The sequence below is a fragment of the Nymphaea colorata genome, chromosome 7 (assembly GCF_008831285.2).
Source record: "Nymphaea colorata isolate Beijing-Zhang1983 chromosome 7, ASM883128v2, whole genome shotgun sequence".
Classification (NCBI taxonomy): domain Eukaryota; kingdom Viridiplantae; phylum Streptophyta; class Magnoliopsida; order Nymphaeales; family Nymphaeaceae; genus Nymphaea; species Nymphaea colorata.
In genome coordinates this window covers 22,705,022-22,770,197 of record NC_045144.1, presented here as the reverse complement: position 1 = coordinate 22,770,197, position 65,176 = coordinate 22,705,022, and the positions used below count along the sequence as shown (strand labels likewise).

At 37.2% G+C, this 65,176-nt stretch overlaps 1 protein-coding gene across 1 annotated transcript; it reads left to right on the top strand.

The window, feature by feature from the left end:
- Window positions 1-20,731: 20,731 nt before the first annotated feature.
- LOC116257221 (L-type lectin-domain containing receptor kinase SIT2-like) lies at window positions 20,732-47,965 on the top strand. The gene is made up of 4 exons (XM_031633833.1): window positions 20,732-20,966; window positions 21,195-21,538; window positions 21,699-21,944; window positions 47,750-47,965. Exons 1-4 carry the CDS (start codon window positions 20,732-20,734, stop codon window positions 47,963-47,965), a joined length of 1,041 nt encoding a protein of 346 aa, XP_031489693.1.
- The last annotated feature ends 17,211 nt before the right edge of the window (window positions 47,966-65,176 follow it).

Sequence of the window (65,176 nt, the reverse complement as noted above, 5' to 3'; positions counted from 1 at the left end):
GCTTTTTGGGGTGGAACAAATGATTTTCACCCAATTCTTGTGTTTTTTGGACAGTGGGTTTATCACCCCTATGATTTTTTTTTTGTTCCTGATTATTTCTCCATACAGTCCCTAGTTCATTCTTAATAAAAGGTAGGAGGCCTACCCTCCAGCAGTTGCATTTTTCAGACTTGTTGAGATTTCATACATATCTTGTATTGCTCGAGCTCCACTTTTTCTACTCAACTTTTGTAATTCACAATTGATGAATGAGAATTACATATAACTACTGGTGGTTGTAAGCAACATTTACTGAACAACGTAAATCAATGTGTTTATTGTTTTTGATTTCCTTCTTCATCTTCATCGTCTCAAATTTTCCTGGTATCAGAGCTATAAAGACTAGTTTCACTGAGCTTCCAATGAGAAAGAGGAAAACAATGATGAGGCTCATAAGTAATATCCAACGATAGGTCCGATCACAAGATTGTTGCTCATGAACAAGGTAATCCTAGTCTTAAGATTACTAATATTTTGCTTTATAGTTTCAATTATCTATCATGGTCAAAGGCTATTCCATGTCTTTGGAGTTGAAAAGTATAAACATCAAAGTATGTGTAAACCACCTACTAATGATACCAAATTCAAAGAATAGAGATTGACAGATGATACTATTGCATCTTGCCTCATTAAATTCTATAAAGCCCAAACACAGAAAGTGTGTTGGTGTTTGTTGATACAAAAGAAGATGTTAGTAAATAATACACCGTCATGTGGATATATCAACTGATCCAACAATCGGGCTGTTTGAAGGAAGGATCGATGGATTGATAAAATAATGGGAATGTTTGAAACATATGAGATAAGATTGATTTATGTTCCTCTATCATTGATCTTGCTAAGGCTGAAAAACAAAGGAGCAAGAGATAGCCTTCCAAATAGCCGGTCTAGGGAGTGATTACGAACAATGGGTAGCTAAATCTTATGATGGAAGAACTGCCTGGCCCATTAAGAACCATTTTGTCTCCTCTTCTGCATGAGGAATCTAAAAGAAAGGCGAGCACTCATTAGAAACCAACCATGAGTCCCCTAAAACCAACAAAGTGGCCCTTGCTGCTAACAATCAAATGCAGTTTACTGGTGGAAATAAATTTCAAGATTGAGGTGTGAGGATAATAGAATGCTTTAGAATGTTACTATCCCCAACAACCCATTCCCCATGCTTTAGAATGTTGTTGGACCAATATGTTATGCATGGAAGATATGAAAGCTGAAAACAGAAATAAAATAAGGGAAATGGAATGATACAACTTGATCAGTATGAGAACAAAGTATGCACCACCATGTGTTATTGAAAACGTAGTTTCTACATCATCATCATTCCATAATTGTAATTACTCAAACCACGACTGCTTATTGAGTAGCTCCAAATAAGATGTACTAAACTTCCATCTGACTAACAAAACTACTCACCACTAAACCACAAAAGGCATACAAAAGTAAATGAAAACAAAGTAAGTAACTATTAACTAAACTAGTATAGTATATATAGGATACATAAGTGCTCTACTTAGACATCATCATGCTTATGCCACATCTACCACAAAGTTGATTTCCTCAAGATCAGTAGCTTGTGGTACTCCCTCGACGTAGGCCTTTAGACGTTATCAATTAACCTTAAACTGCTTCTTGAAGTGGGAGTCCTTAATCTTCACGGCTCCTAATGAAAAAAAAAGTCATGCCATAGATTATCTTCCTATAAGAGATTTGTTCAAGCAATTAACACAAGCACACCAAACTTGTGTGGTTAGTCGATACAGTTTACATTCACATTGAGGAAATCTCTTACACTCCTGCTTTTCATTCACATTCTTTCACCATTACAACGATGACCATTAAGTGGAATAGCTCCTCATCAGAGGATAATGGTAGAAGGCACCCTTACTACTCAAGGAAGAAACATTTTATGTTTACTGGGAAACTCGCAAGACCTTGCCCAAAACTATATTCCTCGTATAAAGAAATGAGGATTACATAAAAAAAGGTAGGGAACTTCAAAGGTATATACTAGCATCCTCTCCTTCAAGTTGGAGTTCAGGTGCTAATCTGGGCTAACTTGTCAACTATCTTCTTCTACAGATCACGGTGTAGAGTCTTGGTAAAAGTGTCTACAAATTGATCTCAATTGCTGACATGTGTGGTGAATATTTATTTGCTTTGAATCTTCTCATAGACCAAATGGCAGTCCACTTTATGTGTTTAATCCTTTCATGAAATGCCAAATTCACACTTATATGCATTGCTGCCATCTCATCACATTTGAGCTCCATGGGTTGACTAACTGGGATATTCATGTCTATCAATAATGGTTTGATCCAGACAAGTTCACATGTGCAGTATGTCATAGCTTTGTGCTCTACCTCAGCACTTGAACAAACTACTATTGACTATTTTTCACATTTCCAAGTGATGATATTTATCCTACAAATGTGCAAAAACCTATAATAGATCTTCTACCATTAGGATCTCCGGCCCAGTCTGTATCAGTAAAACCAACTGCATCCAATTGATCATTTTATGCATGGGTATGCTTTTGCTTGGACTCCCTTTTTTGGTACCGCAAGATTCTATATGATGCCTCCATGCACATTGATCTAGGTTGGTGCACAAACTAACTAATCACACTAACAACATAAGAGATTTTTGGTCAAGTAATCGTGAAGTAGACAAGTTTACTTACCATCTGTTTTTCCTGTCAACATCTTTAATGAAATCACCTTGATCCATTTCAATTTGCAGTTAGCATCAAGAGATGTATGAACTGCTCTAGCTGCCAACATACTTGTGTCTTTCAGAAGGTCCAAAATGTACTTTCTTGGACAGAGAAATATTTCTTTGTCCAAACATGTCACCTCGATCCCTAGAAGATATTGTAGTTTTCCTATCAAATTTAGAGTGCAAGGTCCGCTTTATACTTTGAATCTTTAGAATATCATCTCCAATCATGATAATGTTTTGTCTACATAGATAAAAAAAAATATCATACCCTGATTAGAGTGCCACACGAATATAGTGTAATTAGTAGTATAACATTTAAATCCCATTTTAATAAGAACTTAGTTTAACTTCAAAAACCATGACATAGGAGAATGTTTTAATCTATATATAGACATTTGTAACCTACATACTTTCCCAGTGTCACAAGTATATCCAGGCACGGGTCCATGTAAACTTCATCTTTTAACTCTCCATGAAGAAATACATTTTTTGCATCTAATTGTTAAACACTCGATTGGCTGTTCATAACAACAGACAATGAAATGTAGATTGAGCTTATCCTAGCTACTGGGGCAAATGTTTCAACAAAAATGGCTTCCTTCTTCTCAACATCCCATTTGCTATGAGTCTAACTTTAAAACTCTCTAAAGAACCATCACTGTGGCAGTTGATAATATATATCCAATGGCTTCCTACAATGGTTTCCTCAAGGTAAAGGAACCATAGTCCAAGTTTTGTTTTTTTTTTTTCAAAGCTTTCAATTCCTCATGCATTGCTTCTTTCCATTTAGGGTCCTTCATTATTTCTTCATTATAGCTTGGTTCACCATTGGCATAAACATTGGACAAGAATGCTCTTTAGAGCCTTTGCTCAACCTAGCAAGATCAAACTGTTCTTAAATGAAGTGAATGGTCATTTCAAAATGTGGATAATAGAAATAGTAATCTTGTAATCTTGGTGCAGGCTGAGTTATCTGAGTAGACCGTCTTGAGAGGTTGATCACTCTTGATACAATGATCTGATTCTTCACTTTCACCACTTCTAGGAAATTCAAATTTTCTAGCTGCATTAGATCCTAGATCGACAAACAAGACTGGTTGGGAACTTAAGTCACAAGAAAAACTAGGCACTAGAAAAGTGTTTAGCTTTTCAGAACTTTCATTTTTTGCAATTTTGATTCTGAACCTCATGTTTCATGAAATACAGTTATTTTTAAAAAACTTGACATCCTTTGAAATATAAAGGATTCTTTCATCGGATCAAAACATTTTAAACCCTTTTTCGATGTGGAACATTTGACTAAAGTACATTTGACTGCATACTGCTCAAGTGAATTTCAAATTTTTTCTTGTATGTAAATAAAGCACTTGCACCCAAAAACCTTGACATGGCTTACTGATAATATTCTTTTTTGCAAAATTTTCATTGGAATTTGGTTTTCAAAACTTGAAGAAGGTAACCGATTAGCATGGTAGGAAGCAACAAAAACAGCATCTGCCCCAAAAATAAGAGGAACATTCATGTGAACATAATAAAATGGGTAATATTGACCAAATGCTTAGTTTTACACTTGGCCATGCCATTTTTTGGGGAGTGGCTACATAGGATTTTTGAGGCATAATACCATGAATATCAAAAAAATGTTTTTAACACCTCATTAATGCACTCACCTCACTATCCGATCTAACATGCTTAATTTTCAAGCCATATTGAGTGACAATCATATTATAAAAGCTTTTAAAGAACTAAAGCTATGTCATGTTTGTGCATTAATAGATACAACCACGTCATGTGAGACATCGTCAATAAAAGTAACAAAATATCAAAAACCAAACACGGAGTCAACTGGAGCAGGTGCTCAGACATTAGAATGAACAAGATCAAGCAAACCCTTATGTCTATAATTTGAACTCCTAAAAGGAAGTCTAGGAGACTTTGCAAGTTCACACGCATCACATGATAAATCATCACTAGAGAAGTCTGGAATTAAAAGTTATTAAACCCTATGTGGTGCATGTCCCAGCCGAGAATATTGTGAAACACTACAGTCTAAACTTGACTTATATAAAAAAAAAATGCTCTAGCAAGCTGCTTGATGATATATAAAGCATCTCGCTCAATGCCTACCAATCATTTCTCCATACTCATGTCGTGAAAAAACATCTTTAGGAAAAAAAAATTAAACAATCATAAGCTTTTGTAAACTTACTAATAGACGGAATATTAACAGCAATTTTGGGAATAACAAGTACATCTAAAACTTTTTTATGATTAAAAAAAAGCTTGTTCCCTTGACTATCATACTAGAACCATCGGTAGTATAAACAGATTGAACATGCTTAAAACAATCTAAACAAGATCTTGACTTCTCATGTGATTTGATCCACTGGAGTCGACTACCCAATCTAAATCAAGAGCATGTGACAAATAAGAGGTTGAACGCTTACGTATGTCGTTTGAAGATGATTCAGGCATTGGTTGAACTGATGCTAGGTCGGTAGTGCTGAGGCTGGTCTTAGTCATTTGCTCAAACAAGTACGTTAAATGCTCTTTGGCCACTTGGTAGATTCTTCTTTTGATGGTTCTTTTGTGGCATCTTTAACCCATGATGGCCTTCCTTCAAGATCCAAACAACAGTCTCTAGTATGACGTGATTTTTGTAATGCATGCACTTAAACTTCAAATGCCCTTTAACACAATCTTGGCTGCCATTAGTTCCAGAGTTGTTTGTGTGACGGGCTGATTTTTTTGTCAGCTTGCATTGCTCCTTTGATCAGGTGGATTATCTTTAACCGTGCTAACATTGGGCATTGGATTCATAGCTTTTCTTTGTTGCTCCTCTTGTTGGATCAATGAACACATAGAATTGAAGGATGGCAGCGGTGAAGTCAATAGAATTTAACTCCTAAACTGCTCATAATTGGGTCCAAGACCAGCAACGAGTTTAAAAACTTTATCTTCCTCAAAGCGTGTCTTAGAAGTGTCAACGGATGGAGGGCAATATTGCAGCAATTCATCAAACATTCCACAAAATTTTTGACATATAGATTGAATGAATTTCCTTCAGGACTAAAGTTGTGAATCTCTTGTTGTAGCTCATAGGCTCAGTCTAGGTTATACTTTTCACTATACATTTCTTTCATATTGTCCCGTATTTCTTGGGCAGTCATAGTATACATAGGACCACTTAGTTTCACCCAAGATTCATCCTAGTCATGGATACATCACCCAGGTTTGGGTCCTTAAGCAGTGACAATTGCCTATGAAGACTCGCTTCTTTTAATCTCTGGAATCATTGAATTTAAGATAATTCATTGATTTCCCACTTTTCAAAACTAGGATCAACTATTTAGGAAGAACTTTACATATTTTGACCAACTGAGATAATCTATCCTCGAAAAGGGTTTGATAGTAATCCACCAAATGTTATTCTGATTGGAACTCCCATTCCTTGATTCTTAGGTAACATCGGATGCAATGGACTCAAGATTTTCAAGCCATGAACAAAAAGGAGAGGAAAGAAACTTGCACTTACTTGAGGTAACCACGCTCTGCTACCATGTCAGGGATTATCTTCATCAAAGAGATCTGACCAATCAATCACACAAGAACACCAAATTTATGTGGTTCAGCTATACAACCTACATCCACAATCAGGAAGTTTCACACTGTTGTTTTTCATTCACCTTCTTCCACCATTACTATGAAGACCATTAAAGGGAATGACTCCAAGTGAGGGGCTAATGGATAGGATATACCCTCTCTATGCAAAGAAGAAACATTTTTTCATTTACAAGGAAACTCACAAGAACTTGCCCAAAACTATACCTCCGCTAAGGAAATGAAGACTACATAAAAAAGGTAGGAAACTTCAATGGTGTACACTAGCAAATCCATTTCAACGTGAATGCAATTTCCCAAGGAATAAATGCAGATGAAAAATCCAGAGCCAAACATTCTGCCAGCCTCGAATGACTTCCTATTAATGTGTTGTATCATGAAAAGCCTTCATTCAAGCCTTATAAATATTGGTATTCTTGTATCACTTTGAACCTCTTCAAGTATGACAATTGTGTCTTTCCTCCCAATCTTGGGCAAAATCATAGTTCAACTTCTTTACAACCCAAAAGGCTTTATGCTCCAAATCAACCAGCAATTGACATTCCTTTCCAAAGACAAGGCAGTAGGGAGACATACCAATTGGGGCCTTCATTCAGTCTTATAAGCCCATAATACATCATCCAACTACTCATACCAGTCTTTCCTATCTGGATGGACTGTTTTCTCCAGGATGAACTTAATCTCCCTGTTGGACATCCCTATCCACTAGTCTGCAAATGATACGGAGTGGTGAACTTATGATGAGTAGAGTACTTCTTCAGATGGGAAGTCACCACACATTAATATTGCAGTTCTTACCACCATCATTGATCATTTCTCGTGGTACACCAAACTAACTAGAAATAATATGATTAATAAAATTTAAGACCACTTTATGATCATTTGTTTTTACCACCATGGCATCAACCCACTTGGAAAGATAGTGAACCACAACAAGAATATGTGCTTTTCCAGACAACGTTTGGAATGGTCCCATAAAATTTATGTAGACATACTTGGCATTGAGTCCCTGTGAAATGCTCCTTATCTACCGGGACATCAAACAATAGCTATAAAACTCATAAGAATGCATGTGAAGAGATGGCCAATAAAAACCAGATTACTGCGCTCCCTTTCCCATGTACATAGTGCCCTCTACAAGCCTGGAATGACCAAATGAAAGGTTGGATTTGAACTCCTCCTTTGCCACACACCTCTGAATCACTTTATTTGCACCATATCTGTAAAGTTGTGGGTTATGCCAACAACAGAACATAACCTGAGACATAAAGTTCTCTGTCTCATGTTTATCCTCTGTTCAGCCATTTAACTAGCCACCATATAATTAACAATGTGTGAAAAAATAAGGCAACTGTGACTGTTTGACCTTTATGACCTGCTCATCAGGAAACTACTCTTGAATCGGCAACTGATCACCTGCCAACTCCACAATGAGCCTTGGAAGTTGGTCTGCAACTAAGCTCTCACTACCCCTTTTATCTCAGATTTCAGAATCCAATGAATGAGCTTGGACTTCATGTCTTTCCTCCCTAAAAGAATACCTCAATGTTGCATGGACAGAGTACATGATAACTTTAAAACCTATATATCGTATTAGGTGCATCTTCCTCTTTTTCTTTGTAAATTGTAGTCTGAGATTGTTCATGACGGGTTCTGTGAAAGACATGAACAATCTCAGACTAAGGGGTACTGAGTGGACTAAATGAGATTGTTCATGCCGTGTTCTGGGAAAGCTGTAAGTCTGTAACTTGCAATGCCGTGATTGTTCATAACGTGTTCTGTGAAAACTGTAAGTCTGTAACTTGCAATGCCGTGTTCTGAGATTTCCTGCTCCCTGTTCATGCCATCTCAAATTTCACCTGTGCTTTTTGTTAGGCTTCATTTCCCTGTGCTTCAGACATGTTTCCTTGTCTGTCTCTTCCTGCCTTTGTCGAGTTTTCATGCGAAAGAGAGGGATGGCTTTGTTGCGTGAGTTTATTTTTTGCTAGAATGACACCAATGGTTGACTTGAAATGAATAAAAGGACTTGCTTTGCAATAGAATGAAAAAGAAATATTCAAGTAAAAGATTTATTTGTTGTATCATATGAGTGGAAATCAAAATATTGGCATGGATTATTGAATTTCTTGAAAATTTCCATATCAGATTTAAATACCTTATTTTCGAATGTTTTAAATAATTTATTTCAAAAATTAATTCCCCGATTTTTCAATTTTGTTATCTATCAACCAAACATTACTAATCTATGTTATCTAGGTTACATGCACTTGGAAGGAACACACCTATAATTACTGTGAAGAAATGAAAGTGACTAAAAATATATCCTTGATATGTAGCTCTAAATAACAACTTTTGTTCTACAAGCAACATGTTGCCACAAAAGGAAAATAGAGAACTTTTCATGGATTTTCTCTCTTTACTGTGAAGAAATGAAAATGATTAAGAAATGTACCCTTGATACGTAGCTCTAACTAACAACTTTTATTCTTCAACCAACATGTTACCACAAAAATAAAATAGAGAAATTTTCATGGATTTATTCTCATTATAAAGATGCTGCATTGGAGGAAAAATAAGCTTTCCAAAAGTTGTTGATAAATTATATGATTTCAGAAAATTAAACATTATGATAAGAAGGAAGAGTGATTTTAAAACCATTTTTTGTCTCAACTAGAATAAATTCAATGTTGTAATTATTTAATGTAATGAAAATTTTAGTGGACATAGAAAATTAAAAAGTCAAAAAAATATATTTGAAAAAGATTTTGATTAAAATAGTAGCAACTAAATATAAAATTAATAAGCCTTGTGCACGCATATCATGTACTTGTTCTTTTCTATGAACATTTGTGATCTTTAATTTGTTACTTATTTTTTGAAAAAGCATAAATTTAAATGAAAGAAAAAAAAATAGTAAACACTAAAGTAGACGATGTTTTACCCAGGTCCAGAAGTAGCCATGAATACTATTGGCAAGCTAAAGGGGAGAGGTCCTTTGGCCTATTCATAGTATCTTTAATTTAAACAATATTTCTTAATTTTGAGGTTTATTCATAGTGTCAAGTTCAGTTCTTTCTATTGATTTTGTGTCTTGTAATTAGTGTAGGTATTTTTGCCATTTAATTTTTTCCAAGGTGGATCATACTAAAAAGACCAAAAAGACCCCCCATTCTCCTTGCTTCTGTGGTCTTGGCTGCATCAGATCTGTGTGGGCCTGGGTGTGGTACACCCTCCAACTTGATTGTCAGGATATCACTTCTCACAGTCCTGGAATGTAAAACCCCTGGAAATCAAACAAGCAACATGTCTTCTATGCATCTACCCGTGCAACTAATTATACTATGCCCCTTGACGCATATAGGATGAGTAACTTACTGCTCAATTTAACAAAGAAAAATTTCCAACTAAGGATATGCTAGGCTACCTACTTTTATTCCCAAAAAAAAAGTTTCAGTTGACCAAATTATTTTTCACGCATCAGGCACTAAAAGAAACACAGCCGATGAGAAAAGGCAGCCATGCCATTTAACCAGTATCAAGCTTCACGCCTAGATAACTATATCTGCACAACACTCTCCTTCCTTAGAATTCACTACAAAAAACAAGCCTATACCAGTGAAAGTAATGCCAGTACTGGCACTACGGCTGGTCATGTTGCGGTTCCCTATAGCGGTGAATGTGCATCACCGGTAGAGTTTTCGATAGTGGTGATGTATTTCATCGTTGCATCTAACTCTACCGGTGCAAAAGTCGCCGGTTTAAGATCTTAGGGGTTTTACATTCCAGGACTGTGAGAAGTACACAACAATTTCCTAAACAACAATTTTGAACCTTCATCACCAATAACTAACTTTCTTTTCTCCAAATTGATGATTTTGTAGCAAATTTACTAATTCAGTCTGTAAAAAAAAAGGAAGTGAAGGCTGCACTAAAATTTTGCATTAAGAAGATATGTAGGGACAACCTAAAATTTAGTAGATTACATATTTAGTTGCTGAAATTTAAAACATAACCCAACGTAGAGTTAGCTGATTACAATCTTAAATGCTCAAGATGACGGCTCTGTGGCCAGTAGAATGGTGTTCAATGGATAGGGTGGTAGATGATGCCTCTGATTACAATTTCTCTTGAAATATGTTCAACCCTTTAAAGACATTAGTAATGCTCAAGATGAAGGCTCTATCTATAGCCAATAGAATGGTGGTAGAAGTTCAGTAAATACGGTACTTGTGATCCTTCTTGGGTTTGAGAAACAGAGCAAGAAACCTGCAACAAATAAGAGAAAGCAAACCCTTAAGCACCAATAGGTAGGAATTTGATCAATGTATGACAACAAAATTACTTTCAGAAACTGAAGTTACTAACACATGATATCTATCTTAAGTTTTCTATGGAAAAAGAGAGTGATGCCAATCTTCCTATAGAGACTCCTCTAGATGCCTCTGTGATTCACTGCCAAGTGCCATAAAAATATAAAGAAATTAAGCTTCAGCATATGAGGTAGCTTTCTGCAAATCCAGAAACAAGAAAAAGTTTATCAATTATAGTAATCGATTCTTTTATCAATAGTTGAACTAGGTTGAGTTCTATGGTCACTCAGTTCAAGCCTTCAAGGTATGAAAGCTACAAGATACAAAAAGCTCAACAATGATGTTAAAGCTAGGAAATGATACATTCTGTTAGGGCTACTACAAACAAAGTGGTGTCAAGTATTTTCTATGTTTCCTTCAGAAATACAGCTTTCATGGAAATCTTGCCGAACATCAACATATTCTTCTCAAGTGAACCAGATTCAGACATCACCTTTGGGTCACTTGTAAGTTCTCCTTATCAAATGTTCCTAGTCTCTCAAACCTTTTAGTTTCTGCACTAGCAAAGGCCAAGGAGTAAGTAAATGTACCAAAACTCATGTTCTTCCACTTTCCAATGACTCAGCATCAAGGAGTATTGTGGACAATTTATCAATCATAAAGCAGCATATGAAATCAATTAGCATGATATGAAAGTTTCACTCCGTTTCATTTGCATATGAACGGGTTTCTTTATAGCTGGTTACAATTGTCCTTTTGGGTTGTCTTAACCATTTCCCATGTGCTACAGTGTTTCACTGGCTAATTGTTGTCCTATCTTGAGGTCTTTGAAGAGTATGTTGTTTAAATTTAGATAGGTAATTTTGATGTTATCCTTGTTGGTTCTCACTTTGTAGAACGGTGGTTTTCTTTTTTTCAATCACGTTACTAAGACTACCCACTAGTGCAGATCAATATCTACTTCCTTGTCCATCTCTTGTTTCAGATGCTTATGTTGCAGGATTGGTAGTCCTTGCATCTGGTTTTGCAAATAACAATGCTTTAAGCTACAATCACTCCTATGACCCTATGGTTGAATACTTGTTGGTTAGCACCCCTTTTATCTTTAAGGTGTCGATTGAGTGTGAGGAGTTACGCGAAGCAGCAAAATTTCAAATTGGGTTTTGAGAAAAAATTTAAGATAAATGGATCCTCTGATTGGGGTGAGGTCCAACCGTTCCAACTACTTTTAGCAAAGGTAATTGGACCAAAGACTAAATATATCTTGGATCATGTACATGTCATTTGACGCAATCCTATATGCTCGTTCATAGAGGATTGAAATTGAAATTGGAGGTTCATTTTGAACTTGGTTTTGAACAATGAATTTCTAAATTTGTTTTAGGTAAATTGGAATGAAATGTGGACAAATTGTTTGAAAAATTAACTTAGTTTCGTAAACTAATTGAAAATTCAACTTGTTTGTTTGGAAACTTGGGTAAATTCTTTGAATAAAATTGAAAATTTTAACAATGTACAAATTGGTGACCATTGTTTTAATAAAAAAGATGTGTCATTGGATGGCAAAGATATTGAAACTTGACTTTTATTTCAAATCCTTCAGCACCAATCTTTTATGCTGCAAAAGGAAACCACCTTATCTGCAAGTTGATATATAGTAGGGGCAACACGCAAGATACTAAAAGCAGGCCATGTACCTTAAGGTGATAAGGAGTTTGGTGGGAGCTTCGACTTTCTACGGAGCAGTCATAAACTGCTTACCCAAAACTATCACTGATTTTTATATGTTCTCTCTGCCCTGGTCTCTTATTATCTCATCTGGTGTGGTAGATAAGCCTTCCAAAAAAAGAGACAAACAAAAATAACCTATAAAAATGGGAGAAGCATATGGAAGATGTGGGGGATGGTGATATATGGAATATAGGTACTTGTACCAAACGAATCACCAGGAGCAGAGCTAGAAGAAAATTATGAGTAAGGGTACTAGTTAAAATTTTAAGTTTTTAAATGACACCAATATATAAACTATTACTAAGTATAAATATGAAAATGCTATTTTTTGTTGGTTTGTGTAGGCAATTGCCTACACAGCCAGCCTCGGCCCCTATAACTTATTCTAAACTTGTGCATACACAAAAAATATCAATTATTAGTAAAATGCTAAACGTTTACAACTCTCTCACGTTGAATTATTCAGCTTGTCCAATTTCTAGGAAACATCTACACAGGAGGTCAATCCCCAAACTTTATTAATCAAAAAATTTGAGAATTATGTACTTGTACCGACAAAATAAGGACCCCAAATGCAATCCCACCCCATTACCCTGTGTTCAAGCCAGTTTCCAGTTGTGGACCTTTCTTCTTCCTTCAATAATTACAGAAGTTCCACGCATCTTCAAGAGTCTTTGTATGTGATTCCTTCCCTTCATGTTTCATGTATAATCGGTTATTGTTATCTTCATTAAAATATTGTGGATAGATAATCTTGAACATGTATAAATATGTCTGGGGGTGAATTTAAACTATCAAACAATGTTAAGAATGTCAATGGATCGGCATTAAGTTGGATATACTTTTAACCATATTTCCTTTTTTGGATATTCACATAGTCAGATTTCTATTCAGATTCCAATATGTATAAATAAAGTCATATCTGAACCCAATCCAAAATCTGGTTTCACAATCTAAATCTGATCTGAATCTGAAATTTTGAAGTGAATCCAGCTGATTTTCAAAATGCAAGCACATTGGATATGAAATACTTTTTTAAAACTAAATCCGATCTGAGTCCATATACGAATCCAGAGTGGGTATTTATATATATCTGAATTTGAACCTGAATCCGATTGGATATCACTTCTTAAATATGAATTTGATCTGGTTACTTAATCTGGTATTAAAATTTTGTTTATATCTGATTTTTCAGAATGGTTCAGTCAGGTATCTGATCCAAATTGGATATATTAACATCCCTAAACAACATTTTAGATCAATCTCACTCAAGATCCAAGCTACAAATGATCGAGCCTGAATAAATGGATCTGGGCACGTTAGATATAAGTCTCATTCGAATCTTGCTCTTCTTTTACTGCCCACAATATTTCCTGGATGCACAGTGATGGATACGTGAAATGTGATAATTGAAATGATATAATAAAACTGTACTATTCTAAAGGACATTAAAATTTTAAAGGGTTTATTATTTTAAGTTCTCACTATACGTACGATCATTATGTTAAATAGTATTCCAGAACCCAGAAAAATCTCTTGAACCAAGTATAATAGTTGTTCAACATATGAAAAATTTAAATATCTAACGAAATCTTATTATTATAAAAAAATAAAACAAAAGCCTTTTCTTTGCTAATATTTTGTAACAGGTAGAACTAATTATGTTTTAAATGAAAAAGTAGCTGATATATTTGGTTCACAGATAATGAGAAAAGAAGAGCTGCAATTAAATGCGACCACATGAAACAAGAATTAATGGCACATTGCTTTCACATTTCCCGTCCGTGTAAGAATGAGCAAACTCGACCCTTGCTGTGATGACCATAATTAATGTAATGAGCAAAATCAACCCTTTGTGTTCGATTTGCATTGACAGATCTTTATTTTTTTCAAGGAGCTCTGAGAATTTCTCTATTCTATTTTTGAATTAATAAAGATAACGTATTCAGGAAGACTAACAAAGGTTGTTATCTCTTTTCAATTTTTCATATTGCTTTCCACTTCATATAACTAAGACAGTATAAATAATAATGCTAGGCAAATTGTTATGTAGAATAAATATGCTGGGATAATCATTTCTAAATAAACTTGTCAAGTTTTTTGTGGAAACGTTCAAGAAGGTCAATAAAAGGCAGAGCATATTATATGTTCAGGGGGAAACCGAAACCCTTAGCAAGCAAGTCGTCCTTAACAAAAGGTGTGTCTCTTGGCAACAAGATTTAAAACTATGTTATTGTTTTTTAGATACCCTTTTTAGATATCTTCACATAACATTATTGGGAAAACAACTCTAAGCCTGTAGGGGTTTATATAAACTGTGATGTTATGAAATGCCCTCAGTTAATAAAAAAACTTTTTGTAGAGACAAGGAAGAAAGAAAAAAAGTTTGGGATTCGATAAACCTTAGATCGAATGATTGTGAGAGTGTGTAAGTGCAGATCATTATAACCAATATACCCTTTTAAACAGTTCTTCGTTTTTTGTCTCGCTCATGTAGTTATCTCATATTAATTATTTTATACCTCTGTCATTAGCTTACACCCGTACTGTTATCTCATACCCAAACCTATTATCTTATATCTATTATCTCATGGCTCTATCATTATCTCATACTATTTGTCTTATACTCCTGTTACTATTTCATATCACTCCTTATCTTATAATGAGCATGAAGTAATGATAAGGAAGTAATGATAAGAGTATAATATAATAAAAAAATAATGCATAACGCTATGAACTTACTATGTATTGATGATAGAGTGCACCCCTGACGTAAACTTTTCTGTACATGAGGTCACAGCATACAGTGTAGATGAGGTCGCAGCATAGAGAACTCATTCTCCTCCAATTCCAATGACCAGTTACGAATAAATTCCAGCCTTTCTTCCCCATCCATACTTAAGAAAGCGCCGATTGACACCTAACCGTGGAAACAAATATGTTTTGTTTTTTATGATTTTCAGCCCTCTTCTATGTCATGGCCCTTCCCTATTCAAGGTTCTTTCTCATATTCCTCCCTCACATTCTTGCTCATATCTGCAGATCAAGTGCAACTTCTCTAAACAGCACCTTTCTCTTCAATGGCTTCAAATCCTCAGACCTGAACCTATCCAACTCTGCAACGTGTTAGACATAAGGTTGCCCATCCTATTCATCCATTATTCTTGCCAATCTTGCAACGTAAATCAAATTGCTTGGATCAAGTCAAATATGGAAAAATGTGATTGACACTGGAAATAAGAAAGCAACAAATGCTCCAACGTCCAAAGATATCAAAATCTGTTCCAAAGGAAAAGAAATTCAATTTTGTAATCAAGATCTAAAAATATTGGATCTTGACAGACCAGCTTGAAATTGCTATTTAGATTTCTTTCCTCTTCTAAAATTTATGTCATTGTGAAGAGAGAATTTAGTTTCCATAATTGTAAAGGAGAGAAACTATCGTGTATGTAGGTCGATTTTGACCGTACCATGTAACTGTTTCATGCTCTCTCTCTCTCTCTCTCTCTCTCTCTCTCTCTCTTGTATCTATACTTTTACATAGTATCAGAGCCAAGTTTGCTTTAGCAATCTACCATGATGACCATCAGTCCTCAGTGGAATGCTATTGCATCTATCAAGCTAGACGAAAACAACTACCTCCTCTGGAAATCATAACTCCGAAGTGCCATGTCTAGCCAAGATTTATTAAGGTATGTTGATGGCTCTTCCACTCCTCCACTTGAAATAAATCCGGAGTACATTAAATGGAATAAATCTGACCAGCTTGCGTTAAGTGGGATATTGTCAATCATTACTGAATCTATACTCACTCAAATTGTATCCTATGATGCGGCTCGTGAAGCCTTGGTGACCTTGGCTAAGGCTCATGCATCTCATTCAAATATTTGTATTCTTCAATTAAAGAGGGATTTGCAAAATGCCAAAAAGAATGACAAAAGTATGTTAAAATATTTCAACCACATGAGGTTTTTGGTTGATTCTCATAGAGTTGTGAATAAGATAGTATCTGGTTCAGATCTGGTCTTGCATACTCTCAATGGCTTGTCAAACGAGTATGAGAGTTTTGTTACAACAGTCACCATGTCCAAAATCCCACCCACCTTTTCCAAGTTACATGATCTCTCGCTCAATCAAGAGCGTCGACTTCAATTACTTGCTTCTAAAAGCCCTGCACAAGTTGAATCTTCAGCAACTACCTTTTTTACTCAACAAGGAGGCTACAGTGGTCCTGGAAACTATGGTGGTTGTGGGGCAAATAGTGGCCGTAGTGGTCGTGGTGGCCATAGCCACAGAAGGAATTCTTGACCCTGCTGGACAAGGCTCTCAACTCAATTTCTCATTCCTTTCAGTTAAAGAATGTAGTGCATGTGCCAATGATCAGCCAAAATGTTATATCAATCTCTCATTTTACAAAAGACAACAATTGCTCGGTGGAATTTGATGCTCATGGATTTGTTGTTAGAGATTTGCAGATAGGGTAGCACTTCACAAGGGGAAAACTAAGGATGGTCTATACATATGGACTGATGAAGCCAATGAAGGATCTAACGTACTCTTATTACCCAGCATTCTAGAAGTCTTCCAATCAATCTTAGGCACCAACGACTGGGTCATTCTCACTTGAAGACATTGAATTTACTTAAGAAAAATAATTACGTGCCGATGGGTGATAGTAAACTTGATTTCTATTCTAGTTGTGTTTTGGCTAAGATGCACAAGTTGCCATTTGACTTTAGTTTAAGTACTAGCATTCATCCTCTTTATTTACTTTATGCCAACCTTTGGGGGCCTGCCCCAACATGCTCTAGAGAAGGCTACAAATATTATCTATTGATTGTGGATGGTTTTTCACACTTTAGTTGGATTTTTTCCCTTGTTAGAAAATTAGACACGCTGCCATGATTTCAAAATTTTAAGATGCTTCTGGAAAAACAATTGGGACATGGGATAAAAATTTTCCATAACAATTCTAGTGACCTGTTTCTAAGCAATAATTTCTCAAATTTTCTCAGCTCAAATGGGATAAAGAGATGGCTTTCTTGCCCCCACCTGCCTCAACAAAATAGCATTGTGGAGAGAAAACGTTGCCATGTTGTTGTGACAGACTTAAGTATGATGGTTCATGCATCTCTTCCTCAACATTTTTGGGTTGATTCTTTTAGAACAACAGTTCACGTCATCAACCGATTGCCTAGTCCATAGCTCAGAAATAAATCTCCATTTGAAACTGTTTCCAAAGTTACTCTTCAATATGATTATTATCGTGTTTTTGGATATACATGCTATTCCTTTCTTGTACCATATAGAGAGTCCAAACTCTCTCCAAAATCTAAAGCATGTGTTTTTCTTGGCTATGGGACATGTCATAAGGGATACATATGTTTGGATCCTATTATTAACATGGTCTTTATTAGCAGACATGTTGTTTTTCAACGAGACAAATTTCTTATTTCATGGATACGGTTCTCCAACCACTGAAAAGGATGTTGAAAAATAGATTTCCAATCATCTAGACACGCCTTCGGTTGAGACTAAAAAAGAACACAACTCCAAGAAAGCTGGATTTGGTCCCAATGGATCCAAATATATATTCTTACCCGGTCCAAATTCATGGGAAGAAGATCAGACTCAAAACAATCATTTGATCAATTGAATTGATGAAATATCATACTTATAATCATGGGATTCAAGATGCTATTGATCAATCTTCTCCAAATCTCACCATTGACGTCTCAAGTAGGACTCACCCCTTGACCACAAGGTCCCAAGATGGAACTCGGTGACCCATGCTTTACATGACTGCTACATCTCTAGAAGAAAGAGAATTAGAAAGCCTTGAGGAGGCTTTAAAAGACCCACGATGGATCAAAGCCATGCAAAGTAAACTGGACGCTTTTTTCAAAAACCAAACTTGGAACCTTGTCACACCACCTAAGGGAGTTAATCTAGACGGATGTAAGTGGGTTTTTAAAACCAAGAGATGTTTAGATGGGACAATTGCTTGCTGCAAGGGTAGACTTATGGCCAAAGGTTATAGCTAGCGAGAAGGAATTGATTATTCGGACTTGTATAGTCCAATGATAAAACCTACCACTATACGGGTCGTCCTCTCTATTGTTGTGTGCAAAGGTTGGACTATCCATCAATTGGATGTTAACAATGCATTTCTTCATGAGATTCTAAAGGAGAAAGTTTTTATGACTGAACCACTAGCATTTGAGAATACAACTAAGCCTCACTAAGTGTGTCACCTTAAAAAGGCACTTTATGGCTTAAAGCAAGTGCCCCGAGCTTGGTTTGAAATACTCAAATGATATCTTCTTGAAAATGGGTTCAGGGAGTCATTAGTTGATCCTTCTCTTTTTGTTAGAAAAACCCAAGATAAAATCATCTTTCTTCTTATATATGTAGATGAAATAATTTTTATAGGAAATAATCATCTAAAAATTCAAAGGATTATACATAGTTTTGGACAAGCCTTCTCTATAAAAGATATTGGAAAATTGCATTTTTTCTTAGGCATTGAAGTGTCACATCAAAACGACAGAATTTTTCTCTCGTAGGGAAAATGTATCAGATATATTTTAAGGCAAGCAAACATGGAGAATGCAAAATCTTGTGTCTCGCCTGCTGTTCCAAATGTTCGTCTATCTAAACTTGATGCTAAAAAATTGAAAAATGAAACTTAGTACCGAAAAATCATGGGAGCACTTCAGTATGTCACTTTAACACACCCAGATATTACTTTTGTAGTGAACAAAGTTTGCCAGTACTTGCACCAACCTACTTCAACTCACTGGACTCATGTCAAAAGAATTTTATGATATCTTAAAGGTACCATGCAGCATGGCTTTGAAATATCAAAATCTAATTCTTTCATTTTATCTGCTTATTCTGATGCGGGCTGGGTGCCCGGACGACCGAAGATCCACTAGTGGCTATGTTACAGAAAATTGGACATAATATCATATCTTGGAGACCTACCGAACAATAGACAGTGGCAAAATCTAGCACAGAGGCATAATACAAGGCCATTGTAGGAGCTCTTTCAAAAGTGATATGGCTAAATAACTTGATGAACAATCAGGGAATTCAGACTGAGAAAAAACCAATTTTGTGGTGCAACAACATTGGAGCAACATATTTGGTGGCAAGTCCAGTTTTCCATGCATGAACGAAACACATAGAAATTGACTACCATTTTGTCAGAAAAAAGGTGGCAGACAATACAATTGAGATTAAATATATTCAATCAAAAAAGCAATTAGCTGATATTTGTACTAAGGGGTTACTAGGACCATGGTTTCATTATCTCAAGAAAATGCTAAACGTCCTTAAAGTGGAGCTGTTTTGTGGACGTAGGTCGATTTTGGCCGAACCACGTAGCTGTTTTGTGTGTGCTCTTTCTCTTTCTCTCTCTCTCTCTCTCTCTCTCTCTCTCTCTCTCTCTCTCTCTTTCTCTCTCTCTCTCTCTCTCTTGTCTCTATACTTTTACACAACGGTCACCTTGCCATGAATCCAGGCATCAAATGCCACGCATTCTACCCTGCCATTCTACAATTCAAAAAGGCCTCTGGTGCTAAGAAAACCCAATCGTTCGGTACCCGTTTCGTGTTCAAAATTGTATCCCAGTTCCAAGAGTCAGGTGGCCATGGATTCACCCGGGCCACCAACTTCTCACAGGCCACAAGGGGCCACTACCTCGGCCTTTTCAACCAGGGGAACAGTAGAAACCCAGCCAATCATGTATTTGTTGTCGAATTCAACACCGTTCAACAGGTAAATTTGAATGATACAAATGGAAACCATATGTGCAACAACGTGAATGGTGCGAACTCCAGTTTCTTGAAGCATGCCACTTTCTATGCAGAGTTTGGCAAGAAAGTTCTTGACAGCCAAACCACCATTCAGGCATGGATAGAGTATGATGGGTAGGGAAAGCAGCTGAGTGTCACCATAGCTCCATTGTCCCTAACCATTCCCTCATATCATATTCCATTGATCTATCACCTATTCTGCTTGAACACATGTATGTTGGATTCTCTACTGGCATTCAAAAGCTAGAAAGCAAGCACTATATCTTGGCATGGAGCTTCGTGATGGACGGAAAAGCACCAGAATTGGACCTCTCACGCCTTCTTTCTATTCCTCAAGATTGTACTCCACTACGGAAGTCTTTTAAGTTGTTCCTTTTCATTTCTGCAGAATTAGTGGCCCTGTTTGAGAGACACTCAGCTGCTTTCCATGGCCCTGTTTGAGAGACCAAGAGGAAGAGGAAGCTCATGTTTGAGAAGATAGAAGGATGGGAGATGGACTACCCACATAGGCTCCCCTACAGGAAAATCTACAGGGCAGCTAAAGGTTTCAAGGAAGAGTTGGGGAAAGGAGGCTTTGGCAGTGTCTACAAAGGTCTGCTGCCCAGAAGCGGAATCGAGGTTGCAGTGAAGAGAGTCTCACATGGTTCAAAGCAAGGGATGAGGGAATTTGTGGCAGAAGTGTCAAGCTTGGGGAGGACAAGGCATAGAAACCTGATCCAATTGCACGGTTAGTGTAGACGAGGCGAAGATCTACTCCTGGTTTATGAGTTCATGCTGAATGGGAGTCTAGACTGTCATCTTTTTGAGACAGAAGGGAGCAGGTTGAGTTGGGTACAGAGGTTCAAGATTCGAAAGGTAATTGCTTTTGGCTTGCTGTATCTTCATGAAGAGTGAGAGCAAGTCATCATGCACAGAGATGTTAAAGCAAGTAACGTTTTGTTGGATGGTGATCTAGATGGCAAGTTGGGTGATTTTGGGCATGCGAAACTGTATGACCATGGTACCAATCCCAAGTCTACCCATGTCGTTGGTAGTCTAGGTTACATGGCGTCGGAGCTCCCTCGCGCCAGCAAATCAAAGATGAGCTCCGATGTATACTCTTATGGTTCCTTGCTCCTGGAGGTGGCCTGTGGAAGGAGGCTGATTGAGCCCGGAAGACCTTCTGAGGAGATGATTCTGGTGGAGTTGGTCCACTCTCAGTGGAAAGGTGGACGAATACTGGATGCCATGGATAAAAGGCTCGGAACAAGCTATGTGGTGGAGGAAGTAGAGCAGTGGCGTAGCAACATGGTGGCAGGTGTGGGCAACTATGTTAATGTTTTGATATATTTGATTGTTATATATGTAAGTTCCCCAAAGAAATTATAGGTATTGAATGAGTGCCCCCACCAGAAAAAAATATTTTGGCCCCACTAGTGAAGCAGACCTTGTGCTAAAGCTTGGCCCACTCTGTTCACAGACTGCACCTGAATCAAGGCCAAACATGCGGCAATTGACTCAGTCTCTTATTGGGTATGTGCCGCTACAAGATCCAGAACACCGAAATCTAGGTATTCATGATCAAGGCATGAACCAACTACTTCTGCAGTATCCATCTCCAGATCACGCATTGTCAACTTCGGCAAGCTCAGTCTCATACGAAAAGGCATTGTTAACCTCAGGAAACTCAGGCCCATACAGGAAGGTGTCATCTGCTCTGGCAAGGGTAACACTGGCTTGTGACATATGAAGACAATTCTCAACACGTCAATTCCGAGGCATCGGTCATAAAGTCATATAAGATCAGTGAATTGCCAAAGTAGCATAATAGCATATTTTGCTCAACTTTCATGGCTGTTACGTTGACAAGACCTCTGACGTTATTTTCTGGAGTTGGATCCTGCGGGCCACCTACCTCAAGCAAAATGTTTGCATTATTTAGTACCAGCACTATCATATCAATACCACATAGCTGAGTTGATTTGTTTTCCTGCACTTTTCTTCAGGGTGGTGTTTGAGTTCAACATTTTGAACCAGTCCACCGTCTTAATTTGTGAATTAAATTTAGAGGTTGATTTTCTCATTTTTGTATTGTTCTATATTTACTTTGGTCATGCGTTCTACTTGTATGTTTCAAATAATACCTATGAAATTATATTCTTATGAATATAAATTGGTTCCTCATTGACCATTACCTTGGTAAAAGTATAGAGGTATGAGAGAGATAGAGAGAGAGAGCACACTAGCAGTTACGTGGTTCGGTCAAGATCGACCTACCTCCACGACAATGTTCCTTTCCTTTACCATTCGGGAAGGAATGAAATCTCTCGTTACCACAAATAAAGCTAAATAGGAATTTTCAAGCTGGTCTGTCAAGATCTGATATTTTTGGATCTTGATTAAAAAATTGAATTTCTTTCCTTTTGAAACAGTTTTTGGCATCTTCGAACGTTGGAGCATTTGTTGCTTTCCTCTTTTGAGCGTCAATCACATTTCTTCCATATTTGACTTGATCCAAGCAATTTGATTTACATTGCAAGATTGGCAAGGATGATGGATGAATAGGATCGGCAACATTATCTCTAACATGCCTCTTTCATCCAATCTACATTTCAAGGATGTTTAGCATTTACTTGAGATAATGAAATCTTGGTATTGGTAAAAGCTTAGTAAAAATATCAACTAATTGGTTTTCTGACTGAACACATTTAATCTCAATTGTATTGTCTACCAGCTTCTCTCTGACAAAATGATAGTCAATTTCTATGTGTTTTGTTCGTGCATGGAAAACTGGATTTGCTGCCAAATATGTTGCTTCAATGTTGTTGCACCACAGAATTGGTTTCTCAGTTTGAAATCCCAGACCTTTCAACAAGTTATTTAGCCATATCACTTCTAAAAGGTCTCCTGCAATGGCCTTATACTCTGCCTCTGTGCTAAATTTTGCTACTGTTTGTTGTTTGGTCGATCTCCAAGATATGATATTGTGTCCAATTTTTGTAACATAGCCACTATTGGGTCTTTGGTCGTCCGAGCACCCAGCCCAATCTGCGTTAGAGTAAGCAGATAAAACAAAAGAATGAGATTTTGATATCTCAAAACCATGTTGTATAGTACCTTTAAGGTATCGTAAAATTCTTTCGACGTGAGTCTAGTGAGTTGAAGTGGGCTGGTGCATGAGCTGACAAGCTTTTATTCACTGCAAAGGTAATATCCGGACATGTTAAAGTGACATACTGAAGAGCTCCTATGATTTGCCGGTACTGAGTTTCATTTTCCAATCTTTCGCCATCGAGTTTGGATAGAGGAACATTTGGAACAACAGGTGTGACACAAGATTTTGCATTCTCTATGTTTGCTCACCTTAAAATATCTCAATATATTTTCCCTATGAGAGAAAAATTGTCCTTTTGATGTGACACTTCAATGCCTAAGAAGAAATATACTTTTTCATGATCTTTCATGGAAAAGGCTTGTCCAAAACTATGTATAATCCTTCGAATTTTGTAAGGATTATTTCCTATAATAATTATATCATCTACATATATAAGCAGAAAGATGATTTTATCTTGGGTTTTTCTAACAAAAAGTGAAGTGTCAACTGATGACTCCCTAAACCCAATTTCAAAAAGATATGCTTTGAGTCTTTCAAACCGAGCACGGGGTGCTTGCTTTAAGTCATAAAGTGCCTTTTTGAGGTGACGCACTTGGTGAGGCTTACCAGTATTCTTAAATGCTGGTGGTTGAGTCATGAGAACATCCTTTTTTAGAATCCCATGAAGAAATGCATTGTTAACATCCAATTGATGGATAATCCAACCTTTGGACACAACAATAGAGAGGACGACCCATATAGTGGTAGGTTTTATCATTGGACTGTATATAATCAATTCATTCCCTATGGTTATAACCTTTGGCCACACGTCTAGCCTTGTAGTGAGCAATGGTCCAATCTGAACATCTTTTGATTTTAAAGACCCACTTACATCCAACTACATTAACTCCCTTAGGTAGTGCAACAAGGACCCAAGTTTGATTTTTGTAAATGGCATCCATTTCACTTTGCATTGCTTTGATCCATCGTGGGTCTTTTAAAGCCTCCTCAAGACTTGCTGGTTCTCGTTCTTTCAAAGATGTAGCAGCCATGTAAACCTTGGGTCGCCTAGTTCCATCATGGGACCTTCTGATCGTGGGTGAGTCCTACTTGAGACATCAATGGTGAGATTTGGAGGAGATTGATCAATAGCATTTTCTTGAATCCCATAAGTATGACTTTTATCAATTGAATTTGTCAACTGGTTGTTTTGAGTCTGATCTTCTTCCCATAAATTTGGACTGGGTAAGACTATATATTTGGATCCATTTGGACCAGATCAGCTTACTTCGAGTTGTTGTCTTTTTGAGTTTGAGCTGAAGGCATGTCTAGATGATTGGAAATCCATTTTCCAAACATCCATTTCAGTGGTTGGAAAACCACATCTATGAAATAAAAAATTGGTCCCATTGAAAACAACATGTCTGCTAATAAAGGCCATGTTAGTAATAGGAACCAAACATATGTATCCCTTATGACACGTCCCATAGCCAAGAAAGGCACAAGCTTTGGATTTTGGAGAGAGTTTGGACTCTCTATATGGCACAAGAAAGGGATAGCATGTACATCCAAAAACTTGAAAATAATCATATTGAGGGGTAGCCTTGAAAACAATTTCAAATGGAGATTTATTTTCGTGTTCTGAACTAGGCAATCGATTGATAATGTGAACTGCTGTTCTAAAAGAGTCAACCAAAAAATGTTGAGGAAGAGATGCATGAACCATCATGCTTAAGTCGGTCTCAACAACATGAAGATGTTTTCTCTCCACAACCCCATTTTGTTAAGGCGTGTGGCGCAAGAAAGAGATCTTTTTATTCCATTTGAGCTGAAAAAATTTGCGAAATCATTGCTTAGAAATTCGCCACCAGAATTGCTATGAAAATTTTTTATTTCATGTCCCAATTGTTTTTCCACAAGCATCTTAAAATTTGAAAGCATGGCAGCATGTCAGATTTTCTAACAAGGGGAAAATCCAACTAAAACATGAAAAGTCATCCACAATCAATAGATAACATTTGTAGCCTTCTCCAGAGCATGTTGGGGTAGGTCCCCAAAGATCAGCATGAAGTAAATGAAGTGGATGAATGCTAGTACTTAAATTAAAAGCAAATGGCTGTCAGTGCATTTTAGTCAAGACACAACTAGAACAGAAATCAAGTTTACTATCATTCAAAGGCACATAATTATTTTTCTTAGTAAATTCAATGATTCCAAGTGAGAATGACCTAGTTGTTGGTGCCAAAGATTGACGCTTCTATAATGTTGCACAAAAAGCACACGCTTGGATCCTTTGCTGGCTTCATTAGTCCATACGTATAGACCATCCTTAGTTTTTCTCTTGAAAAGAGCTGCCCCTGTCCACAATTCTAGCCATTAATCTTTAAGTGAGCATGTAACATATACGGTAGGTTAAATTGTTGCATGACTTATGATGACAGTAAGATTGATCAACGATATCTCAATCAAAACTGCTAAAGTTTCGATTTGCATTAAGACTTTACTTTAATAAAACTAAGAAACACATTGCTTCATTCTTCTATTATATTTAGGATCAACATAGCAATCAGAAATGGAGGGTAAAAGTCTAGCTTTCGGCTTGATTATCCCTGACAAAGGCATTAGGAACAGTCAAACCCTGTACCGATGGGTTGAGTTCCATCTCCTTCAAATGAAGTTGAGTAAGAAACTAGATGATCGACGCGTGGAGTGATCCAAATTTATGTGGAAACATATAAGTGAAAAAAAAAATTATATGGCATTTTTGTTCTCTTTCACTGGCCAGTAGATGCATGTTGTTAGGGAAGGGGCATGTATAACATGCCCATGCATACTGTATGCACCTAGAAAATATTGTACTATATAGCAAAAAAGAGTAAGAGTTAGGTATCTCAATGGTTGGCTTTAGTTGGATATCTAATATGCCAGGTCCATCTAATCAAGCGTAGCTTGACTTTTCAATATAAGCAGTTGTATAAGCTAAACACTGTCGAATTTGGAAATGAGTTCGACACTCGGCATTGTCCTGGTGAAGAAGCTTTTTTAACATGCCTACATATTAGTTGAAATGTGTAATCGTTACTTAGTAAGCATAGGATTCATGAATGATTACTATCTATATAGCAATTGCTTTTCATGAAAAGAGAAATGCATACAATATCCATTATTCATGTTTAAAACAATTTTTATGACCATGTTAATAGCTAGTTTGCGTATAAGGATCTCGAGCTCTTACCTTCTTCCAACGAAACAAATTAATTAATATTCAAACAAGGTGAAAGTTTAACTCTTTTTTGTCTAGTTTTGACGAGGTGGGTGCAAGCCAACCTCATGCAATCCAAACCTAAAATTGATTGATTAGATGTTGCTATCCAAAATCTACAGATGACATTCTTAATTTATAAGTTTCTAATTTGATAAGAGCAAAAATAATTAAGAATGTAATTTGTTTATATATGTTATTTCCTATGATTTTAGTTAATGAACATATATATTCATATACATTGTTTTGATAATATATAATTGGTTATTTTACTTATTTGCTACCTTCATTTGTGTAGAAAACCAAAACATTCTTAAAAGTATATGATATTAGATTGATCTATATTCCACATTGCTTCTTAACGAAGTAGTGCATCATTTTGGAATGAGGGAGTCAATGCAGCCAATGGATTGAATACCCATGATCCTAGTTCGGAACATTGTATCTACTGTTCTTTATTTTTTTTTCCCTCTTATCACATATCCATAGCATCTGGACTGCAAAGTTCTCGTTTATTTACTAGGGTGTTAGATGGTATATGTAAATTGCCATTAGGAGCTTGATCTACCTTCTTGTTTTGTTTTATTTACTATTTTGACACTGTTTTTCTACTCTTATTCACTAAGCTAGGTTATCCTAAGTGTCTGCTATGGTTGTCAGTTGTCAAAAATCGCCTGGCTTATATGGTTTTACACACTACTTCGTCATGGGTGCACATGGTTGTGCATCAGGCCGGGCTGGATTCTCATAAGGGCCCGATGGGCCTGGCTGAGTCATGGCCGGGCACATTATCCTGCTCATTCATAATTGGGTTGGTTTGGCCCTATGCTTATCAAATTGTGACTTCCTATGAAATGTTGCCTGGTACATGTCTTGATAAGGGCTTCTTAAATTGTTGCAGTTTAGAAGGGCACGTAGGAAGGGTTGAGGGAAGTGCCTTTTTATAGTTCATTCTTTCACCCTTCTCCTCAAAAAGGAGTAGGGACTGTAAGTCTTCTATGTTTTTCTATATTACTCCTTTCTAGGCACTTTATGGCTTGTGCGGGTGTGCCTTGTACAAAATGTAGTTTGGTTTTAGTCCTGTATTGAAAATATCTTAAGAAAAGCCGTACTCTTACCCTTTATGCAGCCATCTCAAAACCGTAGTAACTAATTTCAAATTTTGCCCCTCAATATCCTTACTGTATACAGGTTCATACTTTCTGCTATTAAGGAGTTATCCGACTTTAGCAAGCAACATTCACAGCCTAGCCAAGGGTGGAAGCCTCTTCATTGAGCATGCCTAGTCCCATCACATCCCAAGAGATACACTCTCCTAAGGGTTGTGGTGCACTTTGTGTAATTTTCAATCTGGCCCTTGGCCAAGGTCTTGAACTACAACATTGCTACTTGTGCGCATTAAAGTGATATTCTTCTCTAGGCAAGTTTTGAGGCTTGGCCATTTGTTTGGGCCTTTTCTTCAGGTGCACCCATTCACCGTATGTGTCCCCCTAGTACCCCTCTATCATAATTCTGCATGCATTCAGTCAAAATTTCCCTTTCTTCCTTGGCAAATTTCCTAACCTACAGGAACACCATGAGGCCTTCCACCTTACTAAACTTAATCTTGCTCCAGGTGGACAACAGTCATCACTTGGCAATTTGTCTGTGCTTCTTCATGAACGATGCTTATTCCTACAAGCCACTTTCATATTCCTCTCTTGAAAAGTAGAGTGTGCTTGGCCTATTTCCTAGTTTTGCCCTTATCTTTCCATCAAAACCACAAGTTCTTCACTACCTTCAAACTTTTATATGTACCATTTTAATCAAGTCTATAAGTACTTTCTGCTCAGAATGAGCCCATAATCATCAATGTCATGTTACTGATCCATTTCCAGAGGTGCACCAATCTCTTCATGATAACCCCATTAATTTTTTTTCTTCTGAAATCTAGTAAGTACCTATGCAAATTTCAAGTTTTGCCTTGATAAATCTCCAAAGCAGTGAAGTTTTCGTTAAACCATTATAAAAGCCCAAAGTATAAAACTTAGAAAATATAAAGATTTCGCAAAAATATTTTTCCTAAACGAGTAAATCTCGTGGCCATGTTTCCTCAAAATGGTTTGTCATTCCACCTTTCTAGGAGTCATTCTTACAAAATTTCATTCAAGCGAATAAAAGAAAAACTCAAAAATTCTCATTGGCCTACCCCTAAACTCTTCTTCTGATTGCTTAGGTTCGTGCCTCTTTATGATTGGGCCAACTCTGCACCTCTTCACCTCGTTGGTCGGAGCGCACCTCTCCACTATAAAATTACGACCCCTCAAGGTTGGACATCCTAACTCATCATATTCTCATCCATCTGATTCTACATTGTTTACATGTGAAATTTTTATCATAAAATTCACACGCAATCTGTAATAAATGAGATATCATTATCCATACTTGCCTCCATTTTTTACGTGAGATTCCAAGAGATGGGACCCATTGTGCTGGTATGAGGTTTGACCAATCCTGGCACCTTTACCAAAGGTAATCAAACCAAAGACTAGTCTAAAATGTTTTATTTTTCAACTCTAAATGTCGTCCAAAACATAAAAAAGCAAACATACTATGAATTTGAAATCATGCACATTTTAAAAATCTAAGTAGATCTCAGAAATAGGCTGATGAATAATAAGAAACTAATATGAAGTTTATTCATATCCAGATCATCATGGATCAATGCAAATCGATGATCCTAGATCTACAATGATGCATTCAAAACTAGGCCATGTAGACCTGAAGTGGAACATGGACCTAGCAGGGATATCTAAATCTAAATCCGAGACTTGAGATCAGAATCTAAGGGATTCTTGTTCTAAATTTGAAATAAAGATGTCACAAAGATTATATCGTGTTGTGGAAATTCAGGATCCAAAATCCATTATTTTAAATCATGGCTCAATTTCCATAATCTAAGATTTGAGATTCAAAATCTGACATACAAAATCCATAGTCTAATGCTCGAGATCCAAAAGCTAGTATCTAAAATCTCAAATCCAAGATCTAAGACCTAGGATCCTACCTCTACAATCCAAAATCCATAATATAAGGTTCAAGATCCAAATCTATGATCCCATGTTTACAGTCTAAGATCTGAAATCCAATACTTGATATTTAACGTACAAGATCCCTAACCTGAGATCCATGATCGTTTATCTGAAATCCAACAACACATTTCTTGAGATCTAAATCCAAACTTATTGCTTAGGATCGAATCAAGATTGATTAAAATTCAAGATCTAAAGGATAAAGAGCTAATATATATACATACATATATATATATATATATAATGCTTCTTTTTTAATTTGATAAAGAGACCTTGGTCAGCATTAATGTCAATATCAGATACAAAATGATGGTGGACATCAAGTGGTTAAAGCGAGAGATATACAAAGAGAGAAAAATGGACTGACTTGAAATGTCTTAAATGGTGAAGTTGACGACAGACTTATACCAAGATCAAGACAATGCTACGGATTTTGTAGGCTAATCATCTTGCACTAAGTTTTCTACCTTGACCAATTACGAAATCACTGTTAAATAAATCCTCCTGCACTATGTCTTCTGATTTCCTTCAATAGAGTATGTGCTATTGACTATATGGAATGCCGTTTGTAGGATTCAATTTTTCACCTAAGAAGAAAAAAATTTGAGATGTGAAATTTGAGTAGGATATTCAACAAGAAAACGAAAAAGAGGCATGCATGTTGTTCTAGGCATAATCATTAGTCTGTGTCGGTCCAGGCATGCATAGATGCCAGCCACACCTTAACTTGTTCTAGGCATGGTGCTTATTTCCTTTTTTGTTTTCTTTTTCCTAGAGAAGAGGAAGAAAAAGAGGCAAAAAATTCTCCATCCAAGGGATGGTACATCAGTTTTGCCTCATCCTGAATTCTTCACAATGATTGTTTTGAGTGGCTGCAACCATGCAATCTAATGTTTAATCCCTGGAACTGGCGCGGCCTTGGTGGTTGTTTAATGTGTTTCATGAGTAAGAAAGCAAGACCTTGGTTACAGAAGAGTTCTTTGAAAATAAGCATGAAAAGCATGATTCTAATGTTTCTTTTCACTTTACAAGGATGTCACATTGTGATGTGAGACACATGGTTTGTGTTCATTACAAGAGGCTTGCCTTATTTGTGGTGAGACGTTAACAGCAAGTCTAGCATCTTCATCTGCTATGGAAACTGCACCTTGCTTGCAAATTAGGTATTGCATAATAAATTATATCAAAGAATGTTGTTTGCCATTGTCTCCCTAGTCTTCGTGCCTCATCCTGCGAGAGGGGGGAAGTCTCACGAAGTAGCAAAATATGAGTTTTTTTTTAAAAAAAAAGTAGATTTCAGGAGAAAAAGACAAGCCCATCAGGATGGTGATCGACAATTCCTGCCAGCATTGATAGGAGTAAGCGATCCAAAGTCTAGATTTCCTCAAGCTTGATAAGTCATGCTTCCCACATGCATGTGCAGGGATTGGATAATTGAATTCGAAAATTGGGAGTTTGGAATTTTGAATTTGAAAATTAGGAGTTTGGAATTTGATTAAATTGGGGATTCAGATAATTGAAGTTTAGTTAGTTGTTTTTGAAACTAGGATAGAGTATTCAACCTTGGAAGTTGGCTAGACAATAAAATTTTGAAGATAGTCTGATTTTTCAAACTTGTTTGAAAAAATCCTTGAGGGCCTTGGAACCAGAATTTGGTTTTGAACCCAAAATCTAGAAATTGGGTAACCAAAAGTTGGACTAGATAATCAGATCTTGGAGGTCAAAATTTTGGGCTTGGAATAATTGGAACTCGACCGATTTAGAATTTTTGGAAAAATCTTTGGATTTGGGATTTTGAGACTTGATCCTAGTTTTGGGATATATTGGTGTTTTGTGAATTTTGACAAACTTGATTTTATTTGGTTGGTTTTGATCCCGGAATGAGCTTTGAAAATTGGAAATTAGAAGTCCAAGTTCAGATGTAGGGAATTTTCTTGATTTTGAAAAATTGAAATTTTGATTTGGGAATTTTGATAAAGGTCATGAAAATTTGCTTGATTTTGAGTAGATTTTGGACTGAAAATTGACTTCAGTTTTTTTTTGAGGAAAACCTAATCATGAAATACATTTGAAAATTCTAGTTTTGTATCCATTTTGGAAATTTTGTGTTTTTGCATCAAAATAAGTGAGATGCCCAAGTTTTTTTCATAATATGACTTAGTTATGGAATTTTGCTCACTAAAACCTTGGCGTAGGAGAGCGAATGCATTTGGGAAGTGAGTGCATGCATGCCTCCATAAGTAGACTATATGTTCATTCATACTTTATTGTTATTCCTCTCCATGGACAATTTAATTAGATCCCACATAGACATTGGTTCACCTTGGTATAGGAAATTTATGAGTAAGGTCCATGAGCTTAGTTAGGTTTTGAAATTTTTTGAGAATTCATGGAATTCCAAGATTCGTTTTGACCAGTTGATTTCAACTCATTTTGCTTTGAACGTAGGCAAAAATTAGGTTCATTTGGTTTAAAACCCAATTTTTAGGGATTGAGTTTTAGGAAATGCACTGTTGGGTAGGAAATCACATTTTTGGATTCTTCTAGGTTTTTTAGGACGAAGGATTTTGAAAGATTGGTTTTGATTGGAATGCTTGGCTTCTGTAGATTTGATAGCTTTTGATTGTGAAAATATCTTGAAAGTAACTATTTCCAAGTGGGCTCGTAAAAATTGGATTTCTTTTGTGGCGGTCAACATGACCAAAATACTTGTACTTGGATCAAGAGATTTCTTTTAGAGCCTAACTAGATAAAGCATTTTTGTTAATTGCTGGTTTTTCTTCATAAAAATTGGATTTCTTTTGTGGCTGTCAACATGACCAAAATACTTGTACTTGGATCAAGAGATTTCTTTTAGAGCCTAACTAGATAAAGCATTTTTGTTAATTGCTGGTTTTTCAACCCATAGAAACTTCTGAAAATTTCAGAAATTTGTATATTGAAATAAGCCCAATTTGATTGCCTTTCCCATTTACAAGATGGACTGCACTCATAGCTTGAGTAGGTCCGACTCTTGGTGGAATTGATTTGATGAGACCATGGAGTCTGATTCATTGCCCATTCATGGAATAGAAAAACATTCATACTTCACTCATCTTCTCTTTTTACATATATCGCTAAAAACTATCCATCACATAGATGAATGATCCAAATTCCCTTCCAAGCTATGGTGGTCTCGTCATCATAATTACACACGAATGAGACTCTTTTAAAATCAGATTTTTGCTTATGGGATAGATTAATTTTGAAAATGCCATTTTCTGATTTTAATGTATTTGATTGCGAAGCGTAGCATCTTAGGAACTCGAATTAGGGGAAAGTACACCAAGGATACTGTTTCCAGGAAAGTAATGTGGCTGTCAATTTGAGCAGAATCTCACCTGTCATGACTCAATGCTGTCCAATATTGAGGAGCATGATTCAAGCAAGACCACCGTAAGGCATGGAGTATGAATGGCCAAATCAATGTGTGGCCATTCCTAGTGGAATTTGAAGTTGGTTAGCCAAATCACCATGATCATGGGTAGCTGAAATTAGTTCACTATGAACCACGGATTTGGGTAAAGCGGACTGTTGTAAACCAGGGCCATTAGGCTGGTTACAGATTGATTCAAGGCATCATGCCACCAAAATTTTTTCTTTGTAAACTATAGATCAGCCTTGCTTGTTACTGAAAAATGGCAGTGATATGCCCATTAAATTAGGCATTAGTAGATCAGGGGTGTTTGAACCCCTGATTTTGGCTCAATAGGAGGTGGTGACAGCCTCACCATGGTTGCTGCTAATCAGGCCATGGAGAAGGCTGTCTGGCCATGCTTGCACCCTGCCTCTTAATAGCTGCTCGACAGGACTGACTACTCCTTTTTTTTTTGTTTAGCAATAGCCATGCACTTTAACGCATTAACCCAGTGAAATAAATGCAGCATGAGGAGGATGACCTTAGTGAATGGAAAGGTTGAGGCAAGTGCAAGCTGGACCCTAGAGACACCTGGTTTGGTGGTGACAATATGCCTCAAGTGGGAGATAGGAGCACTTGGCTGCAGCCTTCTATTCCGGCACTAAGTCACTAAATCAACAGCCGAGAATGCTGTTGCTGGAGGCGTTTGAAGCAGGGGAGGAGGATGTCTGGAACAGGGAAGAGCAGGGGACGTCAGGATGGGCTCGACATGAAGGTCGGAGAACGCCTAGGCTGATGGTGCTCGGTTCCAGGTGTTAGACCTGAAAGTCGATCCGGGTCGCCTTGGCTGGAGCTTCATGGAACGACATCTGGAGTGAGCAAACTCCGGCTGGAATCCAAGCTAAAAATGCTAGGATTTGAAGTTGAGCAGGATGCTTCAGATAGACTCGGTTTGAAGGCTGCGAGGTTTGAGGTGTCAAGGTGGGATATTTGAGTTAGATGCCTGGTTTGATGGAGCATAGGGTGAGGGTTTGTCTGGAAAACACCTCACTTAGAGCTAGAGTACTCTTTTCTTTGGAGCTGCTATAAAGTGTTATCACCGACTCTCTTAGAAGAATCGAGAAGACACAAGCAGCTGTGAGCTTCGCCTTTAAAGGTGGTGTGATTAAAAGAAAAGAAACTAAAATAAAATAAAATAAAAAATTAATCAGAAATCAGTGAATTCTTCCACCACCGACTATTCCTCCCTATAAATGGGAGTGGCTAGCCATTTTGTAAAGCATCAAAAACTCAAGTGAGTGGTGAGTGTCTTGAGCAAGAGTTTAAGAGTTTAGTTTGTTTGTTCACTTCATGAGCTCGAGTGTGGGAGTTTCAAGTGTATGCTCAAATGAAAAGGAATTGGGCACTTGGGTGATAGCTCACTACGTGACTTTGTTGAGGTGAGTTCTTGTACCTCACTTTTGCAAGTTTTATCTTGACAAATAATGCAAGTATATTATTTAAGTATACTTGGTCCAGTTACATCATCATTTGTTGGGATCACTTTGTGAACTTTGTTGATTTAGTGATTAAGCTTTTATTAAGTAAGTCTTGTCAAGTTTGTTATTAAGAATTATTTTGGACGTCGAGACTCTGTTGTTTTTTCTCCGCATAAATTCAGGTTTGGATCTAAGTTATATCTAGGGCCCACATTTGTTTCCTACAATTGGTATCAGAGTGACGTACAGTCTAAGGGCTGGTTTAATAGTGAGATTAATTATGTTAATTATATTATGAAATTATGGCGGCATTAGTAGTTGCATTAAATAATTTTGAGAAGCTAAACAATAGCAATTATGGCTATTGAAAAACTTGCATGGAATCGTATTTTTTAGGACATGAATTATTGGATATAGTATTGGGATCAGACACAAATATTTTTGTTGACGAGGAAGTAAAGAAGAAATGGATGATCAAAGCAGGGAAAGCTCTATTTACAATTAAGGTATCAATTGAGAAAGATTTATTAGAGCATATACATGATGCTAAGTCTCCTAAAGAAACATGGGATGCTTTTGCGACATTATTTTCTCGAGCTAATGACGCCCACCTGCAACTATTAGAAAATGAATTAGCTACATTAACTCAGGAAAACATATTGATAGCAGATTATTTTATGAAGGTTAAAAACATCTGTAGGGAGATTTCTCAAATTGACCCTAAGTCTAAGATTAGTGAGGACCATATGCGGATAATTCTTGTTCGTGAACTTCATTCAGAATTTAGCAGTTTTATAATTGGTGTTCAAGGCTGGCCAGTTCAACCAACTTCGTTGGAGTTAGAGAATCTTTTGATCAATTAAGAAACATGAGCATAGCAAATGGCTGAGCTTTCACTGAAAGTAAATAATGAGGAAGTCTTGTTTAGTAAGGGTCAAAGATCACGATGGCTAGCTAAGCCAGTCATTAGGTCCCCAAGTAGGAACATAGATGAAAAGAAAGAGAAAAATATATAAAAGAAAACAAGAGAAACTACACAGCAGTAGAGACCAAAGAAAAAGTGCTTTAGAGAAAATTGGGTCATTTTGCTCGTGACTTCAGAGTCAAAATAGATAAATGAAATGTAGTTACAACATGTGAGCAACATGGGGGAGCTAATGAGACTGTATAGAAAAGTTCATTTCTATACTCAATGGAAGTTAAAGAGGATATTAAACGCGAAAAATGTAATTCCGCTCACATAAAACCTGTAAAAGAAAAAGAAGAAAAGATCAATTATCAAACAGATTGGATAATTGATTCTGGATGTTCAAATCATATGACTGGTGACAAGAGCAACTTCCTAAGTATGAAAGAATATGATGAAAATCGAGTTGTTGTTACTGTTAACAACACAAAGCTCTCAGTGGCACATATTGGAGAAGCAGAAGTTGTAGCTAACCTTGGTAAAGACTGGATTTTAGAGAATGTTTATCATGTTTTAGGAATGATAAAGAACTTGTTGTTTGTGCCACAACTTACAGCTTTAGGTCACTCTGTCATGTTTGGCCCAAATGATGTAAAAGTTTATACAAATGAAGATGTTCTTCGAACTCCCATATTTGAAGAAAGAAAAGTTGAGTCAATATATGTCCTATCAGTAGAAACAACATATGTTGACAAAACAAGAAAGCATAATACTTCAAATATCTGGCATGAGAGACTCACTCATGTTGGATATAACAAACTCCAAGATATGTCTAATAAAGGGAGTTGATTGGCCTGCCAAAGCTTGAGGTATGTACAGACAAATTATGCCCAGGATGTCAATATGGAAAAGCGCACTAGAGGCCATTCAAAGAGTCAAAGTATAGAGAGAAAGCACCATTCGAGCTTGTGCATTCAAATGTATTTGAAAAAGTACCAGACCCATCAGTTGGAAGGAAGTGATATTTTATCACATTTATTGATGATTTTTTAAGATAATTAGGTCTATTTCATGAAATAAAAGTCTAAAGCACTTGAAAAGTTTCTGGAGTTTCACTAGATGGTGAGAAAAGAACTTGGGTATAGAATTTGGTATCTACACATTGATAATGGTGGCGAATATACATTCAACATGTTTATGGCATACATGAAGCAAAATTCAAAGGCAATTTATATGTGCCTATACACCACAACAAAATGGAGTGACAGAATGGAAGAATCGTCATATAGTAGAAACATGCCGAAGCAAGATGCATGCAAAGAACATGGCACCAAAATTTTGGGCCGAGTGTATCAGCACAGCTGTACACGTAATTAATTGATTACCATTGCCAAAATTTAATTTTAAGTCTCCATATGAAATGGTCCATAAACCCGTTTGTGAGTTATTTTAGAGTATTTGGTTGTGTATGTTATGTTTTTTTATTTGAGTAGGACAAGACTAAGTTCGACAAAAAGGCACATAGGTGTGTCTTTGTTGGATATGATCCATATCGGAAGGGATGGAGAATTGCTAATCCTAGCATAGGACAAGTTCATGTTTCTCATGATGTCATCTTCGTTGATTCCTGGTGGTCAGAAGAGAAGAATGTGCTTCTAGACTCTCTACTTTTTTAGAGAAATGTTCGAAACAAAATACAATTTGAGATGAATCAAGGAGAGCCTGAATAGAAACAAGGTGATTAGATAAACAAGTTCAACTGCCTGAACATAGCCCAAAATGGGAATAACGAGTAGACCCATGGAGAACAGGAGTCAGTCCTCTTCAACAACGAAGTATAGAAGAAGAAAGACCATCACAACTTGAAGAGCCAGAAGGAGCACCTATAACACTAAGAATATCAACAAGAGTACTGAAACAAAATCTCAATTACGCAAATGCAGATTGTGCCATCATGCAGGAGATCAAGCTAGCTTATTTTGAAGAAGTAAAAGATGTTGAAAAATAGCAAGCTGCAATAAATGATGAAATAAAGGCATTGGAGCATAACGAGACCTGAGAACTCGTACCAAAGCCTGTAGGAGTAAAGCCCATTACTTGTAAGTGGGTTTATAATATAATAAAAAAATAAAAGCAGATGGCTCAGTCGATAGATATAAAGCTCGACTAGTCGCGAGAGGATTTTCATAGCAGTATAGCATTGACTTTGAAGAACCTTGCAAAGATTACATCTATACGTATTCTGATAGCCATTGCTACAAGCAAATCTTAGAAGATATGACAAATTGATGTGAAAAATGTCTTCTTATATGGATATAACATGAAATCTATATGAAGCAGCCCGAAGGATTCAAATTTCCTAAGAAGCCAGACTACATTTGTAAGCTAAGAAAAGCACTCTATGGATTGAAGCAAGCACCCAGACTATGGTACGAGAAAATAGCTGAATTTTTAGTGTTTAGTGGATTTCAAGTTGCCTCAATAGATTCCAGTCTCTTTGTCAAGACAAGAGGTATGAAGATTACTGTTTCGTTAATTTATGTTGATGATTTAATCATTACTAGAGATGACAAGGAAGAAATTAATCTCATTCGCGAACATTTCGCAGTGAAATTCGAAATGAAAGAGCTGGGGGAGTTACTACACTTTCGTGGATTAGAAATTGATTATGAATCCAAATGGTTATTTTTATGTCAAAAAAATTATGCTCATGACTACTACGTAAGTATGGTATGTTCGGTTCCAAACCTATACCAACACCAATTGAGATAAATGCGAAACTCAGAACTGATGAAGGAGACAAGCTAAAAGATATCACTATGTACTGGCAACTGGTTGGAAGTTTAATTTACTTAACATTGTCAAGACCAGATATTGCCTATGCAGTTGGTGTTGTGAGTAGATTCATGCAAACTCCAAGGAAGCTACATTTAGAAGCAATAAATAGAATATTAAGTTATGTCGAAGGAACTCCTGACTTTGTTATACTTTATGAAAAAGGACCAACCTGTCAAGTTATTGGTCATTGTGATGCGGACTATGCTGGAGACTTATCAACTGATAGATCAACCACTGGATATATATTCAGTCTTGAAAGTGGTGTAATTTCATGGTGTAGCAAGAGATAGTGGACAGTTTCACTGTCTACAACAAAAGCAGTGTATAGAGCAGTATCTCAAGCAGCACAAGAATGTGTGTGGTTGATGTGACTACTGAAAGACATTAAATAAGATGTGGATCATGCAGTGAGACTCTACTGCAATAATCAAAGTGCAATTAGACTTGTAAAGAATCTTGTCTTCCATGTTCGAACGAAACATATAGAAGTGGAACATCATTTTATCAGAGAGAAGGTACTCAAAGGTGAAATTCATTTGCAACTGATCGCTTCAGAAGATCAAATCGTTGACATCTTTATCAAAGGCTTGTCAGTACAAACATTTGCCAATCTTAGAAGAATGTTAGGAGTCATGAGTAGAGAGTCGGTAATGAGGGGGAGATTGTAAAGTGTCATCACCGACTCTCTTAAAAGAGTCGAGAAGACACAAGCAGCTGTGAGCTTCCCCTTTAAACGTAGTGTGATTAAAATAAAATAAAATAAAAAAAAAATTAATTAGAAATCGATGGATTCTTCAACCATTGACTAGTCCTCCCTATAAATAGGAGTGGCTAGCCATTTTTGAAAGCATCAAAAGCTCAAGTGAGTGGTGAGTGTCTTGAGCAAGAGTTTAAGAGTTTAGTTTGTGTGTTCACTTCGTGAGGTCGAGTGTGGGAGTTTCAAGTGTATGCTCAAGTGCAAAGGAGTTGGGTACTTGGGTGATAGCTCACTACGTGAATTTGTTGAGGTGAGTTCTTGTACCTCACTTTTGTAAGTTTTATCTTGACAAATAATGCAAGCATATTATTTAAGTATACTTGGTGCATTTACGTCATTGTTTGTTGAGATCACTTTGTGAACTTTGTTGGTTTGGTGATTAAGCTTTTATTAAGTCTTGTCAAGCTTATTATTAAAAATTATTTTGGATGTCAAGACTGTCATTTTTTGTCTGCGTAAATTCAGGTTTGGATCTAAGTTATATCTAGGGCTCACATTTGTTTCCTATACCTTCTTCAGCTGGGCGGAGAGAGATCTTTGGGGCAGTTTCAGCTGGCTGGAGAGGAATCCCCTTGCTGGTTTGCATGGAGTCCAATTTATAGGCACCAAGACATTAGTGTTGGAATTTGTTCCATTTTATTGGAACCAGATGAGATAAAGGGGAGAATCCCACTTGATTTTTGCATGGGCAAGAAGTCACCATGCGTGGAACGTGCACCTCCTTCCCTACCAATCCATTTCTTTCTTTTGTTTAACATGTCCCGAAACTAGGAAAGAAGGCAGGCTGGTCTCATTTCCATGTTTTCAACGAAGGGTGTCAGCTGGAATTGAGCTGATTCTAGTAAGGTCTGTTTGTTTTTTCAAAGAAGAATTCGAAGGTAGAGGGAAACATGCCATTCATGGATGTCTCATCTTTTTTAACTTGAATTTTCTGGTTTCCAAGCCTTGGAACTTAAGATTTTTTCTGTTCTAAGATCTTGGAAAGTTGATTTGAAGGGCATGCCCAGCTGGGCTGCTCTTAATTTTTCGAGATTTTTATGGTCTCATTCATTCCAAATGAGGGGATAGGAGACCATGTCCACAATGGAGGATCTTATTCATAGACGCCTCTTTAATTTTATTTTTTTTTGAAAAACTTGTTATCTTCATTGGGTTGGTCCATTCCAAAATGTCAGAAGTGAATAGAGTGAGCTTGTTTGTGTGGCTCTTTTACTTGTTACATATATGGACAATCTAGATCAACTTTGATCTAGTATCGGGCGAATTTGAGAAGCAAACCTAGGTTGGGGCTAGTTCTCACGTTGCTTGAAGATTTGGCTGAGCCTTAGTATGCCGAGGTGCATCTTTCTCTTGATTTTTTGAAAGAGCTTTGGGAAGAAGGTAGGAGAGTGTGCTCTCTTCAAATAGCTTCTTGGCTCATTTTAAAAGGAGAGGATCAGCTCCGTTGGGGCTGATCTGAGTTGGTTGGCCATCAAGGTGCTCCAAGCCAATTCTAGGATTTCCAATGTTTTAAATTTGGAATTTTAGTTTTTTAGAAAGAGTCAATTTCTCAATTGACTTCAAAGTAATTTTAAAATGTCATTGCTCTAGGCGAATCATTCCTTTGTTATTTTTCTTTGGTTGGTCTTCCAAGAATAATTTTAAGGAAGGAAATAGAGGTAGAGGGTTGTGCCGACTACCTTCTCTCTTTGCTTTGAAATAAAATTGAGAGAGGATTTTTGTGAAAATTTTAGCTTTCAGGCCTCGATCTGGATTGATGTCTGAATTTTAGTTTTAGTTCTAGCCGAACTTGAAATCTCATTCAAGTTTTGACAAAACTTCAGGTTTTGCAATTCATTATTCTAAACTGAATTTGTAAGTGATTCCTAAACTGAGGTCTAGGATTAGATTGGGTCAACATTGACTCCTGCACAAAATATTTCATAGAATTTTTCTAAATTGACTTTGAGGAAAATTTTGAAAAATTTGGAGTGTATACCTTTGCTGCTGAGCAAATTGGAGACTGTTTAGCAGCAAACTCTGCCTGCCAAATTTTTACAACTTGACTTGGAAGTTTGTTCTTTGCAGGAGTGCCTCTGTCTTTTGTAAAGAGTGATACCTAGGCCAGTAGTTTACATATATATTCTTTTCCTCCATTTCACAAGAAACACTACAAAGGAATTAATATTGATTTAAAAAAACTTTGTAATGGTAGGAAGTTTTTGCATTTGACGTCTAAAGAACTTAGTGCTTCGTACCTTCTGTCCCTAGGCAAGTGATTTTTCTTTTGTTTTGCTTTTGCCTTCTTGGCTTTAGCTTTTGAATTTTGATTTTCTTTTGAGCCACCTATTGCTCTTGAAAGAAATACCTCACCACCCCAAATGCTACACCAAAGTTCCACCACATTGATGGTTTTATGTAGTTTGCTTTGTGCAACATCATGCCTGTCAAGCTTTCTACTAGACTCTTGTAGCAAGTTTTAGGGACCAAGTGTAAAACACCTCCCAGACATATTTGCTGAAGTCCAAAAGGCTTTAAGAGGCCTGATGTATGTAAAGTGGCTATGTATTGCCTTAGATCATATGCCTACTCGTATTGTAGAGCTTTGAAGCAGATGAATGTCTACACTCACCCCAAGCTCATCGCTCAAATCATTTGTTTGATAACTTTTTTCTTTTATAGACAATGTCTCTTTTACTACGAAGACTTTTTCTCTATGGCATTTCATGCTAAACCTTCACAATTTGTTTTGTTTCTCAAGATCAATATCAATTCCTAAATATTGATCATTCAATTTCATTGGAATTTGTTACACATTGCAAACCAATGCCCTTGTGTTAGCTCGCCTAGGTAGGTTTGTCCTTGTCCATCATACCCATAAATCGTGATTGGTGTAGGTGCGTATTCTGATCCTCTTATCCCCAGTACTTGTGTCATTTGAAATGGACAAATGTTTAGACTTGCCCCACCATCGACCAACATGTGGGTAACAGTAATGCCCATTGTTGTCATTGTGATATGGAAAGCATCGTTGTGCAGGGCACCTCCATTGATCTTCGTCATAAAGTAGATTGGGCTCTTTTGGTATAATCTGTAAGCCCACGAATCTCTTCTGTTTGGACTGAATTGTAAGTCACCATGTCATGCAGTTTGGATGGGGTAGATGAGTGTCAGATCATTGATATTGTTTCCTTAAAGTGCTTTGGAAAAGGATTGGTGATTATCTACGGTTGTCTAAGAGTCACTTTCATCATCTTCTTGTCTACTCCAACAAATAAGATAGACTTAGAACCTAGCGAAATTAGAATCACCCCATAGAAATTTAAAAAAACAATTCTTCCATGGCCTTATAAATGGGTAGTTCGCCATTATACCACTAAAAGCTAGTAATTGGAAATGACTTACACTTTTGATTAAGAAAGCTTACCTACGTAGCTCAATAATTCCCCTTTTCCAAGGTTCTATTTGTTCTAGATTTTAGGTAAGACAGGCCCCCACAAGCAGCCACACTAATAGGCTCCTTACTCAGAGGTAGCGCCAAATATTTTGTGGGTAAACTTCTCTTTGCCCAACCAATCTCAAGTATAATTTTGTTCAACAGTAAAAGCTACTTTAGAATTTTTTTTCAGTAGTTTTAGAACATCAATTTAAACTTGCTTCTAGCATAGAACGAAATGAAAAGGAAAGAAATAACCAAAATGAAAAAAGGCAGCAACTACTATGTAGCAAAAAAGATTGAGTAAGGCAACTACTATGTAGCAAAAAAGATTGAGTAAGGAAAACCAAAAAACCCGGAAAAGTACTGTGCGGCAAGTAGCTTGAGTTTGACGTAAATTGCTCTCTACTCTCAAAAAAACCTATATCATAAATGTAGTTGAGAAGAAAGGAATACAGGAAAATAGAGAAAGTTGAGTAAAATATCTAACGGTAGCATTCTACAGTTGTTTACAGCTAAAATAAGTTAGGAGAATCGAAATCAGTCAGCCGCTGAATGTTGGCTGACGATTAAAAAATAAAAAATATTTAGTAAAAGTGTTTAGCCAAATGGCCATAAATGACAGCTTAATATTGTTTCTTTTTAACAACATCAGTCTGTAGTTTGATCTCAATTCCCATAACAGTTGAAATGAATAACGAAATTACCACCCAAATGTCACGTCAACTATTTTCCAGATTTTTTTGTATAAATCGCAGTCCATTTGATTTAAATTAGTTGTTCAGTAATTTAGTGAAATCGAAAATGAGGATTCCATTCATGCAAATGTAAATCGGTAGAAGAATCAATTCGGTCAATGCAAATGGTCAAGTCGCTTATCCTTCAGTTATAAGCCGAGGTGATAGGAAGCCGGCGATTGCATACAGCCGTTAGTTTTTGTCCTACTGTCACTTTCCAATTTAATGACAGCAGATCCTTTTTTTTTTTTCTTTTTTTTTTGCTCATCACCTACAAGACCAAGTCGATCAGCTTTACCTTCTAATCATAACAATAACTTCCACATGTTGCATTATTGCCTACGACGTCACGTCCCATCCAACAGGTGAAATTGTGCACCAGCATATTTAGCGATCAAAATCCTCTTGGTTAACCAAGAAGAAGAATTTTTTTTTAAAGACAAAAAAGATAAACTAAATACATTAAAAAACTAAAAAGCACATTTTTAAATAATTCCTAAATTACCCCAACTCTCTTCTTTTGGTATATATACAAGAAGTGCACGCAACTCACTCCATCATCAATAATAAGGGAACAATTTGTGTATTCCAAAACAAGACGTGCTGATGGGGGCAGCGACCCCCCACCCTTCAGTGACCACTGCATTATGAACGGGTGGCTAGATTTACCCTAACTTGCCATCAAAACACGTTCAGGGCAGAGCTAGGGGGGCCTGCTTGGGCCCTAACCCCACTTCATTTTTTTTTTAATTTATAAGTAAATTTTATAAAATTTTATTTATCTTATATAAAAAAATTAAAAAATAATATTTCGGCTTCTACTTCTATAAAAATTTAAAAATTTTAATTTGATGCTTTCATCAAAAATTTCTGGCAACAAAAAAAATGAACAAGACTTTTCAATTGGATATTCAACAGGGTCACATCATCTATTTGGTCTTGTTTGAATTTTCGAAACTAGCAGTTCTATCGGTAAGTACAATGGAATTTGGATCTGGGTCGGGATTACATTGAAACTCGATCAGATTGTTTAGATTCAATTTCACAAACATGTATCTATACATATTCAAGATTTCTTATCTGAAATATCTTAATAAAGATATCAACTCATTTCTTCTTTCATGTTTCAAAATGTTTCTGCATTTTATAATCAAAGAAGCTCAATATGTGACTTCAATACTACAGACGTATGCAGTTGGTGTATTGTGTTAATAAATTATGTAATTTTTTTTGTGTAGAAACTACGGACTGTAGCAACCCCGTTATTTGGACGAGGGATGAAGGGCAGTGGCCAAGTTAGAATATTTTGGTTGAGGGGTGCTCGAGTCACTAGCACAGGTCTGATATAAGCACTCCATGTAATTTTTAAGCAATCATAATGAAATTTTTGATAGGCTGGTGTGGGCGGTGACCCGCACCAACCTCCATATATCTCGGCCACTGGGTGGAGTTATCAGCCTAATGAGAAGAGGAGATGAGGGTCTGTCCTGTTCCTCTTTTCGGAAGCAGGTGGAGGCCGAGCCTCCCCCCCCCCAGGGGCCTCCCTGCCCGCCTTCGTAATTTTTCTGTAGTTACCTCGCTTTTTTCCTCTCAAAACCCACTCCCTCTTGATAACCTTTGTTACTTTTTTTCCTGGCTAATCCATGATTAAAGGAGTAAATAGAAACAGGAATCGTATATGAAAAGCCTTTTATGCCTTCGAAAAAATGAATTTAGCTAAGAACCAAAAAATAGACATAATTTTGAAAAACAGTCACAATAAATTTCAGTCAGAAACTTAAAATATCATTAATGGCTTATAAATATATCACACTGATTTAACCCTTGTTCCTAAACCAAGCTTAAATTATAAATTTTGGACTGATGTCAAACTTAGTCTTAACCTTTACTTTTTGAAAATATTATTGCATCATCATGTAGATCAAAATTGCATGCATTCGTGGACCCGAAATATGATGAAAGAGTTTTCAAGGAATGCATTGCATAATCCCACAACTCTGAGGGTCCAACTATGGTTCATTAAATATGCATTTTCGAAAAACCTAGTCCATCACTTCGCGCTTTTCCTAACCGACCTGTTTTAAAGTCAAATAATATCATTCCTTTATATATTTTATTGACACGAGCCCACGACGTGCCACATACGGTCCCACACTAGACCCAGGTCTTGAATCAAGTACTCCTCAACAAAAATATCTGGCTCCACAACTATTAGACATAGTTTAAGTTTTTTATTCCACTACAAATATTTTAGTTTATATTTTTATTTATTTTTTACTTCTCAAGTTCTGATAACGTTAAATAATTTTAGACTTCCATTGGAACAAAACTGGTTGTAAAATTATATTGATCTTGCTTGTATTTTGTTGTACACCCTTGCATAAATCGTTTAATCAGTTACGAAATTTTAGTCTTGTATTTTGTTGTACACCCTTGCATAAATCGTTTAATCAGTTACGAAATTTTAAATAACTAATTATCTTTACGCTAATGTAGTATGAAAAGAAGAAAAATCTATGAATTTTTTCAATTTTATCTTTGTATTACTCAAGACAACAAATTGGAAAATAAACCAGACAAGTTACAACTTTTTATAGGTGTATTTCTTAATTTTTTTTCCACGATAAATATAGGTGCATTCCTTTTTAATAATCGAAAAAAGATATAAACTAGTAATAGTAGGTTAATGAGTGACAATACTAAAAATAGGAAGGAAAAAAAGTTTCGATAATGAATTCAATTAAAAATTAGGTTACTAAATGTTTTTGAAAATATTTTTATAAGGTTAATAGAAGGTGTGTCACATGGTAACAGGATGAAAAAATTAAGTTATTTTTCTTCTAAGACCGTATATAAGAATTTATTAATCTAGAATGCATATCATTGGGATAATAGCTAGCAAATCATTTTTTACCCGAAAAAGTTTTCCTTTCTATTAATTTCAAATCCAACGTGGATTAACAAATTCTAATAAATTCTTATACTTTTTTATTCATTCTTAATAAATGGTTGGGGTTCCCGAATGATTACCTTTTCTCATTTCCCTTTTTACCTCGTAAGGAGAAGAGTTCTCTTCAAACAGCAACGAGAGAAAAGAAATAACAGGCAAAAAAGGTAAAAATTATGACACGATAAAGTATAACCACAAGCTAATTATTTCTGAAAAGAACACTAATTCCAATAAGCAGACATGAACAGATTCCATTTTGGCATGTATCCTTTTTCCTCTTCCATCCATAAATAGGAGACATTCATGACGCCAACCGGCGGCAACGAGCACTGATCACTTCTGTGATTTCTGGTCGCTTTCTCGATCATGGCACTTCGGCTTTCACGGTTTCTCCTGTTCTTCCTTCTTGTTCAATTCTGCATATCTCCAACTTCACTCAACAGCGCCTTCCTCTTCAATGGCTTCCATCGGTCAGACTTGATATTATCTTGTTCTGCACCTGTCACCACAACGGGGGGTCTTCAACTAACTGACGGTCAACATACCCCGGAACTTCCTGGCATCAAAGTCCATGCCTTCTTCCCCAACACTTCGCAATCAAAAAACTGCCGGCTGCTAAGACAACTAAATGCTTTAGTACACGCTTTGTGCTTGAAATCGCATCAAAGTTCCAGGAATCGGGTGGCAAGGGCATGGCCTTTGTTGTGGCGCCCTCCACCAACTTCTCCGCTGTTGAAGGCCGCTAACTCGGCCTCTTCAACGAGTCGAACAACGGGAACTCAAGCAATCATATATTCACGGTCGAATTCGACACCTCTCAGCAAGTAAATTTGCAGGACATCGATTCAAACCATGTGGGCATCGACGTTAACATTGTGATCTCCAATACCTCTGCAACTGCGGCTTACTATACAGAGACTGGCAAGAAAGAACGGGTGGTTCTAGACAACCGGACGCGCATCCAAGCATGGATTGAGTATTGTTAAGGAAAATGGTCAGAGCGACAAATCCGTTGGAGAACATAAAGAAAAGCAGAAAACGGATGAAGAGCTCGTAATTGAAGATTATGATCGGATGAAAAAGGCAGCAAGATCTTAAGAAAAAGAAAGGCGACAATCTTGGGATCAATCAAAGATTTCATGGCAAGAAAAATGTTGCCTATGATAAAACGTGAAATTTTTCCCTATAAAAGGGACTCATTCCTGTCATTGTATATCACCTTCTTCTTTATCAATAAGAATACAGTCTGAGTGCCTTCTAGCCGTGGACGTAGGTTTTAACAAACAGAACCACGTTATATCTGGTTTTCCTCGCTCTCTTTTACCTTTTCTTCATGGTATCTAAGCCTGGGCACCGGGCCGGGCCACCGCCGGGTACCCGATACCCGGCCCGACTCGGGCCCGGGCCTTGAAATTTTGAGTTTCGTGCTTTTTTTTCCGGGCCCAGCCCGGCCCGGTAATTAACGGGCCGAGCTCGGGCCTCCGACTGTGATTATCGGGGGCCCGAAAAGCCCGACAACAAATTTATTTATTTTTTCAAAAATAAACGGAGTTAGGGTTTTCTTCCTCTTCTTTTCACTGTTTTGTTGAAGACCGAAGTAGATGTTTGAGGTTACAAACTTGCAGGGACTCAGGGAGGGTGGGCGAAGAGCGGCAGCGCTGGCGAGGAAGGGGCTCGCCGGAGGAGGAGGCATTAGGCGAAGGCGGAGGAGGGGGAGGCATTGGGCGAAGGCGGAGGAGGAGGCCTTGGGCTCACCGGAGGAGGAGGCGTTGGGAGAAGGCGGAGGAGGAGGTGTTGGGCGAAGGCGACATAGAAAGAAGGCCGTGGGGAGTCTGCTGTAGCCGGTAGAGGTTGGTGGTGGGAAGTGGATGGCGGCGGCTGGCTTCCATTGCCCAGTTCCATATTAACTCTTTTCGATATTGGGGCTAAGGTTGGGAAGGGTTAGGGTTTTCAGAAACTTGAGAAGGGAGAAAAAATGAAGAAAAGGAAAGCCCGGGCCGACTTGGGGCCGGGCCCGACCCACCCAAAAGCCCAGTCCAGCCCGCCCGGCCCGTTAATAATCGGGCCGGGCCGGGCCTCGGGCATAAATCAAAGCCCGAGGGCCGATATTGCATGGGCCCGGCTCGGTCCGTTTCTAAATGGTTGGGCCTCGGGCTGGCCCGTTTCCAATACCGGGCTTCGGTTTTTATAATTTTATCGGGCCGGGCCGGCCCGGCCCGATGCCCAGCCTTAATGGTATCAGAGCACAGAAGCAGACTTTGTTCTTCATCAAAAATCACTGTCAGTTCACGGTGTTTTTCTGTTGCTGGAATACTAGTAGAACAGAGCATTTTTGGCCGTCTGATTTGCAATCAAATCGATCACTATAGGTGCCGAACAGAAGTTCATATGATTTCTGAATATCTGCAGATCATTTCAGTGGATTTGCAGATTTTTTGAAGCATTGAGGAAGCAGCGCTTCAATTTTGAAATGCCTCTGGTTGTAAAACAGGACAAACAGGGCAGCGACTGTTTTTCGCCCTTTGTTTTCCAGCAACCAGCGTCATCCTCATAGGTGATTTCTCTTTGAGAAATTACTTCCTGAAGAATCGCCATTCTGTTACGCTTGAAACAATACCAAGCACGACAGTTTTCGTGCTCGGAAACGGCTACAATAGTTGATTTTTCCAACGTCTTTCCTGCTGCGTTTTGCTGCTTCGAAGCAACGTTGCTTCCCATTCATCTTCTTCATCGGCCGGTGTTTTTGGATCAGGTGATATCTCACTGCAAAATTACTTCCTGAAGACTCACTATTCTGTTACGTTTTCAACGGTACAAAGCTCGACCAGATTCGTGCTTGAAAACTTTAGTTTTTTTTATCGCCATTCCTGCTGCTGTTTTCATTGGTCTTTCCTGCTGCTTGTTGTTTTGGTCGGCCGACTGTCTACTATCTCTCTTGCTGCTGTAAAAGTTTAGATGGCATCTTCTTCCATGCTTATTTTTCCTTATCCTTATACTATCAATGTTGCAAACTTCGTCTCTCTCAAGCTTTGAGCTGCAAATTTTCTCTTATGGAAAACACAAATTTTGGCATTGATTGAGAGCCAAGATCTTCAAGGTTTTTTGACTGGTGAGGTTATTACTGCAACGGAATTCATTGATGATTCTTCTTCACAGAAAGTACCCAATCCTCATTTTACTACTTGGAGAAAAACTGATTGCCTAATCAAGGGATGGATAACCAGCACATTGTCTGAGAGTGCTCTTGGCTTAGTTGTTGGCCTTGAGATATCCAAGGATATTTGAGGGCTCTTATGAATACTTTCTCTCAGAAGTCGCGTGAAAGTGAATTTCATCTCACACATTTGTTCACTTCACTTAAAAAGAATGATGATTCTGTAGAAACATACATAGGAAAATTCAAACGTATATGCGACGATCTTTCAGCTATTGAAAAATCTGTTGATGAGGGGGCGCAAGTTTACTGGCTACTTCAAGGGCTTGGAGAAGGATATGAAGCCTTTATAGCATCCATGCTTCAACCACCTACACTACCATATGAAGAGGTTGTTTCTCTTCTTCAAAGTTTCAACTCACGATTAAAAAGTCCCACTCCTCCTATCATGGCAATGACACACCAACAATCAGGACCAGGACGTGGGCGTGGACACAGCTATAGAGGGTGTGGATACTATCAAGGTCGTGGACACTATCAAAATCAGACACATGAAAATTCTTCTTCTAATGGTGATGAAAAGAAAAGCAAAAACCCTATTGTTTGTCAAATCTGTGGTAAGAAATATCACTCTGCCATCAAGTGCTTTTAACAATTTAATCATGCCTATCAAGCCGAAGATGCCCAACAAGCGCTCGCTGCTATTACTGTTGATGACACAAATGACTCAGAATGGTTAGCCGATACTAGAGCATCCGCTCACTTGACTGGGAACCCTGGTAAGATTTCTAAAATCTCTACTTATCATGGAAGTGATCATGTTGTCATTGAGGATGGCATGTCTCTTTCTATAACCCATATTGGTAATAGTGAAATTGATACAGGTGGATCATCAATTCCTCTTTCTCATGTTCTATATGTTCCAAAACTAAAGAAAGACTTGCTTTCCATCAGTCAATTAACCAATGAGTTACCATATGTTTTTGAGCTTTCCTCCTCATGTTGTCTTATAAAGGACAAGAGAACAAGGAAAATAGTGGCGCAGGGCAGCAAGCGTGATGGAGTCTATACCATCAGCAAGGTCAGGCACATATAATGTTTTTCATCCAGATTTCACCGTGTTTCAGAAGAACAATGGCATTTCAGATTAGGACATCCCCATAATGGCATTGTGAGACATTTGCAGCAGTAAAATCTGATTGATGTTTGCTCTTCAGTTTCTAGAACTTCTATTTGTCATAGCTGCCAACTTGGCAAATCTTGTAGGTTGCCATTTCTTGAAAAAGAAAATAAATCTGTTGAACTTTTTGAAAAAATCCACCCAGATTTATGGGGACCAGTGCCCATTTGTTCACATTTTGGCTATCGGTACTATGTGATTTTTGTTGATGAGCATTCTAGATTCACTTGGCTATACCCCTTGAAGTCGAAATCCGATTTTTTTATTTGTTTTTAGCATTTCCAGAAATATGTTGAGACACAGTTTAATAAGAGGATAAAAGTTTTTCAATCAGATGAAGGGGGAGCATACACAAGCACAAGATTTAGAGATCACCTAAAATCTCTTGGAACAAAACAATAGTTTTCTTGTCCTTACACTACATAACAAAACGGTATGGCAGAAATAAAACATCGCAACATCACAGAAATTGGGTTTGACCATGATGTTGCACGCCAACATCCCAAAGCGTTTCTGGTTTGAGGCTTTTAGCAGTGTTGTCTTTCTCATTAATAGGCTACCATCATCTTCTCTAAAAATGGATTCTCCTTACTTGAAGTATTTTGGACAGCATTCTAAGTATGATTTTCTTCGTGTTTTTGGATGCCGATGTTACCCTTATTTGAGAGACTATGCACGAGATAAATTGGAGCCTTGATCATTGCCGTGTCTTTCTTGGGTACAGTGACAGTCACAAAGGATATCGTTGCTTATGTCCGGCTACTGGAAAAATGTTTATCTCTCGACATGTTTGTTTTGATGAACATTTTTTTCCTTATACAAATCCTGCAAAATTATATGATGGAGATTCTCTAACTTCTGATTTAATTTCTTTCGATGAGGAACAAGTGGATATAGAACAACATTTCAAAGATAATAGTCCTACTCAAAACATGGAATGAATTAGCACTATGCCAGGCAATGGACAATCAGACAGAAAATTTGGAACAAGATCAAAGCAGACATGAAATACTTGACACCACCACGACCGAAAGCTTTGAACAAGGTACTACTTCTTATCCAACTATGGTTAGAACAATGGTCACTAGATCGACAGTGAGAACTTTCAAACCTAATCTCAAATATGCCAACTTACATGTCTTGTATCAAGATATTCCCAAAGAACCTTCAAGTGTTAATAAAGCTCTTGGGAAACCACGCTGGAAAAAGGCTATGGACGAAGAAATTAAAGCCTTACATGAAAGTCAAACGTGGAAACTTGTACCCTATGATCCCAAGATGAATCTAGTTGGATCGAAATGGGTGTTTAAAACTAAACTCAAATCAGATGGGATGTTGAAAAAACTTAAAGCCAGACTTGTTGCTCGAGGGTTTACTCAAAAAGAAGGAATTGATTTCCATGAAATCTTTTCTCCAGTAGTTCGTCCTACCACTATTAGAATGGTTCTTTCCATTGCTACTGTTAGTCAATGGGAAATGAGACAACTAGATATCAAGAATGCTTTCATACACGGTGCTATTCATGAAGATGTATACATGAGGCAGCCTCCTGGGTATGAAGATAAAACGAAACCAAGATTCGTTTGTAAATTACGACGCGCTATTTACAGGGTTGAGCTTGGGAAGGATGAAACACAAAAACCTAGTTCAGTTGCAGGGTTGGTGTAGACAAGATGAAGACCTGCTCCTCATCTATGAATTCATGCCAAAAGGTAGTTTGGACAGTTTTCTTTTTGAAGTGAAGGGAAAAAGCCGGATTTGGGAACAGAGGTACAACATTCTCAAGGGAATTGCTTTCAGCCTATTGTATCGCATGAAGAGTGGGAGTAAGTAGTTGTGCACAGAGATGTTAAAGCCAGTAACGTGTTGTTGGATGACAATCTAAACGGCAGGTTCAGTGATTTTGGGCTTACTCTATGAGCATGGGGCTGACCCCAAGACAACCACAATCGTTGGGAGTTTTGGGTACATGGCCCCGGAGCACTCCTGCGCCTACAAGTCCACAACGTGCTCCGATGTCTACTCTTCTGGTATTTGCTCCTGGAGGTGGCATGTGGAAAGAGGCCTATCGAGCCAGAGAGGTCCTGTGTCGAGGTGATTCAGATGGAGTTTGTCCACTCTCTGTGGAAGGATGGACGGATATTGGACGCCATGGACAAAAGGCTTGGGAACAGCTATGTTGTGGAGGAAGCAGAGCTTGTGCTGAAGATGGGCATGCTCTGTTCACAAGCTGTGCCTGAATTAAGGCCAAGCATGCCGCAATTTGTTGGATAGAGGTCCTGAGCCCTATCTTTATATCTTGTAACTGTAATAGGGCCCACTTGCAGTTACAAGATTAAATAAGAAAACTAGTTACAAGATTAAATAAGAAAACTGCCCATTAACCTCTCTAGCCATAATCGTCTGTTGCTGGGCAATGGGAAACCCTAGGTAGCAGTCTATAAAAGCCCAGCTTATCTTATGCTTAGGGTAAATCATGAGACTAACCAAACCTGTGCCCCCTAGAAGCAAACCCGAAAAACTATATTTCTTCTTCTTCTTCCTCCCCGCTCATACTGCCATTGGTGCTGGTGTCCATGTTGCGCAGACACATACATGAACAAGGTCGCCTTTCCGTTGTTGTAACTCCAACATTGGTATCAGAGTGTAGGAGATCAAAATTGCCTGAAACAGGTGAGTACCTTTGAGACAATAAACACTACTAGCATGCCAGAATGACATAAATCAATGCATAAAAAAAAAATGCCTGCAGCATGCTAGATTATGTAACTTGCAGTAAGATAGGAGTATTACTCGCATGAGTAGTTTTAACTAATGGAGGGAAATTAGACCCTCATCGAGGGTCTACCTGACAACGCACACACACACGAGAGAGGGAAGAAAATACCTTGGACAGTTTTTTTTCTCAAACCCACTGACGTGAAGAGGCGGAGGCTTTGCCTCTTCCTTTTTTCCGACAGACTCAACAACAGCCTGAGCGTCAGAAACCAAAAAGTCGGTTGGGTCCTCTAAGAATGGAGGAGGAACCTCACCGTTTCTCTCTCTGTCGCAGCCAAAGATTCAGTCGCTGTTCCTTTTTCCGGTGACGATACCAGACCCTAGTCCGACAGTTTGAGAGCTTCTTTGCTCATCCAACTTCTTTTTTATTCTGTATCAAGACAAAAAAACTAAAGATTCACAAACTTTTGTCCCTTTATTAATAAAGAAGAACAGAAACCCAATAGTGTAACTCACCAGGATAGAACTAGGCGAGAAGCGAGGCGCCGTGATGGTTGGGAGCGTGTTGATAGCAACGCTCACTTACCAGGCCGCCCTCAGCCCTCCCAGTGGCTTCCGGCTGGATGGCTATCTTGGATCGGCAAGCTCCAGCACCGCTGCAGCACCCATTGAGACATCGGACGAAGATTGGCATGTCGCTGGGACTGCAATCTATAGAGACATTCATGCCTTCCAGTGGTTTCTGATAGCTAACATGGTGGCATTATTTGCATCTTTGCTCATAATCTTGCTCTTGACCAGTGCCATAACAGTGAGGTGGGCGTTGGCAGTCACCTGCCGAAGCCTTTTTGTTATTTGTCCTCGCCGCGACCCAAAACCCCAATGTGGTGGAAAAGGGCTTCCTCGCTGCTCGTTGGACAGCTGCTTCGGGCATCTTCCTTGCGACAGGAAGCAGAGGAGGTCACCTTCCTCACGGCAGCGGGGAGCAAAAAGTGGAGAGAGAAGTTCGAGAGAAGATCAAGCGAAAAATGAGAAAAAATAGTTCGAAAGGGGATTTTATACCCAAATTTTGAAAATTAGAAAATTAGTCCACCACTTCCACACTATTGTCACAAACGCTATCGAATTTTTGATAAATTTATGCCACGATGTTTTTGCTAAAAACTTTTTCAAAAAGAGGCTCGCGAAAGTTAATTTCAGCAAAAACAGAGGATCTTATATGAAATTGCTTTGTGATACCCTCAGAGTTATTATAAATTGCTAAAAGAGGTTTCCAAAAAATTGTTTTGCAATTTCGGCGGAAAACAGAGATTTTATGTACAATTACATAAAGGTACCCTCAAGCTTATTAAAAATTGTAGAAAAAGAATTTCAAAAATAACTTTGAAAATGAGAAGGGAAAACTCACGGTCTAAAATTTAATATTGAGTTTTCCTTGTTTTAAGTGATACTTTAGAATGTTATAGAAGATCTTATGATGTGTTATTCTCTTTGTTGCTTTCCCTATATTATTGTTCTCTACTTGTCATGAAAATTAGTTTAGAAATGACTTCAAAGAGTGGGAGCCTTAGAATTGTGCAAGGTCGGAAAATGGTTAGCAACATATATGTATGCTTATGTAATTTTATTATTTTACGTGTTTGCACATAAAATGAAGGAGTATGAAAAGCAATGCAACAAATAATGGTTCTCCTATCGGCATAGATTTGTGCATGTAAAATCAAGAATATTTTTATTCTTTTAGGTGCTCTCCAAAAGGAGGTCTGTCTTCACTTTTATGTGATACATTTTCAATAAACTTAGTGAATTTGAATGTGATGAGTAAATGTGTCACTACATCTTGCAAAACAGACATCATAGTATGTCCTATGGCCTTGACTCGAAGAGAATTGAAATGGTGTTGGATCTTGATGTGTTGATATAAAGAAAAACGAACACAGTGAAATGAAATTGATAAGAAATGTCAGTCTCTTTTACTAACTAGAATTCTGGTTACGATTTGAATGTTTTTATTGAATCAAGGTTTATATTATTTGAAGTGAAATATGTTTTTATTGTTCAAATAAATATTGGTTATATTGTGGGTATTATTATATCTGGATCTGTTATTGTTAGGATGTGGATGCCGTGAGCTTTTGGGTTTTGGATCTGACTATTATCCACTTTGTATTTTGGATCTCTACATGTTGCACACCCATATCTATTTTATGGTTGGATGTCGTTGAGGTTTGATCCATATATGTTAAAACTTATATTCTTGAAGTTCTGAATTTGTTTGGATATTGGTTAAAAATCCATATCCTATTTATATTGGTTCAGACATATGCTATTATGCATGCTTTATGGATATTCATCATCAGTATTTGGCTCCATGCTAATATTAGTTATGACCAAATTTTTGTTTTATATATCCATTTGGTTATTGAATTTGGATCTCACGGTAAACACTACACCTTTTTGGAGCATGATCTGATTTGACTCGTTTATACCTTTTCCTTAGGGTCAAGATCTTGTTTATATTAGATCTAAACATATTATGATATGCATTGATTTCTAGATCTAATGTTTTTACAAGTTATACAATTTCTGAGTGAGTAGAACTAGTGTGCTAAAAGACAAATTTTTTTGCTCCTTATGAAAGAATATTCCTAAGACAAAGATCACATTATTGTATTTTTATCATAGTTAAAATGAATGATTATATTATTGTACGTTGGAATGCAGAGAGATGTAAATCAACACTCTTAGACATGGTAAGATCCATATGGCATTGTGCTCGGTTCATGATAGAATTGGATCCAAGTTAACTTGTTTGTGTCATTGGCACCAAATACCCGTACTTACATTGAATCCAATATATTATCATGTTTGCCTTTTATAAGGTAACACTCTTAAGCATGATGAAAGCCATATTAATGAAATATTTTATTTGAAGATCTGTTGTGCTAAAAGTTCTAGTACATGAAAATTTTACTCGTTCTTATCAGAGATGACTACGCGTTTGAATTTAGATTTGCATCATATTAAAGGTAAGAAAAAGAAAAATCTTTAGTGTTGAATTAAGAGAACTAGATTGACTTTTGGGACAAGATATTTGTTATTTTTCTTATTGTTGTGTTTGGATCTATGTTGATATGATCCGAATTTCTATATTTGAACTCATGAAATCCACATTACATAAAGTTTAGCTTCTGATCTAAACTGACTTGTTTGGATATGTGGAAAAAATTCATATCTTGTTTGCTTTGGTTCCAATATATGTTACCATGTTTGCCTTTGGATATGATCATATTGTAATATGTGTTGCCATTCTAGATTCAAAGGTTATTCTAGAGAACTATTGAATAAAGCTTCATTTGCTTCTCTTTCTTAGAAAAATGAATTTGTTTTTTAATGCATGCTCATGAGATGTAATATAACACTCATGGACCAAAATTTATATTGGTAAGAATGTATTTATTTGAAGCTTTATGGCACTAAAGTGCTAGTACATGATAACTTGTTTTTCTCAAAAGAGAGATGGGTTAGCATTGATCCAAATATGGTTGTTGAATTGTATTGTATAATATCTCAATGAAGATCATGTGTTTTAAATTCACATTAGTTGTATTGTGGATCTTACTAGTTTAGATCTATGGTAATATAATCTAAATCTTTATATTCGTGTGGATTTTGAAATGAGATCTATTTATTGCTTGAGATCCACCTTACCTATAGCTTTGATTCAGATTTGAATATATATATTTAGAATACTTGAATGGCAATATTTGAATGGTTTTTCTATGCATTTAATAGTGGAACTATGTGTTGAACTTTATGAAATACTTGACAAATTTGACATGACAGTAAGCGATTTATTTGCTTATTATGATTTAAATATGAATGATGAATTAAATGAAATTCTTTCCATGAAAGAGTATATTGATGAAAACTATACAAGATGAAAAGTACTTCTATGGTATACTATTTGTTAATTGTTCATTCTTTTTAATAGTCATGATAAAGATTAGGCATTGCTAATGAAGCTGATGACTATGTAAACATTTGAAAAGTATACCCTTTGCTCTGTTTGAAAGCAAATACATGTTTTTGTCATATGATTATGTATTTCATGAATTTAGAATGAATGTTTTGGAACTCCTATTGTTAAAGGAATTAAGTAATTATGGAATACAATAAAAGGAAATATATACCCTTCGCTTTCGGTGTATATTAGTTTGTGACTTGATACAAGCTTCTAATTTAGCTTGTCAGTATACATTAAAAAAGTCCAGATTGGCCTTGTTTTATAGTAGTTAAATGTTTTCAGATATATGAATGAAACAAAAGATATATTCATATAATTGCTAGCATTTTTAACAAAAGGAATTCTTAATGATTTATTTGCCAAGCATATAGCCCATATGGGGCTAAGAACATCCTGGTTTGCCTCTTTGTGAGGTGGTTGAAAAGTATCCAGGTGGACTTCATAAACATGAACGTTTCAAATGCTTACATGATTGCTAACATTATTATCAAGAGAATTCTTGATGTTTTTTTTATAAAGCTTGTGGTCCACATGAGACTATGTTTTAACATGTCATGATGGAAATACTTGTGCATGAAGAAAATCTCGTAACTAATGTGAAATATATTGAATACTTAAAAGGCTGCGATGGAAAACCACTGAAAGGAAAATCTCGCTACAAACCTTGAATGAAAATTCAAGTTACGATGGATAAACCAATCGTAGAAAACCTTGTAACTAAATATTAAGGAAACCCACAAATAGTGGAAGCAATCTGACAATTTCATGGCCAAGTGGGAGATGTTGGATAGTGGCCCTGAGCCCTATCTCTACATCTTGTAACTGCAAGAGGGCCCATTTGCAGTTACAAGATTAAATAAGAAAACTGCCAATTAATCTCTCTAGCTGTAACTGTCCGTTGCTCGGCATTAGAAAAACCTAGGAGGCGGTCTATAAAAGCCCAGCTTATCTTATGCTTAGGGTAAATCGTGAGATTAACCAAACCTGCACCTCTTAGAAGCAAACCAGAAAAACTACATTTCTTCTTCTTCCTCCTCTCCACTCATACTACCGATGGTGGTGTTGTCCCTGTTGCGTAGACACAGACTTGAACAAGGTCACCTTTCTGCTGCTGTAACTCCAACACACTTGAACAAGAACATAGACTTGAACAAGCTCTATCACGTCAGTTATTCTTTGGAGCCGAGTTCGAGCCATCTTGCTTATCCCTCTGCCGTTTCTCCACTCGAAGCTGTGTATGCTTGGCTTGCCGAAACGTGTCTATGATCTGTACTACTTACCTAAGTTCGATATTTTTTCTCGCTTTTGTTCTTCTTCTTTTGGGTGTTGCTGCTCATCATCTACCCGCTCCACCGTCTTTAGTGGCGAATAAAATGTTCAAGGCTTCATAGTTGATTCTCTCATGTTTAACATTGTTTTATCTTTTTCCCAGTGCGTTTTATATGTTTTAAATAATGTTTGTGAAATTGTATTGTCATACAGATAAGGTCAATTTTTCATCAACTACTACCTTACCTCTACTCATTTTCATGTTTGCTTTAATTTTATTTGTACTTTTAATGCTATTAGTTTTAAAATGTGTTTTCCATTAACAATTCCTGGAACAAAACATTGTTAAGGAAAGTGGGCACGAACTAAATGCCAACTCTTTACAAAATAAGATACAACACGAATACTGATCCTCAATAGAACCTATCAAGTGTCACTGAAAATCTGAAACCATTTATGGGCAGGATGCTGCGCAAACCTTAGCAGAAAGTCTAGTGACTCATGCTTAATCGCAATATTTATATATACCACAAATGCCAAAATAGGAACCTTCTATGGAAAAGACAATGTATCAATTAAATCCTTTGGTGGCACTCATAGAGTCCTCTATTGCTTTTTTACGGCTTCTAGAGGACATCAATGAAGGGACTTTCAATCGCACCGCCTCCAAAAAAGTACGTAATGGTTGGGTTGCCATGGTAGAGAAGAAATGCCGGTGAAGGGTTTCAAATGGCTTGGACAAAATATCACTTGTAAGTGTCAGTAAGCCACATATGATAATATTGCATTGTTCATGGTCAACTGCCTAGCTTGAATGGCGACTCAATCACCTCATTAAGTACTTCCTTTTAAATGGAATTGTGGACAAAGACAAAAAGCACCCCTTCCTTAATCTGGACCATTCCCTCCCTACCTCTAGAGGTGAAATCATGGTTCGTATTTTTCATCTTTATAACCTTCCTGTCATTGGACTGGCACACACTTGAAAATGGAAGTCGAGAGCTTGCTTTGGGAAGGCTCTAGCCCTAGATCGGATTTTGTGGGATGATCCTCGACCACCGGAAGAAGGGGAAGGATTGGAGAAAGGAAAGGCCATAGCTGCGCGGACGTGGTTGAAAAACTAGAAAAGCCATCCTTAGATGAAATTCCTGAAGCACAAGTAGAGTTAACTGATGAGGGGCCTATGATATCATTCCATCAAGATGCATATGAAAAACTCGCAGAATGTTTTGGATTTGTTGCGGTGGCAGGGCTTCTTGGATGTGTTTCCCGGCTGGGCCTGGACTTCAATTTTGTTTTCGAATTGCTTCATAAACATTGGCCGATGATCAAGAATCCTAAATTTTCAGTGGTAGGGAATGGAAGATTCTTGATTAGGGCTGATTCAAAAGATGAGCTACGTATCGTGTTGAGGCAGAGAGCCTAGTCGGTAGATAAATGAATATTGGTTGTGAGCCACTGGAAACCAGGTGAAGAACTAAAGATCAAGGAATCTCAGTTGATGCTCTTATGGATTCAGTTACCGAATCTGCCTGTTCATCTATGGACTGAATATGCATTCAAAAGGGGGTGAAGGGAATGGGGGGACGTTTTGTAGCGGAAGACAAATGCACAAAAGTGTGGGGTAGATAGAATTTTACGAGGATAGGGGAGGAGATTCTAGTGGGCTTTCAGCGGATTCCAGTGGTGAATATGAGGGTGTCGGAGAAGGAAATCTACAAGCAAGTAATTGCATATGAATTGAAAATAACCTATTGTCACAGGTGCAGAGCTTTCACCCATATGGATGCTAGGTTGCTGGATTAATTGTCAACCCTTGGGAAAATATCAGAATGGTGGATAATCGTGTCGGTGAAGGAAGCAGAAAAGGGGTGCAGATCACAGGTGAGAGTCATAAAAGGGAAGGATAAACAAATAGGTAGAGAGCAACTGAAGATAGGCCTCCGTGGAAAGCCTTGCATGGTAGACTATCAGAGCCCAATACCTGCTAAGAGCAAACAGAAAGGTAATCTCTCCCCGACCATCTGTATTAATCCATTTTGTACTCTAGAGGGGGTTAAATTTCTTAATGAAACGGATGCACCTCCTGGATTTGCCTTTAATTCTGAGAAAGAGATACGGAAGTGCAGTGGAAGTAAAAAAAGGGTACACCAAAATGAGAAGTGGAGGGAAGAGGAAGGGGGAAAGAAGTTTCAGTAAAAAGGAAGGGGTGGGAAGCAAAGAAGCAAACGTGATTGGGAAAGGAAGGATGCCATTGGTTGAAATAAATGAAAGAGTTCAGAATGAGGAGGGATGGACTCTTGTTAAAACTCCAAGGGTGAAGTGGGAGAGATGTTACAGGAATGGACGAATATGAATATGCAAACAACTGATATAGAATAGGTCTAGGCATCGGGCTGCCCTGAGGGCCTGGGCTGGCCCGATGACTGAAACCCGAGCCTGGGCCAGGCCCGGTTAAAATAAAACAATAATTTTTAAATATAAAATACAAATTTTGAATATAAAATACATTTTTAATAATAAAATATATATTATTATTAAATAAAAATATAATAAGAAAATTAATTGGGCCGAATCGGGTCCTGTCGGGCCAACCAGGGGTGATTTTTTTGGGTACCCAGGCCCGATGCCCAAGCGTAATAGAGAACCTTGTGGCCCAAGGAGAAGACTGGGCATTGAAAGCAAGATGAAACTTGAAGGGTTACACTAATGCGGATTGGTTTGGGAGTAACTCTGATAGAAAGTCTACTACTGGGCTTTGCATGACAATTGTAAACAATCTTGTTTCTTGAAAAAGCAAGAAGCAAAACATCATCTCGAGATCAATTGCAGAAGCAAAATATAAAGCCATGGCTAATATTGCTTGTGAACTTCTTTGGCTTAAATCTATACTCAAGGAGGTTGGCTTCAAACAAGTTAAGCCCATGAATTTGTATTGTGACAATTAGGCTGCGCTTCACTTGCTATAATTTGGTTTTTCCTGAAAGAACAAAACATGCAAAAGTCGATCGATATTTTATGTGAGAGAAAGTTCAAAACAAGGAGATAACTACTACGTTTGTGAAGAGTGAAGATCAATATGCAGATATATTTACTAAGGCTGTCACACAAGATAGTTTAACCAAGATGATCCATTTGAGAATCGTGGATATCCCGGATTCTCAACTTGAGGGGGAGTGTTAAACAAGTTATGATTGGAGAGCTCTTCAATGATGTTATCCTTCTTTCTTTGTATTGAGATATTGCCAATTTGGTTACTCTATTTGTATTTCTTTTTGTTCATGGAGAGATAACCTTTCGTTTTTCTCTCTTACATGTTTTTGAGGTTGTTTCTTCTCCTTCCTCTTTATGGCTGTATCTCTCGTCATTGTAAACTACAGAAGAAAAGATAAATGAAGAAGAGTCACTCTTGGTCAGTATATTTAATACTTGCTTTTGGCATTGGACGAGACTATAAAAAATGCAGACAACTCAATAGCAAATTAACAATGAAAAAGTCTATTGCATGGAAATTTTTTTAAAGGAAATGCATATGAATCAAGAAATGATCAACTACCACAAAATAAATGAGTTAAGAAGTACTAGTGTATGTTGCAAAAGAAAAGAAAAAAGCAATTTTACATACATGACAATCTAAGGATATTGTTGTATGAGAAAAGCGGGGTGGAAAAATTGTTTTATGATTTTATAATATTACTTTGTTCGACAAGTCTTTTTTATGCATAATAGCAATTACATTATAAAGGAAATCCAAAAGAATACATGAATAGAGAAAGAGGAAAATAGAATTTTATAAAAAAATACTCAAAAACAAAAAGGATTTGAAATAAAGTAGGCCACGTGCCCTATCCTCTGCCCATTTAGCAAGGAAATAATCTTACTTGAAACATAGCTGTTACTGAAAACAATGTTACCTTTCATCTCTCCATAGTTAACCTCATTAATGTTATTTACATAAGACCTTTCCAACATAACCTTAATCTATTCTCTCTACCTATTATTGTTGTGCAAAATTGTATTGAACCATATCCAAATTTCTTCAGATGAAAGCCAAATGAAGGTCCTGGAAGCCTTTGGAAGATTCACATATGGTAGAGAATCATGAATCAAATAATTCAGCTTTATACAAGATATTTTATATTATCTCAAATTGCATTTGAAGATTGTGAACCACACATGGGTAGCCAGCCTTTGTGTATTCCATGTATATTTACAATAAGCAATGTAATGGAGAAAGGTGTCAAGCAATAAAGGAAGTCATTGCTCTGCTTCTTCCTTGCATTTTTGCTTATGCTTTTTCTGTTTATCTTTCTTGTGTGTTGGCCCTATTAATTTCATCTTCGCTACTGTAAAGACATTTGTCACAACAGTCTCGTTCTTTGTTCAAGGAAGTTAGTTGTAACCTTGTCCATTTAACATTTGGTAACAGACCATGGCATCTTCAAATCCTACAATTCATGCATCTCAAATGTGTGAAGCTCCCAATGCATCATCTGAGACAGCGTTTGGTCTGAGAAATATAGAAATCGTAAACCCCTATTACTTACACCATGTAGATAGCCCAGGGACTGTTCTTGTGTGCCAATTACTGTAGATACAACAATGATATGGTGCTCTCATGGATACTAAACTCCCTTTTACATGAACTTGCTACCAGCCTAATCTATGCCCAAATGGCAGCTTAGCAGCAAGAAGATTGTATTATACAATTTTTAATGGGTTTAAATGACTTTTCCCTCTATTGGATGCTTTTCCCACTATTGGGAAAGTATACTCACTCGTTTTATTGGAAGAGAAGCAGTGTGAGGCTCGTATGCACTCAATTGTGGATCATGTTAGACTAGTAGCAGCAAATTAGTACTCTAAATCAACCAAAAGCAAGAACCAGAGGAATAAATATTTCTGCACACATTGTCAATCACTGGCCATTCAAGGGAAAGGAGGTTTAAGCTGAGGGATTGTCCACCTCCATTCAACAATCCTGAATCAAAATCAGAGAAACATGTTACTGAGACATAGGTTGAAGTAGAGAAGAACAAGTTGTTTGCCAACAGTGCTTCAGCCTGTGACATGTTACTTAAACAGACCAGAAAGGAGATGGCACCAGCCTTCACTGTAGATAAATAAATCCACCTAAAACAGTTGCTTAATGAAAAACCAAACAACCCTATTTCTTCATCACAAATTACTTTTGTTGGTATGTCTTGTACCCAATCCAAGTAGTGGATTATAATTAGTGGAGCTATTGACCACATGCCTAGAGCTATGAAATTTATGATCAATGTCACTCAACTCATTGCCTTATTTTCAATAAAACTAACTAATAACAGTATTGTATGTGCCACCTATTGTGGATATTGAACTCGTGCTCAATCAAGTCTTCTATGTACCAAACTTCATCTTTAATCTATTGTCTATTACCCAATTGATTTCTCACACATCCTGTGTTGTTATCTTATCTAATAAAGGTTGTTTTTCTGCAGGACTTGATTTCTGGGATGGTGATTTGAAACAGTGAATTGTGGCAGGGACTGTTTCACTTTCAAGCACATCCTAAAGATCATGAAGATAAGAGCGCCTTTGCTTCATTGACTTAACTAAACAAAATCAACATGTGGTACTGGTGCCTAGGTCATCCTTCAAACTTCAGAAACGAGTTGTCCCAAGCTCAGGATTCCATCATACATATGAAAAATCAGTATTATGAAATATGTCATTTTACCCAAACAAACTAGACTACCATTTGAGCTGAGTAACTTCCAAGCAAACCGTGCATTTGAGTATGTGCATGTTGATCAATGGGGACCTATTTTGTGCTTCCTTTAATAGTGCTCACCATCAATTAACTATAGTGGATGATCATTCAAGAGTTGTGTGGGCATATTTTATGGAACATAAATATGAAACATGGCCTGTTATATAGAGTTTTGTGACAATGATTGAGAACCAATTTAAAAACAGCAAATTAAAGTTCAAAACCGACAGGGGTTTTGAATTTTTTATACATGATTTGAATTATTTATACAAAGTAAAGGAATATTACACTATTATGGCTGCCCCTACACACCACAAAAATTTGGTGTTGTAGAGTGGAAGCACTGGCACATACTTGACGTCACTTATGCTCTCAAACATGAAGCAAATTTACCTTTGTGTTTATCGGGGGAATGAAATGGAAGTTAATCAACAGGACTTCTAGTGAAAAATTAGAAGGCAAAACACCATTTGAGATTTGATTCAATCTAAAACCATCCTATAGTCATTTGAAGGTTTTTGGATGCCCTTGCTTTGCAACCAACTTGAACTCAACTTCAAAATTTGATGTTAAAATGAAGATGTATTTTTACTGGGGTATGTATTTGGGCAAAAGGCATACTTGTATTTGATTTAGAAAGAAAAAAAAATTCTTTAGCAGAGATAGGTATGTAGAAATTGATTCATTTCATGAACAAAATCTGATCTCAGAACCACTAAATAATGAACATGCTATACGTATTGTTGTCATTCTCCACATTTCCACCAAATCATCGTTCATTTCTATTGAATGTGTCTCAAGTTAGTGAACGAAATTCCTGCAATCAGGTTGTCAAAGATCCAAGCTAGCGTCAAGCAATGATTGAAGACTTTAATGCATTGGAAGCAAAACAAAGTGCATATTCTTTCTGGAATTAAGCCAATCGGCTGTGCGTGAATTTATAGACTAA

Excerpts from the sequence above, each read along its gene's own strand:
- LOC116257221 (XM_031633833.1), top strand. The coding sequence starts at position 20,732 with ATGGACTACCCACATAGGCTCCCCTACAGGAAAATCTACAGGGCAGCT. Across the intron at positions 20,967-21,194 it reads AAACCTGATCCAATTGCACG|ATGGCAAGTTGGGTGATTTT; the intron begins GTTAGTGTAGAC and ends ATGGTGATCTAG. Across the intron at positions 21,945-47,749 it reads TGTCATCTGCTCTGGCAAGG|GGACTCAGGGAGGGTGGGCG; the intron begins GTAACACTGGCT and ends ACAAACTTGCAG.